Source organism: Vulpes lagopus, chromosome 23, assembly GCF_018345385.1.
Source record: "Vulpes lagopus strain Blue_001 chromosome 23, ASM1834538v1, whole genome shotgun sequence".
NCBI classification, from domain to species: Eukaryota; Metazoa; Chordata; class Mammalia; order Carnivora; family Canidae; genus Vulpes; species Vulpes lagopus.
Genome location: NC_054846.1, coordinates 21,186,817 through 21,258,905, shown reverse-complemented (window position 1 = coordinate 21,258,905; position 72,089 = coordinate 21,186,817). Strand labels below are relative to the sequence as shown.

The 72,089-nt window shown below is 38.1% G+C and overlaps 1 protein-coding gene across 1 annotated transcript; it reads right to left on the bottom strand.

The window, feature by feature from the left end:
• Window positions 1-13,833: 13,833 nt before the first annotated feature.
• Window positions 13,834-44,999, bottom strand: LOC121481512 (glycophorin-A). The gene is made up of 7 exons (XM_041738921.1): window positions 44,918-44,999; window positions 40,869-40,937; window positions 24,091-24,186; window positions 21,606-21,644; window positions 19,854-19,939; window positions 18,360-18,434; window positions 13,834-15,074 (listed from the first exon to the last, which is right to left on the bottom strand). The coding sequence occupies exons 1-6, from the start codon at window positions 44,952-44,954 to the stop codon at window positions 18,375-18,377; spliced, it is 387 nt and encodes a 128-aa protein (XP_041594855.1). The 5' UTR covers window positions 44,955-44,999; the 3' UTR covers window positions 13,834-15,074; window positions 18,360-18,374.
• Window positions 45,000-72,089: the final 27,090 nt, after the last annotated feature.

Sequence of the window (72,089 nt, the reverse complement as noted above, 5' to 3'; positions counted from 1 at the left end):
AAAGGATCTATACCCTAAAAACTACAGAACACTTCTGAAAGAAATTGAGGAAGACACAAAGAGATGGAAAAATAGTCCATGCTTATGGATTGGCAGAATTAATATTGTGAAAATGTCTATGCTACCCAGGGCAATGTACACGTTCAATGCAATCCCTATCAAAATACCATGGACTTTCTTCAGAGAGTTGGAACAAATCATCTTAAGATTTGTGTGGAATCAGAAAAGACCCCAAATAGCCAGGGGAATATTGAAAAAGAAAACCAGAGCCAGGGGCATCACAATGCCGGATTTCAAGTTGTACTACAAAGCTGTGGTCATCAAGATAGTGTGGTACTGGCACAAAAACAGACACATAGATCAATGGAACAGAATAGAGAACCCAGAAATGGGCCCTCAACTCTATGGTCAACTCATCTTCGACAAAGCAGGAAATACTATCTCCTGGAAAGTCTCTTCAATAAACGGTGCTGGGAAAATTGGACAGCCATGTGCAGGAGAATGAAACTAGACCATTCTCTTACACCAGACACAAAGATAAACTCAAAATGGATGAAAGATCTAAGTGTGAGACAAGAATCCATCAAAATCCTAGAGGAGAATACAGGCAACACCCTTTTTGAACTTGGCCACAGCAGCTTCTTGCAAGATACATCTATGGGGGCAAGAGAAACAAAAGCAAAATGAACTTTTGGGACTTCATTAAGATTAAAAGCTTCTGCACAGCCAAAGAGACAGTCAAAAAAACTGAAAGACAACCTACAGAATGGGAGAAGGTATTTGAAAATGACATATCAGATAAGGGCTAGTATCCAAGATCTATAAAGAACTTAATCAAACTCAACACCCAAGAAACAAACAATCCAATCATGAAAGGGGAAAAAGACATGACGGAAATTTCACCAAAGAAGACATACACATGGCCAACAAGCACATGAAAAAAATGCTCCGCATCACTGGCCGTCAGGGAAATACAAATCAAAACCACAATGAGATACCACCTCACACCAGCGATAGTGGTGAAAATTAACAGGACAGGAAACAACAAATGTTGGAGAGGATGTGGAGAGAGGGGAACCCTCTTGCACTGTTGGTGGGAATGGGCACTGGTGCAGCCACTCTGGAAAACTGTGTGGAGGTTCCTCAAAGAGTTAAAAATCGAGCTACCCTATGATCCAGCAATTGCACTGCTGGGGAATTGCCCCAAAGATACAGATGCAGTGAAAGATCAAGACACCTGCACCCCAATGTTCATAGCAGCAATGTCCACATTAGTCAAGCTGTGGAATGAGCCTCGGCTGCCCATTGAAAGATGAATGGGTAAAGAAGATGTGGTGTATGTACACCATGGAATATTCCTCGGCCATTAGAAATGACAAATACCCACCATTTGCTTCAATGTGGATGGAACTGGAGGGTATTATGCTGAGTGAAGTAAGTCAATCAGAGAGGGACAAACATTATATGGTGTTATTCATTTGGGGAATATAAAAAGTAGTGAAAGGGATTATAGGGGAAGGGAGAGAAAATGAATGGGAAATATCAGTGAGGGTGACAGAACATGTGAGACTCCTAACTCTGGGAAATGAACAAGGGGTAGTGGAAGGGGAGGTGGGTGGGGGGTTGGAGTGACTGGGTGATGGGCACTGAGGGGACCTTGATGGGATGAGCACTTGGGGTGTCATAATATAGGTTGGCAAATCGAACTCTAATAAAAAATATACACACACACAAAAAAAGAAGTGTATTGACCAGAAGGTAGAATGTGTTTTGAATAAGTTAGTTGTTTTGAAAAAAAAAAAAACAACATTGAACGTGTTAAATATTTTAAACAATGTGATCTGCTGATTGCTCTAGCAATTTTTATACATCCTAAGAAAGTTTTGAAAATTTCTTGTTAAGTTATTCCACCACCTATTCATTGAATGATGTCTTTCTTCTACTCACTAGTCTAGGCATATAGAGACTCACATAGTCATTGCTCTCAGGAAACTTAACATCCTGGTGTCTGTGGGGTTGTAGGTGGCTTATAGTCCTATTCTCTCATAATTGGCATCCATGACAAAACAAGACTACTGCATACCACCTCATTCTAAAGAGAACCATTGAACTGCTGCTCACTGCTGGGGCCCAATCACCTCACAGAAGTTTCCTAGGCTTTATAGAACCAGACTTTCTATGGGCCAAGTCCATATATGGTGTGCAACGTCGAGGGAAGAAACTCTGGGGGTTCCTTGTTACTTATTTGGTAGGGAAAATATGGAGGAGGACAGAAAGGTGCTTCCATTCCCAGAATCTAAATGGGAAGGGCAAGGGAAACTGAAAGAGAAGCTTATAGAGATTTGGGATGCTGGCAAGAAAATGGGGGACACTGACATTTTGTTTATTGTTGGAAGGCGGTTTGGGCAGAATTTTGCCAACGTGTCCCTTTTTCTACACGATTTGAGAGGAGAAAATTGGAGTGGACAACAGGGCTTAGAGAAGGGCATCCATTTGGTGTGTACAGATGTCAGAGCATCCAACGGATCAAGTGGAAAGTGGTCACAGAATTATTTTGCTCATATCCCCCACAAAAGGCCTGTCCCCTAAGCAAGGGACACTAACAAGAAGAGCCTTGGGATAAGAATTTGGCGATAAGAGTTGAGCAAGAATGGAAGAGGCAGAGTTGCTGGGAATCCCCACGTGATGGCAAGGCCTTCTGCATTTCCCCCACACCATTGAGAGATCCAGCCCTGGACTTCGATTCCCAGAGTCCATTAGTGGCATTTGTGTAAGCTGGGTCAGCAGCTACAGCCAGCAAGCAGAGAACCACAACCTGGAACAGTTAAGTACAATGATGTCCTTTCCCTGCTTTGTGTTCTCTGCTTCTAACCCTCAGGAAGCTAAAGCTAGAAGGGAAAGGCAGCCACAAAACTGAATTGGATATGAGAATAGCATTTTGAAATGGAAATAGTTTTAATAACAAAAGAGACTAGAGATTTTATTGTCTCTCTTAGATGTTTGGAAGTAATAGAAAATGTATATGCCATACATCAAAAGTGAATAAAAGATTAAATATTGTTTACTATTGAATTGGGACCTGCCAATATCCAGTTATACAAACAAAGAGGATAGTCCCAGAAGTTGAGTGCTATGAAGAAAATAAAGGGAAAAAATGAGATAGAATTTAATGGACGAAGGAGAGAAGAAGCTGCTTAGCCTTGGGTAGGCAGCAGAGACTTATTTCATTCAACAAAATTTTATTGTTTTTCTGTCCACGCACTATTCCCAGCTTTGAGGATATAGTAATAAACAATGCAGACAAAAGTAAAACCATCAATAATCTGTTTTGAAGGTGTGAGACAGGAATTATACGAAGGAGGTAACCAAGCAAAGATAGGAGACAAAGAGCAGAAAAAGAACAAGAAAGGAAGAAGCATAGTATATTAGAGTTTTAGGAGGAAAAGTCAGTGGCTAAAGCCTATGAAAAAGTAGAGATTTAGAGAGGGTGTGGGGGGGAAGAGATAAGATTGGCTGCAGCCTGGATGGCTTAGCGGTTTAGCACTGCCTTCAGCCCAGGGTGTGATCCTGGAGACCCAGGATCGAGTCCCTGTCGGGCTCCCTGCGTGGAGTCTGCTTCTCCCTCTGCCTGTGTCTCTGCCTCTCTCTCTCTCTCTCTCTCTCTCTCTCCCCTCTCTGTCTCTCATGAATAAATAAATAAAATCTTTAAAAAAAAATATTGGGCTTAAGGACAGGTGAGATCCATGAAGAGCATGCTGAAGAGTGGGGATTTTACTCTGGGAATCCCCATTGGATAGGATGGGAAGCCATTCGGAGACTTTTAAATAGGGGAAGTAGATGTTTATGTTTTATGTATGTCTTATGTTTTTAGAAAAATTACTCTGATTGCTTTGTGGGGGGGGGGTGTAGGAAATAAGAATAGAGGTAGAGAGATAAAATGTGGGTTCTCACTATGTTCCTGACAATCTCATCCATTCTTTGTAGTAAGAATAAATGATGTTGGTCACTTTTCAGCACTCCTTTTCCTTCATTTCAAAATACTCAGGGATAGAGATACTTTGATCTGAGAAAATTAAAATGTTCAGCACTTTTGCGCTTTAGGAGGCCTAGAAAGAATTTAATTGATTTAGGTTAAGTAAGACTTACATTAAACTGATTGCTTTTGATTTAATATTATCTTTCATATGAGAATGGAAATTATTTTCACATGGTTGGCAATGTTGTAAATAATTACTCAACTTCAGTTGATAAACGGTCTAAAAATTACTTTATTAGCTTTCCTAAGAGCACATTTATTACAAATAACACTAGCCACATGAGAGAAGAACCACGAGAAGGGTCAAGGACATCCATCCTATGAGTAACTGAGGTAGAGGCTAAAATAACATGTTCTCCTAATATATGATGTACTGACAGCATTTGGTAAAACCATCTGGAAGAGACCCAAACTGAGACAATAATCCCAGTTAATAAGCTCTACTGAGTGATGTTCATCAACTGATAATGTGAACTTCGGTTGAACTCTAGTCATAAGACTTGGAAAGAGGGAAGTTTGAGAAATTGTATGTTCCTCACTGTGAAGTGATGGGCTAGAGTATAAGATCAATTCTAGGGACAGCCCGGGTGGCTCAACGGTTTAGCACGGCCTTCAGTCCAGGGTGTGGTCCTGGAGACCCGGGATCAAGTCCCACACTGGCCTCCCTGCATGGAGCCTGCTTCTCTCTCTGCCTGTGTGTCTGCCTCTCTCTCTCTCTTTCTGTGTATGTCTCTCATGAATAAATACATTAAATCTTAAAAAAAAAAGTTCAATTCTAAGAATGACTCTAAGGGGCAGATAATTTCAAGGCCAAACCTCCAAAAACCAGAAACCACTAAGCACCTGTTGATCATCTCAAGTTCTATTTCCAAACCCATCTCAACTGAAGAGCTTTTGGGAGACCCATTGCAGGACTGAAGTTTTTTTCTCTAATTTGAATTGACAGTCACATTTTTCTGTAAATCACAATTAAACAGTCACTGGAATGTGTTGAGCATGCAAGCATCACGTCCAGGAACTCACAGATCTTGAGGACTGTTTTTATCATTTATAAGTAAAATCCCAAGTAAACTAATGCAGTCTATCTATTAGGGAAATATGGGTTAGCAATTGTCTGGTCATGATTTTTTTTTTTAACTTTGAAAAAGTAAATTTTTCTTGTATTTTTTCTTTAAAGATATAATACAGGCTTATTATAGAAAATTTGGAAGTTGGGCAAATGTAAAATAGAAGAAAACCTTAAAATTAGATGTAAATACCACCCCTATGGGTGGTCACCACCATTGACATATACACACACAATGAGCAATTATAATAGGACCCATTTGTAATCTTTCAAATGCTCAACAGACCCTATTCCTTGCCATTAAATCCAACTGATTTCAGCATAATGTGACTGTCAGGGAATGTTCTGAGATTTCCAAAATATGCTAGAATTTACACATTCAGAGCAGTCACTTTGGGAGTTCATGGTATATGTTTATTCAAATGCTGATACTGAGCAACAAATTTGTGACAGTCTTTTTGCTATCTACCAAGAGAAGGCATGTGGCACATGGCCAGGGCCCTGCCATACTCTGTCTCTTTTGAGACAGGAGAAATGAAACCTCAGATATCCCTCACCCTCACTCCCAGAGCAAGACTGTCATGGTGTGTCTGGTGTGAAGGATGGGGAGGGGGAGGACTACACATTGTAACACGAGACCCTTTGATCTTAACTTAATGTCATAGGCATGAGAGCATCATGTGGCCCTTTTGAGATTTCTGACCCAGGACCTGCCCTGTCCTTGAGATGACAGGTACTCACTCTCCAGAGATCATTTGGAAGGCAGGGCCTCCTCTGTGTGTTCCTACCCTATGCCTGTCTCTCTCTTTATTGTCAAGGGAGGGCTCTCAGCTCCAGGCAAGTGCATTATAATTGAGATCATTTCGTACCAATGGAAGCCTTTCAAAAACCCTCCCTAGAGACAAAATATTTGAAATAAACTCAGTCCCTGCCCTCAAGGAGCTCACAGAATAATAAACTTGCTCTTTTGCTTGTTTTAATCACAGTGCCATTTCAGCAGCCAGGCACCTGGGGTACTTGACTAAATCAGCTTTTCTGCCACGTTCCTTTGCCATCTCTCACATATTATTTCACTTGTGTCTGGACAGCCATGGAGTGAAAATGCAGGCTGAAGTCTCCCTCCCGCTTCTGCAGGGTCTCTGCTCTTGGCTTTGTTCACACCTTCATTTCTTCACACTTATCCTACTGTGTTTAATATCTTTAAAATGTACTGAAAATAACAAATCATCAGGTAGCTTATTCAGTTTTGGCAGGGGGCGGGGGGGAGGATTCTATTGCACAAATCACATTTCGTCTTCCTTTCTAATTCATCAGTTAACTATTTCATTTGTTTTCAGTTTTCTAGATCTTTACTGAAATATTCGTCTGTTATTATTCTTTCTTCTGTTCTTTCAATTTTGTATCTTACCCTTTAGTATTAATATATGGAGTCTTAGAAAAGAGAAAATATAGAGTCGTATGCTCATGGTACCATTTTGAATGAAAAGTCTACTTTGACATGACCTAGAGAGGTGGGATTTGCATTAGGGTTCATCAGGTGTACTTTGTGATCCACCCCCAGCCTGCTCTCCCAAACTTAACTCCTGCTTTTAGGCTTTATGTTTTTCTGACTCTGGTCATCTACTTCTCATCTCCAATTCCTTTGGTCTTTCTTTAAACCTGCAGCTGAACATGCTCTTTCTCCTCCACCTCAAATCCCAGAACACTGTGGTACTTCACTGGTGTTGTGCCCCATGATTTCTTCTTTATTACGATCATTTCTATGCATAATTTCCATGTTACACAGAAGCTTCTAATAAGTAGTTGCCAAATCCTTTTGTAGGGAAAAAAAAACCTGGGCTTGAAATCAGGTGCAGCCATACTCAAGTAATAATTATAAGAGTAAGAAAGTTTTAAATTTACAAATTCTCCATAGCTGCAGGAAAGAAAAAGCACTTGATAGGATTAAATAACTAATGATGAAAAAATATCCCCTAGCAACTAGGAAAGAGCTTTCTTAAACTATAATGTTTATAGATTAAAAAAAAAAAAAAAACTTACAAGAAAACATTACTCTTGATGGACATACCAGCTCAGACATATTCCTTTTAAGAAAAAGGAAGAAGGATGCCAACTGTCACTGCCCCTGTGTAATGTATTACTGAAGATAGAGGCTAAAACAACAAATCTTAGCTTCTATATGATCTTTAGTTGCAATCATGCAACTACTCTGGCCAATGACATGTAAGTGAAGGTTACCAGTTATACCACTTGCCAGTCTGGCCTAGAAAACCTCATGTGAATGATCCTTCATTCTTTCCCCCTCTGCTAGGTAATTGGGAAGATGATTTTGCAGAATTAGAGGAACTATAAGCTTAGAACCCTAAATAGCTGTGCAGAGCAGAAATCACTCCCTTTCCCCTTCCCAATTCACAATGGACAGTTATATGAGCAAAATTACCAACTTTAATTGTGCTGAGCCCTAAAATTTTGGCCTTACCTTTATAGCATTTAGCCTGTCGAATACAGAAATAGAGATGCTACCATAGCAAAACCCTGAAATGATGGCATTGGTTTAGTATCTGACTGTCAGGAGAATGAGATATTCCTTCAGGAAAGTGGACTATTGATGCTATGATTGGTGAGTGGTATCTATGATACCTTGGAAGGGATACATGCCTTCTGCATCTAGAGTATAGGAGAATGGTTAGAAAGAACCCAAGTTTTAGTGTTTGCTCATTGTTATTTGCTTTTAACAGTATTATAACAAAAAGTGAGTTTAGGAAAGAATTGGCTGATTTTCAAGAAGAAATTAAGAATCTCAGAGTGTTGGGGAAAGCAAATGCTTCCACACCTAAAACAATAGGACAGATAAGACTGAAAGGAGACTTAGAGGAAAAAGACATCAATGCTTCTCATTAACTAAAAGAACTCAGCCCTGGGCTGAGATCACATCGAGAATATTGCTTTTTATCATAGCCCATTATTTAAGATGCCCCAAAGGAGCTGTCACTCAGTTAGAGGCAAGGATTAATGCAAGTACACAAAGAAATGAAAAAATTTATAATTTTGTCTTGGAAATAACTGATTAAACACAAATTGACTAGAAGTCACTTAATTATCTAAGGGATTCCTTGTCTCCAAAGTAAGTGTGAGCCTGGCTTAAAAAAGCTTGTGCCTATTTCTCTATAAAACAACCCTAGCACCGTTAGAAAATGTGTTATCAAATTTGAATAGCTCACAAGCTGGCACACTGCTCACCACTTGCTTCAAAAGTGGCCAAGTGATTTAATGACCAAGAAGAACATACAAAGGGCAAAGCCAAAAGCAAAGTGCACTCCCACAGAGAACAGCAGACACTTCAATATCCTGGGCAGGAATCTTCACAATGTTTGCCTAACAGATTCTCTCCGTGCCACGGACCAATGACTGATGTGTGTTTCATATTCGTCTCTTTTTTGGATGGTAATTTTTATTGCAGATAGCCTATCTCTGCCACTATGTATGGGTATAGCAGTGAGCAGAAAACTTGCCTTCTTATTTTTTTGATTGTCTGACCATGGGGAACTACATATCAACCCGATGAGAAAACTGGACATTACCAAGAGGTCCTGGGCTTTGAGCTACGTGCAGTAACAGTGGGGAGAAGAATGTGATATATGTGTGAAAATAAGACTGTACATGAATATGTCATGACTAGAGGCATGGGTCATAGCAGAGACTGGCAGCTAGCAAGTAAAATCCATTCTACCTTTATTACTGGGCACAGGACTTGACTTTTGCCAGACTTCCTTGCAATTAAGTGTGGCAGTGTGACTGAATACTATAGAATGTTAATAGAATGCAAGTTGAGAAATGGCCATTCCTTACCCACCTCCTTTTAGTTCTTGATTCACGGGAAGGATGGATCAAAACTCTCATGTGTGCTCCTATTTACTATTTTTCTCTTTTCTGGAATAGTGATGTCCAGGGAAACTTTGGAAACCATGTGTTGACAATGGCAAAGATGCTATCAGCTTAGATCCATAAATGACTATGCAAAAGATAATCTCTATTCTCCACTGACCTGGAGTATTTCTGCAGCATTATCTGAACAAAAAAATAGACTGCTATGTGTTAGCATCATTACATTCTGGGTCTTAGCATACTTTTATTCCTGGGCAGAGGACTTGACTTTTGCCAGACTTCCTTGCAATTAAGTGTGGCAGTGTGACTGAATTAAAGCCACATGCAATCCGGTGGGTTAGATAATGTAGCAGTAGTTTCAGGCAATGACAATATTCAGGCTCAAATGGATGGCATCAAACAGTGTGGGTAGGTTTAGAATCATGATCACATCAGGTCCTGAGGATACAGAGAAGTTATCTCTCACAAGAATAAGGCTATCCAAGTGGTCAGCAACGAGATGAAAGAGTTCAAGTCCATTTTCCAATACAAGTGGAGGAATTGTGGGAAAAGCCATTCTTATAAATCTAAAAATCTGTATTGGTCACTTTAAGAAACTTTTTTCCAACTACCAGGAAACACAGTACCATTCTCACTTCCAAGTATGTCTACAGAAAACTTGAGAAAATACATGAACTCTTTGTCCTAGTTTAAAAAAATTTTTTTAAATAAAGAAAGAGAGAAAGAGTAGACATGCATGGGGGCATGTAGGAGGGAAGAGGAAGAGAGAGAATCTTAAACAGTCTCCACAGCCAGCATGGTGCCTGACATGGGGCTCAATCTCATGACCCTGAGGTCATGTTTGAGCTGAAAACAAGAGTCAGATACTTAACCTACTAAGCCACCCAGTCACCCCTTGGTCTAACTTAGTTTTTATTTCAAGAAGAGTTACTGTATGAATAATATATCATTGTGGTGGGCTCTATTTTGAGCCCAGTGGAGAGTTATGATGTGATGACCCTCTGTATTGCCCTTGAGATTCTCACAGTACACCCTGCAAGCAAGAGAAGAGTAAATCACATGATTTGAGAGGTCATGCTGTATAGCTGGATTGAACATAAATTGCACATCTTATTGCATTTATAAAGGGAAGAAGACTGGGAACTTGGACTTCTATATATTGGAAGCTTTGTAATAACCCTGAAGTGAGAAGATCAAAACAAACTATCAGATATTTTTTTAAAAAATCATTTCATGGTTATCATTACATAGAGGATTGTGCTTAGCTTTAGAAGTGAAAAATAACTGTTATATGTCAGCATAAATGGATAACATAACTCCCATACCTTTTGCTCAAATGGCCCAATAAGAGAGAGGTGGATTCTTTTGGGTGTTCTTCATAAGCCCCTGTGGGAACCAAGGGCACTGAGGAATGAGGTGGCTCTCAGATATCTGGGAATAAACACTATCCTCTAGTAGACTTAGTTTGAGAGGAAAACAGATGCATGATATTCAGCATTCCATTGTTGGGATGACACTCTGCTACTGCTTCCTTGGGTTTCTAAGAGGGAGAAGTTCCTGAGTCTTTCAAACAAGGATTTAAATGATGTAAAATTTGTTGAGCTCACAGAAGATCACCTGCACCTCAGACTGCAACAAACTGATAGATCTCCTAATATGAAAAAAATAGTTAAGACCATAGCACATTCAAAAAATAGGATCACATTCCTTTTGAAGTATACAGACCAGGTTATTTTACTCATGAATTTTTCTGTTTTGCAGTTTCTTTGAAACATTTATCCTTCAACTTTCAAGGATGATTTTTGCCAAGTCACAGCACATTTTGAGCACACCCAAAAACATGTTTCCTGAGATATGGACAATGATGCGACATCAAGATGTTGCTGGTATTCAGTTTTAACATAGAGCTCTAGCTTACAGATACTCAACAGGATCCTGCGATGTTGGTACCACCTCATTTTAAATTAGTGCCTCTTGACAACAAGAAAAAGGAAATTATTGAATATTGCTGCACTTTTTTTCTGAACTTATTAATTTATGCAACTGTATTTTTTTTCTAGTTAGGAGTAAGCATACTGTTTTCTACATTTTTAAGAATAAACTAGTGTCTATCTCAAGGGTTTTGTGAAGATCACACTAAATGTTTAAAACACATGGTACATGGTAAATGCTCAATAAATGTAAACATATCATTATCCATGAAGTTTGTGTTTAAAATAAATTTAAATGGTAAAATGTTTATTGAATACAAAATTGTATTATGATGCTGTGGTAATAAAAAAGGAAAAAAATTCAATCTTGATTCTGCTAAGACCTTAAAATCTAAGATATATACTGCCAGTGTTCACATTTATGCAGCAAAATGAAACAAATCATTGTTATAATCACAAACAGGTCACTTAGGGAGAAGAGACAGTTTAGGAAGGTTTATGAATCCAGGAAGCACACGGAATTAGATAAGAGAATTCTCTTTTTGAAGAGAGTATGTCAAAATGATCAAAACTTTCTGGGTTTAAAAGTCAATAGAATCAGTACATTTTTTTTTGGCATGTGTCTCAAACCAAAAAAAAAGAGAGAGAGAGAACACAAGCAGTGAGGAGAGGGGCAGAGGGAGAAGCAGACTCCCCACTGCGCAGGGACTTGATCTCAGGACCCTGAGATCATGACTGAGCTGAAAGCAGACACTTAACCACTTGAGCCACTTGGTACCCCTAGAATCAGTAATTCTGAGAAGAATGGCTATGCTTCTGTCAGTTTAATCATTTAATATCCAAAATATAGTGACTTCTTGCTTTGAGGAAATTTTTACTTTGAGGTAAAGTATATACACTGTAACTGACACTTAAAAGCTATGCAGTACTTAATTTATAGGTTGGTTCTATTATTAGCTGTTAAGCACAAATGACAAGAATGTTTTTCATAACATTCTGAATCTCTATATGTTTTCCAACTAATTCTCTAAGAAGGGAAAGAAAGCAAGTCAGATGTATGAGAGGGGAAGGTTTTTTTTTTTTTTCCAATTAAAAATCCCTACAGTGAGTGAGGGAGTGTTGGATGTTTTTAAAATGATGAAAATTAGTAGATTACTTCCTTTTATCACTGAGATCCAATTTTTCTAAATCTATTGTCTTCAAAACAAACTTAATTTTTCCATTTAATCTCAAGGAATATTTTATTTTATTTTATTTTCAAGAATATTTTAAAGTTACTAATGACAAACTGACATCTTAAAAGGCAGCTGATGTCATTTCATACATCTAATCAGGGAAAACACATTGTAATATTCCAGCAATGAAAGATAAGAAATACTAGCTTTCCTGTTTTGCACAACAAAAAAGCAAGATGGCAAAAAGAAATACAGGAACAGCCTTTAAAGGCTAAATATTTCACAGGGCAGTTAAAGTGGATTGGCCACAGAATTCTATGCTGCTTTGCTGGTAATAAGGAAGAGTTTGTCACAGATAATGTTAATCAGAGCTGTCCTATATAAAGCACCTGCCTGGTTTGGGGCACTCCCTATACACCTCATCTCACATGAATGTCAAGCCCTCTTTGGGATGTAGTTAGTCTTATCCTCATATTACAGATAAGGAAACTGAAGTTATATGGATAAACAAATAAGGGTTTGATCTGAATCCAAAATTGATTCTCTTTCTATACCAGTCCAGACTAAGCCTTTATACCATTATGAATAGTGTCATTTTAAATATTAAGAAAGGCATCATGAGATAAGAGCATGTTTTGTGAAGCCTCATAGGAGTTGCAAAAAATGAATTAAAATCCCTACTCCTGAGTACTCATAGTTAAGTAGGGGAGAGAATTCAGATCATAGTAAATGCAGGACGATATGCATGAGGGCTGTGAGGATTCATACTACATGTTTCAATCTCGAAACTGGAAGTGGGTTATTGGTTAGTTGCCAGTGTACATATTATAGCTGAACACAGCTGAGGGCATAATATACTCATTAGATAGGTACCAGTTGACACAGTAACAGGCCTGTGCATGATACTGGGTAGAATTTTGTATTGATTTTTGTTTCAATGACATTTTGCTCTTGGGAGTTTTTATGAGAAATTTGCTACATTTGATAAGACAAATACTTAAATTAAGACAGAAGCCTCTTGATCTATTACTGTATATTAATATACTAAAATATCCCTTCCTCCATGTCATTCCTTGGCTCCCTATGGTCCTCACTCATGCATTTCTCACCTTTCTCCATTCCTTCCCCGTCATGTAGACCCTCTGCTTACACCGACAAGCAAACACCCTGGCTTCAGGATAAAATTTTCTTTTTTTTTTTTTTTTCAGGATAAAATTTTCTAATCACCCTGACTCCAGTCTCAATTTTAAGAAATTCAACATGAACCATTCACGTTGGCCTCCAAGGTAAGATTTCCTTACTATAATCTATAATCTTAGACTGATTTAATTATAAAAATATAAAGAGAGTAAAGGTGATTTCTTTCTACAAGCATTAAGTTCAAATGTGAAAAGTCCATAGATGGAAGTATAGAGAAATTAACTGGAAAAGTTCCAAGAGGTTAAAGCAATTCATACTTTAATTATTCTCTGAATTCTCTTACTCTTGTTGAGATGGGACAGCCACTCTGGTCTATTGTCTTTGACTTGCAAATTTCTTTAGAGACAAGCCTAATTCCCTGTTCTCTCTTGGTTCAACATTTTATTTTTATGAAAAAAGTACATTTAAAGTTGCCTTGGTGCTTCAGTAATTCACTTGATTAACCCAATAATACAGTTAAACTACTTTAATAATATATATTCTTATTTTCAGTTAAAGAGTCAATTCAACACAAGAACACTCTCAGAACAAACAAGAAGGTTAAGATTTAGATTTTGTACTTTATTTAAAAAAATTTAAGCTGCTAGGCCCAAATATGTACATAATATTATTTACTTGATTATCACACAATGAAAAGCCACAAGGATTTTTAGTAATTCGGAAATACAGCATTGCAGGAGGGTACTCCTTTGTTTTTATATGACTTTTTAAGTTTTACTATAAATGAGTGATAGTTCTGTGATAACAAAGCCTTAGTTTCATGCCTAGAAATTTCTTTTGGACTATTTAGCCTGCTTTTCAAAGCTTTATTAAAAAGAAAATAGGACTGGATGTATTAAATAATTCAATTGAGAGCACAGAACAACCTATTAAAATATTCAACTGCTTGTCAAGTTTGCACATCGTATTGCATTTATAAAGTTATTAAGTTTGCACTTACAGAGTTATTAACTTTTCAAGGAAAAGTCATTAATTCTTTTCTTTGCCAGGATGCCATGATCTCTTACATAAATAACTCTTCCAGTGGAACACAACCCATCAGTCAGTCCCCTGAAAGAGTTAACACCGGACTGTCACCCAAATTCTTTTAAATAGATCATTTACACATGTGTAACATGTCACTTCTTAAAATGGGAAAATTTTTTTGTGTTGATTTGTGGCTTGAGGATGAAAGTGAGTGTCATTTTATATATCTATACCTATAATGTATGTGTTTACACATGTGTGCAGGGAATCTCCAAGCACAAGGTTTATTAATGTGACTAAAATATCATCATCATCAGTGTAATACCCTACCTTGCAATGGAAGGAAATATCAGGATTGCAAGTCCCCTAAATATATTTAAAACAATGACAAGTCTCCGAACTTTGGAATGAGAACTTAGATTTCATCTAGATTTTACAAGCCTTTCCTTTGACAGCACAATCATTGAAATACAATAACAGAAAAAGTCAGTTGTAAAGAACTGCGAACAAAGCCAAATGAAGTTTGGGGATCAGAATTCCAAATCAATTAATTATAAAAATAATGCTAACACACAAAAGCAAGCATGAAAGGAAATAATTATTCTTCATTTTGGGATGAACAGAGGCATTTTCCATTATCAAGTCACTGGACTCCTCATGATGAAATTTTCATCCTCAAGTTATACCACTTAGGAGAGGAATACAATATATTAGAGTACGTAATTCACACGTTCATTTTTCATTTGGCTGAAGTCTTGTGTCTTTGACTTCTTCCAAAATTTGGCTTGATGAGCAGATTCTCGTGAATTACTTTTCTGCAGAAGGATTATAGAGGGGAAAAGAAGCAGTGGTATGAGACATATTTAAGCACAATAGGAAATTAATATGTAAAATACACTTTCGAATTCTACATTCTCACGGAGGTGTCCTTGAATATAATTACTAGGAAATGAAAGGAATTTTCTTTCAGTTTAGCACTATTAGAGAATAATATGTGAAGAAAAAGAGAATTTCTTAGAAAATCTATTCTAAAAGCCTTTGGTAAGTCACAAACATAGTAATCCTGTTCCTAATTTCTAAAGAGATGAGAAACTAACACAGAACTTGTATAGGGGCTGAATATAGTGGGAAGGCAGCAACTGATAAGTGAGTTGAATTACATATGTGTCTTTGAACCAAGGCAACCTCCCTAGTCTACAATCTTTCTTGGGAATAACTTTGTTCTTTGGACATAAGCAATAAGAAGTCTGTACAGCACCACACTGCTAAATTCCTCTCTAGCAGTGGGAAAAGGGTGCTGGGTTGGTTTCTTTCATCAAATCTGACCCTCAACCTTTCTTGGCTAGAAAGTTGGATTTATATTACTCCTGCAGAGTGAGTTAAAAGGAGGAGAAGAGTCTTTGCTCTTGTGAAAATGGAGCGTTTTCCACAGTTTCTTCTATTTGGGTATCACGGGATCTTTGTATCCCAAACATTCTCCTGTGAGAAATGAGCTATAGAATCACCTCTGGGGCAGCCCTGGTGGCTCAGTGGTTTAGTGCTGCCTTCAGCCCTGGGTGTGATCCTGTAGACCCAGGATCGAGTCCCACGTCAGGCTCCCTGCATGGAGCCTGCTTCTCCCTCCGCCTGTGTCTCTTCCTCTATTTCTCTCTCTGTGTCTCTCATGAATAAATAAATAAATATTAAAAAAAAAAAAGAATCACCTATGGCCACCACCATGGGCAGCTCACTCAGATCCATTTAGTCTCACTTCCTATCAGGCATAAACTATGTGCAAGTTCACGGTAATTAAAGTAATTACTACTTTACACCCTAACATTTCTAGTTCTCGTTGAGATGGCATGGTTCCTCTGTCTCTTGTTGTCTTGGACTTGTACATTTCTTCATAGAAGTATGCTATGAAAATAGAACTAGAGTATTTTTAAATAATTTTATATATTTCCCTATATTTCCTATAAGATAGATCAGATTTTATAACCCATGTAACTAACTTACTAAGACACATTTAATAACTTCACTTGTGCAAATATGGGGAAATAAAAGAAGTCTGAAATTTGGTTCATTTGACTTTCTCCTGTCTTTCCATATATTTGAGGCATGAACTCAGAACCAAAGCATTAATCTTGCTAATATATAGAAATGCACATAATTCCCTGGGTACAGTATATTTGGTCGTCTCCTATGCTTTCTGTCATGTTGTCCATCTGCCCGGAACTACCTTGTCTTGCCCTGTGTAATGTTCATGGGTTTGGGTGGCAATCGCTCCATTTTAGAAACAGCATAAAAACATTCTTTTTAAAAATAATGCATAATATAGGTTAAAAATACAGACATTAGTTCCACCTGCAAGTCCTATGACAAGATAGCCTTCCTTAGTAAGTGAAATGAATCTGGCACATGACTCAAAATTTTGTTAAGTATCAACAAATTGTTTTTTTTTAATCCATTTTTCTGAGAACCTTGCATATGCAATTTACTCTATAAAGCATGACTTTCCTGGGACTAAGTACTTAGGTAACAATCATGGTTAAGCTTTAAGAACAATCCACAAGATAACTTAATGATGCAAGTCCTGCCTATAGGTTATGTAGCTAGAATGAATTTTAAAACTTTCCTTCCTCATTCCAAAGTCTAGGAAACCTAGCAAGTCTTTTGAAGATAAGTGCTTAGTCCTAGGTTAAAACTAGAATCCAAAAATTTACAGGTCTTCGGTTCTATCATGACTTTTTAAAAGTATTTATTTATTTATTTATTTATTTATTTATTTATTTATTTATGAGACAGGGAGAGGGGCAAAGGGAAGGGGAAAGAGAAAATCTCAAACAGACTCCCTGATGAGTGCAGAGCCTGCCTCAGGCTCAATCCCACAGCCCTGAGATCATGATCTGAGCCAAAAACCAAGAGTCAGAGGCTAAACCGACTGAGGTACCCAGGTGCCCCTTCATGATTTTTTATGATTATGGAAAAAGCCTAGTTGATTTTGTAGAAGGAGGAGTCAGGTCATTTTTGCTTGAGCCTTAAAGCCCATTTCACAGAGATTTGTTCTTGGTGGACATCTCCCAAAATAGACATCACTTGGGCTTATGCTTCAGGTGACATCTAATAGGAACTATATGCTTAATTATCGAGGTTGTACAAGAACCATAATGAATGAAATCAATAAAATTGGCTTGGTATTTAAACCAATAGCTGAGGGAGCCACCACTACTCAGCTCTTACGAATTACTCTCATGCTGGTACAGAGGCTCCAGGGTTGTTAGGGTTTACATTTTTTTTTTTTTCTGTGAGGTAGTACTAATATTTGTGGTTTTTTTTTTTATTTGTGTGTTTTTTAACGTAAAAATCTCCTATTTTTCTAAGTTGGCAATGAATGCTCTTTTAAAAAACCACTGTGGAAGTTAAAACTATTCTGTGTGAACAAAATTGACCTGCAGTTTTCCACATGTTGTGTATCTATCTAGCACCTGCAGGTAGAAATGAAAACAGAGGGCCAGGTGACTAGCCAGTCGTGCAGAGAAGGTCATTTGGGCATGGAGCCTGCATTATTTATTAGAGCTAACAGGCGTGAGCACTTACTATGGCCAAGAACTATTGCAACTGTTTTACTTGCTGTAGCTCATTTCATCCTCATGAAATTCCATGAGGTCGACATTATCATTATGTTCATATTAAATTATCACCACATTAACTATCATTATCTCCATATTAGTAGCTTGTGCATGGTTACACAGCTAGTAAGTGTTGAAATATGGATGCAAATTCAGGTCTAGCTGCAGATAAGGGGCTATTAAACTATGCCTACTGTAAGGTCTCTTATAAAAACTTTGCAGTTTAGAAAATAGGAAGTATACAAAAGAATTTAACTTTGCTTTTAGTTACAATATTTGCTTTACTTTTTTTTTTTAAGATACTTTGTGCCTAAGGGATAATTTCACTATGCCGAAGACAAATGTTCACATAAAAATTCTTTACAGAGGTAGCGTTAATGAAATAGAATATAAAAGAATCCTAATCAGGCATACCCCTCCCAACTCGGAAAGTAGTAACTAATTTATTTCCCTCCCCAAAAGACAAAAGGCATAAAGAATATTAGCACCAACCTGGATTTCTTGTTTCTACAGAACCTCAGGGTCTGCATCTTCTGGAGATGCAACTTGGGCAGGAAGTGAACTTTTCTATGAATAAAATCCAGAAAAATATTAATGCCACAATTTTCAAAACTTAAAACCTTATAAAAAATGCCTCAAGTTCAAAAAACTTTTTTTTGGCTAACGTTTGTTTTCTTTTGATGAAAATATGCTTTGTAAAGGTTACTTTTGGAAAAGTGCACAATTTCATAGATATTTACAAACTTTGATTTACACTTGTATTTGTATTTTGAAATAGTATTTGATATTTTCATAGGTAAATTGTTACCCCCGAACACTGACTTTCATATTTCCCTGCTGTAATGAAAAGCTAAAATGGAAAGTTTTTTTAAAAAGAGGCAAGATGTCTTAGCATATTGATCATGATCCAATTTTTCTATATATTTATAGAAGATTTTCTCTGAATTTTGCCAACTAAGTATTATGCTGACTTTTTTTATTTTAGAGCATCAGTCAAGAGAGAAGACAACTCGTTTTGCCATATATGCCTAATCACAAGGAGATTATTTTCCCCTAGTATTTATACCACAGACAAGAGGAGTCATCTTACATTCACGTTTGTACAACGTCCCTCGTGTCACAACACTCTCAATCACTTTTATTAAGAAGTATTCTTTAGAGAAGATACATTTACATAGAGTGATGATAATCAATCATAAGTTTGGATCATTACAGAAGTCACCCAATGGAAGTTGTTGTTATACACTTGTCATTGCAACGTTGTTACCCTTCTACATAAGCCTTTTTTAAAAGACTACATATATAGAGGTTAGGGTGTGGAGATCACAAAGAGAGATCAAGAACAGAGAATAAACGAGAACTCAACCATAGCATTCTTTGGTGACCAGGTACTTAATGATCTAGGATTATAGTTCTAATTATAGCATCAGAAATATACACACAAGTGTTGTGTCTTAAACATCTTAGATAGAAAGTTATAGTAAACGTTACATGTTTTGGAATGTTGTATCATATGGATTTAAAGTTAGCTTTAGTGATGAAAAAAACCACTCATGCTGGAAAACACATGGGTGGGGTTTGAAAAATTTGTACCAGGAAATATGAGAATGAAAAAAAGCAAAAGTTTTAAACATATGTAAATACATCATGTTAGTTTAAATATTTTGCACACACAAGTTAAAATACATACTATAATTAGAAATTTGATTGTTTCATCTATATCCACCAAATTACATTAAATCAAATGAGACAAAAACTTTGAAAATTTTTTCGTTGCAAAGTGGGGGAGACCTTTATATTTTGAGTTCCTTCATAGGGCAAATGCAAAAAACTACTTCCACCTGAATAACCCAGTGACTTTTATGTGTCCAGTTGAAAAAGATGGGAGTTTTATGCAGTTTTGCTTCTCTTTGAGTTTAATTGAACTCAGAGGAATAGAGTTGTTCACACAAGCACTTACAGCAAAATTAAAAACTGAATTCTCACCTTTGTCAGTTGGCCAATACAGAAGGCAATTGAGAGGATAGTTATAATGATACCAAGCATTACTGCATAAATAATCCCTATTATCACTAAGGGAGAAAAAGAGAACAGAAAATTACCAAAGTGTGAAATAAACTACCACATATCAACTGAAAAATAAAACAATTAAAATCAGGGTAATATCACTTTGTCTTTTTATAGGATATACATTAGTATACTTTTATGTATATTATATATTTAAAAAAAATAGATTTTTCACAGTAACCACATGGGAGACTGGAACTTGGAGCACTAACGTCTTGTCCAAGGTCATACATCTAATGACAACCAAGACTCCAGAGTTCCAGAGTTCACTCCCATTGTTCTTTATAGGACCTCACAGGCATAATTATGGATAAGAGCCATGTGGACATTCTACCTCGATTTGGAAAAAAACCACACACTCTTTCATAGTTTCAAAACTATGAGAGAAAATAATGTCTTGATGTACAAAAGGATATTGGACAGATCATTGAATCTTGTTGGAAAGTTTTGGAGGAAATAAACTAAATATAATACACACTAATATTTTATAACTTGTGTATACTAATTAGTGTAGTTCTAATGTAATATACAATATAGACTATACTGGAGGTATACTAAAATATTTCTCAAGTTTTACATGTTGAAAATGAAACAAAATTTAAGTTAGAAGTAGTCTTGCCTATTTGTGCATTTTTGTAGTGCTTTCAAATGAGGTCAATAGAACTGAAGGCAAGACATACAAGTAAAATGGCACATTTATTTGGCTAATTTATGTTTAAAATACTTATTATTGATTTTTAAAAAGTAAAAGTAGCTTTTCCTGCCACTAATATTGCCCAACCTTCCTGTCCATGTAGCTGTAACTCATGAGCTAGTGATTCGGTTCTACAACCCATTTTTCTTGTGTGAAGTATGGACATAAGCCAACTGTGAAGGGAGACTTAGAAAGGCCAAATAGTAAATGAGCTCATAAATCAACTAAAGCCTGATCCACAGCAGCACCAAAGAAGGGGGGTGACAGTCCTCCAGGCACAGAGGGCTGGGAGAATAACCCCAAACTGGTAGCATAAGGCCCAAAATGAATCAGAATTGAGATATAAATGGTTCATATTTATTCTTGACATGTGCCAATTAATCAGATGATTTTAAGCTTCTTGCTTTCTTTACAAGTAGGAAAGAAGGAAGTTCAATTGTTTTATAAGTTCCGACGAAACTTTTCTCAAGTAACCGTGTTGGTTATAAAGCTAAAAAAACCTAAATTAAAAGAAAAAGTATTATCGCATTATGTACTGCTAGTTCCAAAATATTTAGGAAAATAAGAAATGCATATTTCAATTGTAAAAGGAGCGTATTTTGCTTGCCTTTACAATCTTATATCATGAAAGTTAATAATATACCCTATTCTGTTTTAAAAATTGTTGCTTTTTGGGGCACCTGAGTGGCTCATTCAGTTAGATATCTGACTCTTAATTCCGATTCAGGCCAAGATCTAGGGGGTGTGAGATTGGGCCCCACATTGGGCTCCATACTTAGCACAAAGTCATCTTGGCATTCTTTTGCTCTTCCTTTCCCTCCCCTCTGTTGCTCTCCTCTCTCTCTTTGAAATAAATAAATAAAACCTTTTAAAAATAAAAAAGATAAAAATTGATGCTTATTTTCTTAGACATTGGGAACTAGCAATGTATAATTTAAGATGAAATTATTGTTATTCTATGTCAAATATTAACTTACCTGGTTCAGAGAAAATGTGGACAAGTTGTTGTCTTGATTCTAAAAAGACAAAATTTCAAAATAAAGTCAGAATACATATCGTATGTCTTTAAACTTCCATATTGGAATTAGATTGTTTGGTGGGTCTCTTTTTAACTGTGTTTGGGGAGCTACTGTTCAATTTAAGTAGTTAGCTAGTAAAACTTATGAAGTACTGTGTCAATCTTAACACTAGTAATTCCACTATCTACTTTGAACTACTCAACAAATATTCATGGGCAGAAATTAGCAAACCATCTCCTTAAATGAAGGAAAGGGTATGAGAAAGTACTGGAAGAACCACTTATTGACTTCTACAAGAAGCAGTGCATTTAAAAATAGGTGTAAAAATGGAGAGAAGAAAGGAGACACAATAAGCCATCACCCCACATGAATTTCAGTCCAAAGCCAACAGAGTCACGTTGGTATCAATTTTCCAGACTTATGCCAGAGCCACCATCTGAAGACAAATCCTTACTGTGTCTCTTCTGAGCTTTTGTCTGGATTCCCTATCTGCAGAAGTTTCTAGTGTTGTTGCCTTAATGTACCTTAATGCACCACTAGCATTAACCTGATTACATTTCTTTCTCTGCAGTCACCAATACCCCTTTATGTCATGAAGTAGTAAGACTACTACAGCCTTACAGTCTTCTTGAATATAACATATTATACCACATGGTATCATGTAGTCAAGGACTTGGTTATATTTGGTCATTCTTTAGAGGTTATGTTTAAAGTTTAATTGGGGCTTATCTTCTCTTTCTTCATGGCAGTTGATGGTTGTGGTTAGTGTATGAGCTCTGGAGCAAGATAGGTGGGTTTTCATTCACAAGAATCTCTCTTACTAGTTATGGGCCTTGGACACATTACTTAATTTCTCTGTGCTTTAGTAATTTCTTAGGCAGACAAAGATTATAGTACCTATCTCTTTGGGTTCCTGTGAGGATAAAATTAGGTAATGCATGAAAACACTTGCAATGCCCCACCATGCTAACCATTATTTCTAAAATTCAGGGCATATAGCATTGTGTGTCTGTATTTGTCTTTTAAATGTTTTCTGGTTGGACACCATCATATTGGCTTCACATTGAAGTCACTTTGAAAATTAGATTGTTTCATTGAATGCAGAAGCCTAATAATTAGTTCCAAGCACTTAACCTAATTTTCCTCCCCTGGTCTCTGTTCTTAAAATCTGCTGCTTCCATTTATCCCAGAGCATTTTCTCCATGTTTCTATTAACTAATGATCCTGCAGTCACTCTAGGTATTTTCTGAGTTTTTAAAAAAAAAAAAAATCTGGAGTATCCTGCCTAACCCCCCCTACAAGAGACACTCCCTTCCTACTTTCAACCAGCTCTTGTGAAGTCATTGTTTCTTGAGAAAAATAGACACTGAATGTAGCCTGACTGCACTTCTCTTAATACCCAGCGTGGCTTAGAGTTCTCATTTAGCAGGCAGTTATGATATGTCAGGCTTGGGGTGGAGCAATTTTACATACAGCTTCTTATTTGACCTCTAGAGAAATACTATAAGATGAATATTATGGGCCCATTTTAAAATGAAGAAGATAGAAAGCCCTTGAAGAAACTACCTCAGCGTTAGCAGGTGGGACAGCTGAGCCCTGCGTGGTTTGACCCAGGGCCCTCATCACCACTGTACAATAAGATCCCTTCTATCTGGCCCACCATTTCATGGTCACTTTCAGTAATTATACACTCTGCTAGATGGTTTTAGTTGCTTTATCCCACAGTATTATTTCTGTGAGATATTCCAGAAGTGAGAATTCCCTTGGAGTAAGGATTGCATCCACTTAGTGGTGTTTCTCAGTGTTGGTCAGAGTTTCACCAGTGACAGGTTCAATTAAATAGAGTTGCATCATAACAGTGCACTCAGAAGCAACTATTTTAAAACATGAATAAACCCTGTTTTTTTTTTGTTTCTTTTTTCTTTGTTTCTTAAGTTCCATATATGAGTGAAATCATATGGTATTTGTTTTTCTCTGACTTATCTCACTTAGCATTATACTCTCTAGATCCATCCACATTGTTGCAAAAGGCAAGATTTCACTCTTTTTTATGGCTGAGTAACATTCCATTGTGTATATGTACCATATTCTCCTTAATCCATTCATCTATGGATGGACACTTGGGCTGTTTCCATATCTTGGCTACTGTAAATAATGCTCTAGTGAACATAGGGATGCATATATATTTTCAAATTAGTGTTTTCATTTTCTTTGGGAAATATTCAGTAGTGGAATTACTGGGTCATGTGGTATTTCTATTTTTAATTTTTTGAGGAAACTCCATACTGTTTTTCACAGTGGCTGCACCAGCTTGTGTTTCCACCAGTAGCGAGATAGGTGAAGGGGATTACAAGTACATTTCTTGTGATCATTATATTGTACATCCAAAACTATTATACTGTATGTTATTTATACTTGAATAAAAAAAAATTGGTGAGCTAACTTTGTCCCCCATCTGGGAGATGTTGGTGCATAGTGCCTGAAGGGTCTTGTCTTGTACTAGGAGTGTTGAATGATGGGTCTTCTGTGGAAATGAAACCTGTATAAAACAGAAGTTGAAAAAAAAAAAAAAACAGCAATGAGGTGAATGAGTGGATTCTAGAGCATATCATAATGCAAATTTATCCCATGTCCCTTCCAGTAGCAGATCCAGAATTTCTACATAGCAAGGGCTCACAGAAAAGTATATCTTAATTCCCTCATGTGTAAAATAATGAAATCTGCCTCAAAATGTCATTGTAAGGACTGAACTAGTTTTGTGCAGGTGTGTACATATACATACACACGCTATTAGAGTACTTGGCATCTAATGAGCATTACATGCATGTTGGTTATTATTATCATTCTTATAAAAGAAGGAGAGGCTGGAAGCTGCTTTTGCATGGCATTTTCCATAACTTTGGATAATTGTCAATGTTAAAGAAAGGAAGAGACCCACGACAATTATGTAGGACGTAGGTTCTGCCCCATGTCTCCCTGTCTCCACCTCCTTGGTACCATTCTATTTCACTGGTAAAGATTAAAACAGAGACATGAACTAAATTCAATTTTCTTCTCACTTGATAGAGGATGAGTCAATTCTAAAGTTCCCCACCCATACTTCTTTTTTCTTTTTCAAAAATAACATTTCAGAATTGTAATGGAATGGTGGGAAATGCTAGCTCCATTCTAAGATTACTGGCTGGGGATCCAGACAACCAAGTGATACACTGAGTTCTAGGCCATGGTTATTCTTTAGAATAAACATATAGGCACACAAACATGAATATAAGGTATGTATTCTCATATATCCTTTTAAAATCTCATTACATTGTAAATTGATTTTTATAGTTACACAATTATGCTTGCATTTTTAAATTTTATGAATATAAAATTTATGAATTATTTTATAAAATTTTTATAAGTTAAATAGGATTTTGTTTAATTACAAGAGTAATCTGGGGCAACTAGGTGGCTTAGTCTGTTAAGCATCTGCCTTTGGCTCAGGTCATAATCTCAGGGTCTTGAGATCAAGCCCTGTGTCGGGCTCCTTGCTCTGTGGAGAGTCTTGTTTTCCCCTCTCTCTTTGTCCCTCCCCACTTACCTTGCTCTCTCAAGCTCTCTCTTTCTCTCTATCACAAGTAAATAAATAAAAGATTTTTTTAAAAAAGTAATCTAGATTCAATAAAGAAAAGTTGGGAATAAAATCACCCAGAGATGGACACTTTAAACATATTGATGTATAGCCATCTGAACTTTAAGCTGTTGCATCCAAATACAGGATCATTGTGTTTAAGTATATATAAATATGTAAATAGTGTTTTTTATATATATGCTATAGACATGTGCCCTATGTTGTTGAATATTCTCCTATGACAAGATTTTTAATGGCTGCATAGTATTCCATTATGTAAATGTACCATAGTTTAGTTATCAATCTCTGACTTCAAGCATTTATGTTATTTTTATGCTTTTGAGAGTTGTAAATCATCTTAGATGACCATCAGTGAGCTAAACTCTGAGGATGTATTTCTGCTCATTCCTTTGAGACATTCTAGTGAGGGAAATGGTGTCCAGGTGTCCAGGTATGAGGAAGAGGGGGTGGAAGAGCACCTGCAGACATTCCTCAAAGAGACTGTCACCTTGGCTCTTCAGCTAAATGTTTGATGTTTCCTGGAGAATCCACAAAGAATTGAAAATGTCCTTGACATTTCTAGTCAGCCTTCTCGAGGATCAAGTACCAAGACCTGCCTCTTTCTATCAGCTGCCAACTCATCCTTACATACAAATTGTGCAGGCAGGAATCATTGTCCTCAAACTCTGCAATGTTTTCTCCTCACTTATAAATTCTGTTTTCATCTTGTTCCTCGACTTGGTCCTACTACCTGATTCATCACATGTATTTAAGCAATTGCTACACAAATTAACTAATTAGCATGAAAAATAACATATATCTCTAAGCTCATCTTCAACACTCAGCTGTGAGATTTCAAAGATAATATAAGAAGAACTACTTTAAAACAATAAATTGATAATAGAAATTTTAAGTTTTGGCAAATATTAAAATCAAAAGTAAAGAAAGGAATATTTTTATTAAGAATCAATGAAAGTATGTAAGAAATATCAAAAAAGATAACTAATGAACAAAAATAATCTATATTTCTTAGTTAATGTTACATCTCCTTTCCATCTTTCAGTTCAGTGTAATTATTTACAGGTAGGGCATAAACCTATAATCACTTTAGGATACCAAATGGACTCTTTTGAGACATAAAATTTGTTTCTGGGGCTGCTAGTTCCCAAAGCTAGCTCCTTTTGAATCTCCTCAGCATTAGAACAGTGTTTTATACATAAGAGGTATTCAGTCAAATACTAATAGTTATAAAGTTTTGCTAATTTCTTAAGAGAAACAACTGAATGAGTTTCCAGATTACATCTAAAATGAAAACAATGAATTAAACAAGCCATGTGGCAAAGTGGCATGTACAGAATGAGTACAAGCATATTTGAAAGTCACACATTCATAGAAGACCAACAAAATATTTTCAACATTTCAGTAACATGTACACACACACTTTTAAGACTGGAAAACAACAACAACAACAACAACAACAAAACTTAAACTGAAAAGCAAAGCAAACCACACCAAAGTTTTTAAGTGTTAAAAGAGTTAAAATGTTAAAAATGTAACCAAAGCCACTGAGGAATTTTGACTGTGAACACAAATATGCCCTCCTCCAGGCTTCCTAACTCTTCTGCAGGTCATCAGGGACAGCCTGAATTGGGATTAGCAGGGGTCAGTTAGGGAGGTGCTCAGTCTATGGGTTGATGCCCCTCCTCCTTCTGAACACCTATAAGACCCTGCGTGATCCAGCCCCCCTCCCCACCTCCCCATCTCATTGCTTACCCCTCCACCTTCTCTCTCCAGGCTCCAGCCACACTAGACACCTCTTGTTTCCTTAAATGCACCACACTCTTTCTCATGTCCACACATTTGTTCCTCTTCTCTTTGCCTGAAGCATCCCCTCCCACTCCCATCTTGCCTAACTGTCTGCTTTTCAGGTCTCAGCCCAATACCATTTCCTTTTGGAGGCTCTTTCTTATCTCCCCTACTTGGACCACAAACTCTACCAAGTCCCCAGTGTTTGGCATGGTGTGAGAAAGGCTCAATGAAATATTATGATTGACTGGAATCCAGATATGTCTTCCAAGAGCTCTGGTGGTTACTGGGAACTTTGGGTATTCATTCATTTATTCGTTAGTTCACAAACGTGTTTTTGCATGCCTACTTTGTGCTATGTACAAAGAACACAATAGATAGATGATAGATAGATAGATAGATAGATAGATAGATAGATAGATAATACACAGATAGATAGATAATAAATTTCCCTGCAGGGAAATTCCAACTTAGTAAAGAGACACAACAATTTGATCTAAGTCTCATAAGGTATTTTAGTGTGGTGGTGATGTGGCACACAAAAAAGGCTGTGGTCAGTTCTATGGGGAGGAAGAGGAGGTGGAAAGACCTCATGGAGGTGTTCTTTGAACTCATCTTGTAAGAACTGTAGGATTTAGACTGTGTGGACATTTAGGTGCAGTCAGCAGTGCCAGCAATGCCCTGGTAACTGAGATATCATTGAGGGAACTTCAAGCATCTATGGGGCTGCAGAGTAAGACGTGGAGAGAGCAATGCAGTGAGCAAGGGAAACAGCTGAAGAGGTGGTGGAACGCCATGTTCCCTGGGCCCTGGCAGGGAAGTCAGATTTTATCCTTAAACCAGTGGAGAGACAAGAAAGAGCTGAACCAAATTTTCATTTTGGGGAGATCACTGTCAATGGTGGGTTGGATGATGTGGGGAAAAACAGCATGCCTAGAACTTATCATAAGAGGACCCTATCTTGTGTTCTGTAGTGGCCAAGATAAGCAGTCCCTTCGTAAACCGGCCACTCCTCCTCCCACAGGGTCCTTATCACTACTTGGTGTTGCTTCTGGTGGAGAAGACCTATAGTCTGAGAGCTTCACAGACTAGAAAATTGTATATATATATATATATATATATATATATATATATATATAGCAAAGATCCAGCAATAGGATTTAACATCTCTTAAAATTGGTACTTTAGGGGCACCTGGGTGGCTCAGCTGTTGAGTGTCTGCCATGGCCCAGGGCATGATCCCGGGGTCCAGAGTCCCACATCCAGCTCCCTGCTTCTCCCTCTGCCTGTGTCTCTGCCTCTCTCTCTGTGTCTCTCCTGAATAAATAAATCTTAAAAAAACAAAACAAAACAAAACTGGTACTTAGGGCTTTGAAATTTAAACAAAGGCAGAGAAGGAGAAAAAAGTAGTTTAAATGTAGAAGTAAAGTATATATAACTTTTTTTTGTATAAAAATTGAGAAGATGATTAGGGAGACAGAGCACATTAAATTAAGTTTTGAACTTTATCAAAACCATTTTCATCCTCTACCAAATAGGTGTCCTTCTTCTCCAACAGCTATTTCTCAGAGGAAGCGAGCATTTAATGGAAATTTTGTTCTAAAGAAGTAGAGACTGAAGCTCAAGGCTCCCAACTAGTCAGAACTCAGGAATATCAAATATTGAAGACAACACATTGTTTAGAGAAACAAAGTCCTTGAGGTAATTTTCAAAAATTGCATTTACTTGTTTCAAGTCCCAACTGCCAATGTTGCATTCTACTTGCACTGTTACGAAAACTGATTGGTGGCCAAATTGATTTGAAGCTGAAATTTTCCACTATTGTTCCTAGAAATACTTGCTTTAATTCTCCAGATTTAGTTGCTTTGATGCAATTTCTTATTATAGTCACCTTAAGCCACCAACACTGTAAGTAAATAAATACGGTAAATAAATGCCCTAAGAGCAACTTGATAAAAAAATGTACAAAGAGATACTTCTTTTCTCAACAAATATCTAGACTTCTCTAAAAATGATCTTTGTCATAGTTTTCCTTCCATTTTTGGGAAAAAAATAAAAATATAAGTATTTCGATAGTAGTTAATACCCGTGCTTGCTTAGCAGTGTGAGGAGGGCTTAGACATCTCTTACTAAAATACACAGTTCCCAAAGGAAAAAAAAAAAAAAGTCGGCTTGAAGGAACAATAGCTCTGCTCACTCACATACGTTTTCTATTTTCTAGGAATTCAGTTAAGTTTTAAAGAACTTGCTGGTTATTCTAAGACAAATTCACATAAGACAATCTGAAGAATTTTATCAATCAGTTCAAATTAAATATACTAGCCGCTGGTAGAAAAATGTCACTTATGAGAGACAAAAGAAGTATCGCTTTGTACGTTCTCAGGTGCTTATTAAGCTACTTTCAAAATTCAGGGTAAAAAACCAAAATCCCACAATACCCCTAAAAACCACCAAGGAATGTTTTGATGCTTACATTTAACAGTAAGAGCCCCTTAAGTCTGTGTAGCTCTCCCACATTCCCTGAGCCCCAACCAGCTAAGAGATATCTGTGGACATATGCAGTGATGCAAAGCTGCAAAATTTCTGTGAATACAGGGATTTTAAGTAGGGCTTTTTACAATAGAATCTTTAGTTGGGTTGATGAGGTAAAAGTATCCGAGCAAATCTGTAACCATTAAATAAGAGATGTGAGTTGCCTACACCTCTTAGGGTTATGAGAAATGTCTCTCTCTCTTTTTTCTCCCGTGCTCTGGGCCTCTAGATTTCTATAGCTAAATCAGGTTTCAACAAATCCTATTGCATCCTTTGCAAATCAAAGGTCAACTTAAATACTGTCCTCTTTAATTCAGAATGTGCTTTTATACTTTATATTATAAGGTTTTTTTTTTTTTTTTTTTTTTTTTTTAGGCTCTAGTTATTTATTCATGAGAGACACAGGGAGAGAGGCAGAGACACAGGCAGAGGGAGAAGCAGGTTCCCTGCTGGGAGCCCGATGTGGAACACAATCCCCAGATGTGAGATCACACCCTGAGTGGAAGGCAGATGCTCAATCACTGGGCCACCCAGGCGTACCTATTACAAGGTCTTTTGGAACATATAATCCAAGTTCATTACTTTACAGATAAGAAATTTGATATCATAAAAATTAACTGATAAGCTTAATTTAACACAGCTGGTAAGGAACAGAATGGTGACCTAATTCTACTGATTTCCAATAATATATCCATTTCCAGATCTGTGCCTGGTCAAATCTTGTCAGCAAGATTTCTTGGATGTTTTAGCATATTAGTTGATGAACATTGGGGTGCATTGTGCACACACACAAAAAGACAATTAAATTCCTTGAGATTCTGGGATCCCAGGGGCTAGGAGTTTTAAAATAGTCATATATTCTTCATTTTGATTTTTTCATACTAATTTATTGAACTAATTATATCTCTTAGCTTTCGGTGTTCTCTTGATATAGTCACTATGAGAAATTGTTTTCTGCTCTAGTAACATTCACATAAGGGTCATTTTTTTTAATCTGTTCACTTCTTTTAGGAAGAACATATCCAGGGTCACCTGGGCTCAGTTGGTTAGGCATCTGCCTTCACCTCAGGTCATGATCCCAGGGTCCTGGGATCCAGCCCCTTATCAGGCTGCATGCTTCTCCCTCTCCACCACTTGTGCTCTCTCACACACACTCTCTCTCTCAAATAAATAAAATCGTAAAAAAAAAAATAACAAAGTGCAATTTTGGACAAATACTCTATAGTCTTGCTTAATGCCCAAGCTTCAGGTAGCTGAGCTCCTGTCATGATGTGATAAAGCCAGCTCTTGCAGCTGCTGGTTTGGATTTGGTTCCTTTCTGACTTGCATTTGATAGAAGTCTTATCTTGCAAGAGCAAACTCTAACAAGGCCACACCCTGCATATGAAATGCCCGTAAGTAGTTTCCAAGTCAGAAAACTAAATTCTCTAAGTGCTGTAGTTTTTTATTTTGGCATTGTAATGACCATAAAAATTGATTGATAAATTTATCTCTGGAAGTTCTACACAGCTCATTTGTGGTAAAATAGGACAAAAATTCACATCTCTTGACTTCCAACTCAGTATCTTTTCTGCCAGGCCCTATTGTTTTATACAGAGTGAATGTATACATGGGGGATCTGTATGCTCCAAAAAATGTTTGTAGAAGACTATTGCTGTGAAGCAATATTTTAAAGGAAGTATTTGGTTTTGCTCGTGAACCAAAGCATTAACAAACTCAATCTGGCTCGAGTTATAATAATATAATTAGATGTTCATCCTGTCCGTTGTCATTCATTTTTCTTTTTTGGAAGGGTTTAGTAGGCTAAAATAGCCCTTACGATTTAGAAAAATTGAGCTTTCTAAAGAATAAAGTGGTTGTTGTGATAACATCTGAGCCTAGTGTGTTGGATAGCCCTCAATATTTTGTTTGAACTCTCTGATAGACAGCTCTTAAAGAAGGAAGCAGCCTGGTAACTGGTGCAGTTAGTGGGAGAAGTGTCAATGCAAAGACCCAGTTTCTGTTCATATACAGAGTGGCATCCTCTGGCAGTTCCCACGCAGCTAGGTAATCACATTTCCATCTTCCTTAACCTGATAGAATAAGAGCTCCTCACTGAGTCTGCCTTGAAGCTGCTGTGGCCTAGGATAACAACAGCTTTCCTCAAGGGACCTTGAACATGATAGCCTGGTTCTGGATGGCCCAGCTGCTGGCCATCCTTACTGTCCCAAGTTATTGGTGAGGCAGCAGGGATGGAAAGAAAAATCAGCCTATAATTTCAGCCATTGTGCTTTCTTCGGCCCAGACATAAAGAAAGCAAGAGATATTTATGTCTATTATCTTAGTGAGAAAGGAGATCAGATTTCAGTCTGATATGATTGATGCAGCTGCTGCCACTAACTAGTTGATGATATGATTATGTCACTGAACTCATCTGGGCCTCGGTTTCTTGCTTCTAATATGAGAGTAATGGAACAGATATCCTCTAAGGAACCTCACTAGTCCCTGGATATTTATATGGCCGAGATAATAATATTCATAATAGCGCATTGTGTATTTACCACATTCTGGGTACCCTTTTTTGCTATCTTCAAAGCAATTACCTGAGCACATATTATTATATATTAATCATTATTTGTAGAGGAGAAAAACAAAGATCAGAAACATTGCCTAGCTTGCCTAAGATAGTTGAATAATAATAGCAGAGCTGGGTTTTGAATTCAGATCTATTTGACTGCAGAAACATCTGTGAAGGTCTACCATGATCTATGCAGAATAAAAAGAAATGAGACCACCAAATAAATTGTTCTCAGAGATTAAATTCTCAAAAAATTATGTAACAACTCTGAAGCAAACCTTCATTTATGGCAAATCAGGGCTAACTGAAGAATACAAAAATAATAATTAACCTTGTGCATAACTGAGGTGGGAGGGGCATACCCCTAACATAGAAGTGTAGAGTGTATAGAATAGAATGTAGCCACATTATGGAAAGACAGGTGTTTCTGTTAAGCAACAATTTGCTAGCTGAAATATCATCTTTTTGAGCCAAGCATCTTCCAATCCAATTACCATTGCCTATTTCAAATTCTCAGGACAGAAGAGGATTTCACATACTTCAAGTGTGCCGGCCTTATTTAAGGCATTGGCATTTTGGTAGCTCCTCCACACATTAGGTTTGAGCTTAAAAAGGTTAGACTGGGTTAGAAAAATTCTAATGAAAAGTGAAAATTTTATCTCAAAGCTCTCACACCACTGCCCCTGCTTGAACAATGACAAATGGCAACAATAGAAACTAGATCAGTATTCTCAGTCCTGACTGCATATTAGAATCAATCATCTGTGATACACAGATATGATTCCAGGGGGCTGCCAGCAGTGAAAGCCACTGCTCCAGACTAAAGTCACACGTAGAAACTTTATTTTCCAGAGTTTTAAGATCTCTTATTACATTTTCTTTAAAAAAATTTATTTTAGGTATTTATTTGACAGAGAGAGAGCACATTGCAGGTAGACAGAGAGGTGAAAGAAAAGTAGGCTCCCTGCTCAGCTGATGCTCAGCCCCAATGGGGGGTAGATCCCAGGACTCTGGGGTCACATTCTGAGCCGAAGGCAGATGTTTAACTGACTGACCCCCCCCCAGATACCCCTCTTACATTTTCTAAGGTTCTTGCATCACCCTTATCTAGAGCTTGAGCAAATTCAGAAAAACAACTAGATATTAGCCTGATTTGCTTGAGAAATAAAAACATACACCATTTGCCATATTAAATGATGATATTTCTTGTGGTTTTGTCTTAGAAAAGCCCCTCTCCCCCACATTTGATTTAAAGTTATGCATTTTCCAAGGGTAAGTGTGGAACAGAGAAAGCAGAATGGCTTGGATGGAAACATGGGTAGTAGGCCTGGAGCCTCACACCCTGTGTCCATGGCCAGCTGGGAGCAGTTCCAAGAAACCCCACAAGAACTTATTGTTCTTTAGTCTAAAACTTAGTTTTCAAATTGCAGAATGATATCCCCTGGCAGACTTTCTGTAAAAGGACAAAGAATACAGAATAAATATTTTAGGCTTTGCAGGCATCATGGTTAGTCTCTGTTACAAATCTTTCATGATGTCATTACAGTACAAAAGCAGCCATAGACAATACATAAGCCAAAGCATAAATAACTGAGTATGGATTTGTTCCAATAATTACTCATGGATACTAACATTTTAATTTCATATAATATTCCCTTGACACAAAATATTATTCTTTTGATTTTTTAAAACACCTAAAAAGCAAAAACCATTGTTAACTTGAAGGTTGAAGGTTGTACAAAACCAGATAGTGGGTTGGATTTGACTCACAGGCTGTAGTTTGCTGGTGCTTACATTAATGTATTTAGAATCTCTGGCTATAGAACCCAATCATCACTATTTTTTTAGAGACAGCCTCTTAGATGATTCCAGCATTTAGTCAAGATAGTGAATTCCTACAGTAATCAGCCTTAAAATCAACTCACTGTGTCGTTACTGGCATTAAAATATTAAATTATATGAAACAGAAGACAGTGCATCACACATAATAAGGACAGTTATTATTTTGTGGAATTTTAATTCATATATGTTTATGCATTTGTGTAAAGTGAGTTGCAGTGTACATTCACTATGTCTTAACCACATTTGAATACATCTGTAGATTAATATGCCTTGCTATACTCTACCTGAACACCTGGCCCCCAGAGGGGCTGAGAGAATCAACAGCCCATGACACAACTGAAATCCATTCAAGGCACAAATGAGCTGTTGGCGGGGTAGTTGACTCCGCCCTAGAACAATATTATCCAGATTTTCTAAGGTCCATTAAAGCAGAGTTTCTATGTGTACTGTGCCATTAAAATGATTAGAGAGCTCTGAGAGAGAATTCATTAAGCACATAAAGTTAGCTAACAGGATAATTACAAATAGGCTATATACCTTCAAAACATGTCAGAGAATAAAGGCAAACTGACCATAGCATATAGGTCAAAACATCAGAAATAAATCATTAAAAAAAGAAAGTATGGAATAAAGACAACAAAAGATACTAATGTGAGTTGTGAATCCATAAATGCATATAAATTAAATTTCCAGACTAAACTAAAAAGACTTTTAGATTGAGTCAAAATAAAAGGGAAAAAAAGACTCTAATGCATGTATGCTAGATCACAAGGAACACAAATAAAAGAATGCAAGATGTGTAAAAAAATAAATGCAAAGGTATATTAGACAAGTAAAAATAAGTAAAAACAGGAATCAAAATTTTAAAATGAGAAAAAGTACAATTAAAAGCAAAGACAATTAAAAAGACATGGAGGATTAATTTATACCATTAAAGGATATATTGCACAAGGACTTTTAGGTGAATATGGGCCATTATATCCTGAAAATATAGCAACAAGATATACAGAACAAAAGAAGAAATTGACAGAATTACAGTATTAGTGGAAAGTTTTAACAGTTTTGTGATAGGTCAATGAAGCAAAAATATAAACACTGACCGGACCTGAAAAACATCTGGCTTGCAACCACAAGTGATTGTGTGTTCCTATATTCCCATACACTCATTTTGAAGTGACATTGCTGAATTGCCTGTCAGGATACTTTTCAGATCTGTACCTGACAGAGTAGTTCAGGGAGGACACAAGAGACATATCTGTGCAGTGTTTCTCCTAGCAGGATGCAACTTCACTGCCATGATTCATCTTTCCAGTTGCCTTCAACCCATGTACTGTATTCATGTTTAATACTTTGGGATTATTTTATTTCATTTGAAGTGATAATCATGAAAGGGAGATCCTGAGATAAAAGACTTATCTAGCCCAGATTAAAAGGAACAAAAGGTAATATCATAGCCACACAATTCAAGTTCATTAACTGCACCAGGAGACCATCAGCCTTCATTACAGTCTCCACTTTAGTGAAAGCACAAGCAGAGCACTGAGTGACAACGTTGCAAGAGTGAGGAAGAGTCAGACATGGACTATTGCTCTGAAAGAGACAAATTAGGCAATTTAATGTATTGATTAAGGGCACGGATTCTAGAGCCAGCCTGCATGGGTTCAAACTAATTTCCCTAACTACTAGCTGAATCCTTGGGCAGCTTGATTAATCTCTCTATACCTTTGTTTCATCTTTTGTAAAATGGGGATAATAATTGTCTCTATCTTAAAAATTATTGACTGAATTAAATGACATCTAATTAAAATATGTCTAAATTTTCACACAAATAGAAAAGCTGCTCTTAACTATGGAATTGCTAGGAACCACAAATAACCAAACTAATCTTGAACAGAAGTGGAGGACTTACACTTCAAAATTTCAAAACTTACTACAATGCAACGGTAATCAAAACTGTATGCTGCTGCTCAGAGAATCAATGGAATAGAATCAAGAGTCTAGAAGTAAACCCATACATATATCAATTGATTTTCAACAACGGTGCCGAGGCCATCAAATGGAGAAAGAATAGTCTCTTCAACAAACCGTGCTGGGACAACTAATATCCTAATGTGAAAGAATGAAGTCGGATTCTTATCTTACATCATCTAAAAAAGTCAAATAAAAAAAATGGACCAAAGACATAAATATATGAGTTAAACTATAAAACCTTTAGAAGGAAACATGAGAGTAAGTCTTTATGACCTTGGATTTGCAGTCAGTGGTTTTCTTTTTTAAAATATGATGCAAAAAGCACCTGCAAAAAATTTTTAAAAAATAGATAAATTGGACTTCATCAAAATTACAAACTTTTGCGTATCAAAGGATGCTCTTAGGAGAGTAAAAAGATAATCCACAGGGTGGGAGAAAATATTTGCAAATCATCTGTCTACTAATAGTCTAGTATCCAGAATATATAAAGAACCATTACAATGTAACAAAAACTCAAACAGCCCAATTTAAAGATGGGCAAAGCACTCAAGTAGACATTTCTGAAAAAAAGACATACAAATGGCCAACATGAAAAGACGCTAAATACCATCAGTCACTGAGGAAATGCAGATCAAACCCACAATGAGATACGACTTCATATCCAATAGAAAATAACAAGTTTGGCCGAAGATGTAGAGATATTGGAGCCCTCATACACTCCTGGAGGGACTATAAAATAGGGCAGCTTCTGTGGAAAAAAGTATGGCATCTCCTCAATAAGTTATACATAAAACACCACAAGACACCAAATTTCTACTCCTTAGGTAACCTCAAAAAAGAATTGAAAACAGGAGTTCAAAAAAAAAGTACAGAAATCTTTATTTATAATAGCACTTTTTACAAAAGCCAAACAAGTAGAAATGACCCAATGTCCATCAATTGATGAATGAGTAAATAAAATGTGATATATCCATGCAACGGAAGAGTATTCATTTATAAAAGAGAATGAAATACTGACACTTGCTACAGCATGGATGAAAGCACTTAGCATACTAAGTGAGGAAAGCCAGACATAAAGGGCCATGTGTTGGGTGATTACATTCATATGAAATATTCAGAATAGGAAAACTGGTAGAAACAGAAAGTAAATTAATGGTTGCCAAGGGCTGGTGGGAGAGGAAATGAGAATTTAATGATCTGGTATTTTCTTTTAGTGTTATGAAAATGTTCTGTGATCAGATTGACACTATGGGTTTACGACATGGTGAATGTACTAAATACCACCTAGTTGCATATTTTAAAATGGTGCAAATGGTGAAATTTGTTACATGTATATCTCCACAATAAAAAAAATTAGGGGTAGCCCAGGTGGCTCAGCAGTTTAGCACCGCCTTTGGCCCAGGGTGTGATCCTAGAAACCCGGGATCAAGTCCCAAGTCGGGCTCCCTGCATGGGGCCTGCTTCTCCCTCTGCCTATGTCTCTGCCTCCCCCCACTCTCTCTGTGTTTCTCATGAATGATAAATAAAATACTAAAAAAAAAAAAAAAAAAAAAAGACAGTAACAGAACATGTAAAATACCTCTCCAAAAAAGGAGACACGTATATTTATCTAAAGTTTCTTTCAGAATTCTTTTCAAACTCTTTGGAGGATATAAGATAGGATTCAGTGGAAAAACATGATATATTCCAAATTCAGAGATTTAAAATTGCAAAATTTTTTATTTGCTATGAGCCAATTTATTCATTTAATTCCATCATTCATTTTATTCTTACCAAATAATGTAGGAGTATTTTTATGCTGCTGTAAGGATGACTTTCCCAAAAGATTCTGAAATTCATCTGGAAGAATAAACAAAAACTTCTGGCTTTAGGGGCACCCGGGTGGCTCAGTGGTTGAGCATCTGCCTTTGGCTTAGGGCATGATCCTGGAGTCCTGGGATCGAGTCCCACATTGGCAGAGCCTGCTGTCCTGGTAGGCTGTGATGCCCTCCCTAGATGCCTTACATTTGCTCAGCTTCTCTACTTATTATGAACAGGAGGCTTGGTCTGCAACAAGCTGGTTTGCCTTGAACCGAAGCCAGAAGTTTGTGTTGTTTTTTGTTTTGTTTTGTTTTTTAAAGATTTAATTATTCATGAGAGACACAGAGAGAGGCAGAGACATAGGCAGAGGAAGAAGCAGGCTCCCTTCAGGGAGCTTGATGTGGGACTCGATCCTGGGACTCTGGGGTCATGACCTGAGCCAAAGGCAGATGTTCAACTGCTGAGCCACCCAGGTGTCCCAACTAACTAGAATTTAAATAAAAACTTGAAACAACAAACAAAAGGCTGGAAAGTGGAAATGACCTAAAGTATTTGAAATGTGGCATAGGTTAGATAAACTCTGATTATGCATCAGATGTAATATTGTGAAGCCATTAAGAAGTTTTATAAGTGCTATTTACTAAAATGGAAAATATGCTCTTTCAGGTTTCAAAATACTGCGTAGAGTAACTTTTTAAAGTATATGTTTATAAACATACCTAGAAAAAAATTTCTGGAATATTTGTACCAAAATGTCAACAGTGCTTCTTTCTAGATAGCAGATTTGGAATGATTGTTCTCTTCTCTTGAGTAAAGAAGTAGAACATGTTGGTTAAGGCTGAGGGCTCTACAGTCAAACCTCCTGGAATTGCATCCAGTTTTCCTGCTCACTATATGTCTTTAGGCTCTTTAAAAATATTTTATTTATTTACTTGAGGGAGAGAGAAAGCGGAAGGCAGGACGGGTGGAGCAGAGAGAGAGACATGCGGACTCTTTGCTGATCACGGAGCCCAACGCCGGGCTCAAGCTCATGACTCTGAGATCATGACCTGGGCCAAAATCAAGAGTATGGATGCTTAACCAACTGAGCCACCCAGGTGCCCCTCTTAGGCAAGTTTTTAAAACTCTCTGAACCTCTGTTTTTTCATCTGCACAATGAGGATAATATCTATTCCATAGTTATTGTCAGAATAAAATCCATGTAAGGGGCTTAGCATGGTGCCTGTATAGAAAGTGTTCAGTTTGAGCCACTAAAATTTTCCAATTCTTATCTTTCCTCTAATAAATATGTGAAAAGTTAAATATAGGCCCTGACCCTTGTCTTCTCTTTATCTATGGTTTTTGTCGAGTGGAAAACTCTTTGTAGCACTGAGTAAATATTTTGTATCACTGGACTCACAGTACCTAGGGTCAGAGGCAGTGAAAGTAGACCTGTGATCCCTATTTGTATGGAGACTTTGAAGGCATAGTAACAGGTTAGGGCCACAGGAGGCTAATACTACAAGACTAATGTCAGTCACAAAGAAGTTTGGTTCTCATATTGGATTAGAAGAAACATAGCTTAGCAGAAAACCCTTAACTTGACTCATTCTCCATTTACTACCAGGGATCTAAACTCTTCTTGCCTACATCAAGCAAGTTTGTTTTTCCTGCGTTACCTAGTTAATCGCTTACACTTAACACCTCCACCGGTTGGTTACACACACCTCGGAGAGAAACCCGGCACTTTGCTTGGATCTTCAAAAGCCACTTGCTAAATTTGGTCTGATTCTAAAATGCCAAGGGAGATGAGACTCCAGCCGGAAGAGGGTAGAATCTCCTCCTGCACTTTTGCTTTGGAGGCTGGTATCGAGCTCGGGGACTGAAAGAAGAATGTACAGTGTTTTATGGTTTGGGGCTTACGATGATTTTACAGTCACATACTTTTCTGAGACAGACATGGGCCAGAACACTCCATGACTCCCAGGAGGGATAGAAGTCTCTTAGCGAACAAAGCGCTCTAAGGTTCTATATGCTGCCACTTTTCTGGTACTCTCAGCTGCTGGAAAGTGGCAGCTGGCAGCTTGGGTTGTGTATCATAACAGAGTTGTGTGTCACAGCACATGTGTATGAATTGTGTATCATAACAGAAAACACAAACCTTATAAATAATGGAAAATGGGAAAATTATCAGCGATGGTTTATTTCATCCGGTCACCAACAATTCTTGCTTTTTTTCTTCTTTTTTTTTTTCTTGCTTTTTTTCACTACCAGATCCCTGAAATCAGTTTCACTAGGCATTATAACCAAGTTTATTTGAGGAATAATAACCACAATGAAATGCATCTGCCAGGAATGGACAAAGAAGATGTGGTCCATGTATACAATGGAATATTCCTCAGCCATTAGAAACGACAAATACCCACCATTTGCTTCGACGTGGATGGAACTGGAGGGTATTATGCTGAGTGAAGTAAGTCAATCGGAGGAGGACAAACATTATATGGTCTCATTCATTTGGGGAATATAAATAATAGTGAAAGGAATAAAGGGGAAAGGAGAAAAAATAAGTGGGAAATATCAGAAAGGGAGACAGAACATAAAGACTCCTAACTCTGGGAAATGTACTAGAGGTGGTGGAAGGGGAGGAGGGCGAGGGTGGGGGTGACTGGGTGACGGGCACTGAGGTGGGCACCTGACGGGATGAGCACTGGGTCTTATTCTATATGTTGACAAATTGAACACCATTAAAAAATAAATATATTAAAAAAAAAAAAAAGAAATGCATCTGCCAGGATCTTGGTTTTCCTGCTAATATTTGTCAGCATCGTTTCATGATAGAGGCCTTAGAAAGTAGAGGTTATTTGTTCAGTTTACTTTTAATTTTTTTTAACTTTTCCTAATTACATTTTATTGATTCCCTGCAGAAAATTTAAAAAGCCTTAGAAAACAATAAAAAAAAGTCACCTACAATCCCAACATGCAGAAATAACCTTGGGATGTTTCTCCTCAGGACTTTTGTGTTAGTTTCAACCTAGGTCATGTCTCATAGAAGACCACACAGACAGGTACTTATTAAATATGCAGAAATGTTGATAATGGCTGGAAATCTATTACATACCTGCTTGTGTCGGTAACTTACTTGATATATCAGGAATGGTTTCAGTGACATCTTGAGTAGAAATATAACCTATAAAAACAAGTTGGAGAAATTACTTAAAATGTGCTTCCCAAATTGGTTTATAGATATTTTCTTTTAAAAAAAAAAGATTTTATTTATATATTCATGAGAGGCACAGAGAGAGAGAGGCAGAGACAAAGGCAGAGGGAGAAGCAGGCTCTCTGCAGGGATCCCGATGTGGGACTTGATCCCAGGACCCTGGGATCACGATTTGAGCAAAACGCAGATGTTCAACCACTGGGCCACCCAGAGGCCTCTTTTCTTTTTAAGATAAATGTTTTCAATAATTCTCTATAAACCAAAGTAAAAAGAAATTCATCACAAGAGTGTTAAATCTGGTTCCCAATTTAAAATTAGTATGTGCCAGTTTTTTTTTTTTAAGTGTATTTATTTACTTGAGAGAGAGAGAGAGAGAACATGAGCAAGAGAGGCAGGAAGAGGAAGAGAATCTCAAGCAGATTTCCTGCTGAGTGAAGAGCCTGACCTGGAGCTCCACAACCTGAGCCAAAACCAAGAGTGGGACACTTCACCAACTGTGCTACCCAGACACCCCAAGTGTCTGTCAGTTTTGAGGTACCATCTCTTCTTTCCCTTCTCTTAGGGATCTTTCCCCAGGCATTCATAGTGGGGTGCCCATTTCTCTCTAAAAACCCAGTTTCACACCAAGCTAATGAGATTCATAGGTTTGGGAACTCCACTACAGGCCATCTCAGGCTGAGCTTTGAGAAGTCACTGAATGTTAGAGATGGAAGGGAGTTTAGGTACTATCTACTCTGTATTTTATTCAATAGGCACAAGGAGGAAAGTCTCTTGGATTGTTGAAGAAAAAGGAGATGCCTTGTTTCTTTACTTAGTCACTCTAAGCATGTGCTTTTCAAACTGCTATACCTGCAGTCCTATGTAGTAAGAGGCTCAGGGTATCCGGGTTTATCTCCATGGAGCTCTCATTTTTTCTAAGCAAATGACAATGAATATTCCTTCTTTTCTTCTCCTCTCTCCCTCCCTTCTCCTTTCCTTCCCTCCCTTTACTTGCTTCCTTGTTGATTCGACCAATATCCTACTACATGTCGAGAGTTGTGCTAGATTCTGGAGATACCCTAATGAAGAAAACAGCCATAATACCTGCCCCTTTGGATCTTACAATTAAATTAGTATATTATGGCCTAGAATACAAATTTTTGCAAAAATTTTAAAGTAAAATCAGTGAACTTTTAGAGGATCTCGGTTGATGACATTATTTGCTGGTGGGAGTGTTGCAATACCATATTCTCAAATCCTTCTTAGTGTCAGAATTTGATTTTCAAAGAAAGGTTTTGAACACACTTAAGTTTTCTCCCATGTCAGAGTTTTTGTCCTTGCCCTTCCCTTTTCCTTCCATGCCTTCCCCCCAGATTTCTTAAGTTGGCTTTTTTTTTGGGGGGGGGGTCAGTTCTCAGCATAAATGTCACTTGCTCTGACAAAAATTTCCTGCTACCCTTTTGCAAGTCATCCTTCTGCATTATGTGTATCACCTTTCCTGGTTTAATTTTCTGTGTGGTATTTATCATTGTTCTTGTGTGAGTAATTTACGTATTGGGTGGAGTGTTGGTGATCCCTCCCACTGTGGGGTGCTCCCACCCACCCTGAGTCGATCCTCCTGTGGAGCTCACTGGTCTGCTGTGGCCTCAGCATCCAGCCCCTGGCACAGAAATGCCAAAAGAACACTTGAATTTAGGGACTAGGAATCCCATAATTTCAAGAGAACTGGCTCTCCATTTGGAGGATGACATCTGATAAATTTAGAATTAGAAATATCGGCATGGGGGTTGGGGTAACTGGGTGACAGGCACTAAGGAGGGCACTTGATGGGATGAGCACTGGGTGTTATACTACATGCTGGCAAATTGAATTTAAATAAAATGCATTTTTGAAAGACTCAAATATTGGTTTTACCCTTAAGATTCCTTGAGAAAGAAAAATAACCTCTTTTTTTCTCCCTCCCTAACCAAAGATGTTGAATTAGCCTCTCACTTTCCAGTTTCTTCATCTCAACTGATAAGGAGGGGGGGATGGGGGCAGGATCCTGTTCAAACACCTTCCATTATTCTATAAAGTAGTCATATCCAGAGAATTTCTTCAGATGTTTCAGAAAAGGCAAAGATGGTAGCAGCACTGACACTGATGGCCAAGGGGGTCTTTGGGATCACATGGCCTTAATGAGCTCTCAGGAAGTGTCATCAAAGGTCTTAGTACACTATTGCTTGAGCAGTTGTAGACCTGAAGAAGTTCTTTCTTTACCAGGAAACTTTTCCAAATATCCCACCCCACCACCACCGCAAAAAAAAAAAAAAAAAAAAAAAAGGAATAATGCATATAGTTTGATGGAGTAGGCCCCCTCTGCCCTCTGAACAACACAGAGAATACAATACCTCTTCTCTCTTCTGTGTAATAGCTCTCCAAGTATGGGACTACATTTAAATATTACCACATCCCCTCTGCTTATTTCTTCTTCTTCAAGCTAAATGTCCTTATTTATGCTTTATGACTTGAGAACAAATGAGAGCAATTGTGTTAGTTTTCTGTTTTCCTGAAAACATTCAGAAATCATCAACCCGTCCCCAGATTTGCTCTCTAATCAATCATTACTCTCATAGCTAAGTTATTTATTAATTTACTATGACTTTGTTTAGTCTCCATTCCTAGCAGGCAGGTACCAACATCATGCACATTTTACAGATGAAGACACTGAAGCAAAGAGAGGATCCTTTGCCTTAATATTCCCCAGCCTTTCAGGTGTGGAAGAAGGTTTGAGCTAGTTCCATCTGTTCCTCATGCTTGCGTTTTAGCCATTAAACTATTTTTTTTAAAAGATTGTATTTATTCATGAGAGACACACAGAGAGAGGCAGAGACACAGGCAGAGGGAGAAGCAGGCTCCCTGCAGGGAGCCCAAATCAGGACTCGATTCCAGGACCCTGGGAGCTGAAGGTAGATGCTCAACCGCTGAGCCACCCAGGCATCCCACCATTACACTATTTGATCCTCTAATTATATCTTGGAAAATGCTAGATCCCTTCCGTGTCTCCTACAGAGGTCCTTGACGTGTGCTCCAATTTGAGACATTTCAAGTAACTGCCTGCTCCTTACCTCTGTGCCAAGCACTACTAATATTTTTAGCACATAAACACTGCATTTGAGAAGACATTGACTATATTACTCTCAGGAAGAGGCCAAAAATATTGCTAATTTAATACAACTTAACAATACTCCATGTCATGATCTCAGAGATCGTGAGATGGAACCCCTCATTGGCCTCAGCACTGAGCATGGAACGCTCAGGATTCTTTCTCTCCCTTTCCCTCTGCCCCTCCCTGCCTGCTCGCTCTCTCTCTCTCAAAATAAAAAAATAAAAAATAATAATACTCCATGTTATTTATTTATTGTAATGAATTGATTTTGATATTTTGATTTCTTCCCAAACCACATAATAAGCCAATAAACCAATAAGCATTGCTTTCTCTTTTTCCTCTAATCATACCTCAGTAACACACCCCAGAGTGGAAAACAACTCCCCCCATGAATTCAGAGTTCCTTCTTGTAGCTTGGACTCTTTTGGCAGGTGGAGGAAATTCGAATTTTTCATAAAACTTTTTGAAACCCGAGGACCAAATAACCATTTAGGAGTTGAAGACAAGGCAACAAATTTATTCACACAGAGATATTTCTCATAATATTTAATGCAATTCTTTTCCCGCCAGCTAGGCTTAGCACTGAAGCATGCTTTTCATACTAGAAAATTGTGATCCAGCCATGATTACCAACCACCTCAATCCAATTCCTTCCACCCTACCAGCTCAGGCCCAATAAAGATCCATCCACCAGACTGGGATCTGAAATACTATTCATTTAGTTATTTGTTTAAGTAAGAACTAAAAGCAGGCAGTTTATATTTGAATCTATAATTTAATATCCACTATAACAGCATCATGCTAAAAAAAAAAATCCACTTACCTGAGAGTAGTAATACAATTACTATTTTTTCATACATCCTGAGATGAGGAGCTGGCTCTCAAAACTCAAAAACTCAGTGCCTGTAACCCACCAAGGACGGGCTGCTGTGGCGGTCCAAGGCCCCAGCCCGGGTGCTGTTATCTTTCAGACACACATTTTTGAGGCAGCAGTTGATAGGCCTGGGAGGTATTTTAAATTATGCACATTTGTCAAACATTTGTCAGTGAAGATACGTGGATAGCTACCTGGCATTATTAAAGTGTTAAGTAAAATCTTTACTGCAGGCAACCGGCTGCTGCTACGTGTTAAACTTCCTTTGCTTAAGTGGGCATTGCAAGGCAGTGGTCTTCAGGATCTATCCAATAGGACAAATCAAAACTGGGCCTTTGCCTTTGAGGCCTGAGGCTGGGGTCCTGAATCAGGCTGGAGTAGCTGTGTGGGAGCCAGAGAGCTCCTCACTCTTCATGCAGAGATTCTTGTGGGCCAGGATGAAAGTGACTTCTTAGGTGTGAAATGAATGTATTGGAGAACTTACATTACCGTTGAGTGCTCTGAGGTTCGATAGAACTTTCAAACTCCTGACAAGTCACACAGTGATAGGAGAATACATGAGACACAAGACAATTTTAATTCAAAACAGCGTTTCAGCTGAACAGCTAGTGCCCACATGGCTGCAGTCAGAGCATCATTCCCCTCCAAATTACACCTCCCTCAGCAAGCACAAGTGAGGGCCAGCACAATAAATGCGAACACTCACAAATAAAAACAGGTGCCCCTGAGACCTTGTTGTAAAGCAGATTAAAATGAAGAGTATGGCAGCTTGAGGAAGACCCATATTAAAGGGAGGCAGAAAAAAAAACCCATCCCACAATCTGAATTAAATCTGAAACAGCTCAAAAGAAGGTGATTTGGTACTCTACCTAAATCTTCCTGTTAGAGTCGTGAATATCTTTCCTGCTTGCCCCAGAAAATCAACTTGCTAAGTCAGCAACTTGTCAAATAAACTTTATGTATACTTTTACCCAAAATGTGGTTTAAAAAACTATTTATGAAACTAATGGTTTGCAGCCTCAGAAAATGGAGCCACGGGGGGTGGGGGTGGGGTGGGGGGGGGGACAACACCTTACTGGGGAAAAGATGGAGATAAATGTCAGCTAACATCCCAAACAGGGGGCTCTGAGGAACAGTGCAAGAAAGTTAAAGCCCTGGAATCTTGGAGGCTCTCGGAAGACATGGCCAATTTATGTAAAACAATTACAGCAAAGTTTACAAATAGTTAAAATGTAACCAATATTTAGGAAACCAATAACTTGCTTAAATTTAGTATTTGCTATGGCTGGATATCAGGTTGGGTTGCAGAAATTGTTTTCAACAGGTAGCCAAATAAAGGAGATTTATTTTGGATATTAATCTGAGCAGTAAAGATTATTTCACATGATTTCATATTTTTAAGGAGAGAACAATTAGCATGACCTTTAAAAATGCTATTTCCCTTTGAAAATAGGTAAATAGATTAGTCACTACCCTCACAATGGATTACTAGTCAGGTACTAGAATCATGTTTTCAAAAAAATAAAATCATGTTTCGAAAACAGTTGATATGGAGACTCAGAATAAAAATAGAAAATGGCAAGATCCAAAACTGTATGTACAAAAATAAAATCCTGTTTGATTTTTTTTTTTCTTCTGTACTTGTTACCTCTGCCCGGAACATACTTACTATCTTCTTACATGATCTATTTCTATTCTGCTTAGGATCTCAATTTAAGAGTATTTCCTCCAGGAAGTCTTCCATGACTTCCTAAGTCTTGGTCAGGGGTCCCTGCTGTGTACTCATATCGTACCCTGTAAGTCATGGGACTTACCATAGTGCACTACAGTCATCTTTGTGTCCTCAGTGGACTATAAATTCTAAACGTGCACGCTCTGCCTGAGGCTATCTTATTTACCACTGAGTTCTGGGAGCACAGCTGACAAAAAATATTGGTCAAATCAATAAATGATAAATGCATATTGCACTGCAGAGAGAAGCGATTTCTCTCAGGCAATCTTGGGGAGCAGAGGCAGATCTATCCAGCGCTCTCTCCCCTATCTATCTACCTATGTCCTATGTAGTATGGTAGATTCAGGTTACCCCCAACATGGAAATCTCTCACTAAGGCGGAAAGAGAAAAGGAAAATCAGTCTAAAATCCGTGCCTTCTTCAGCATGGACTGATTGGCCTCCGAGAACACTTTTCTTAATGTGACCTCCTGCTTTCCTAGATAATCCCCTGATTAACCACTCTTGGAGCTCTTGTAAAACTCAGCACTAGTTCATTTGTTGTCCTGCGTGATTATCTCATCGTATTTCTAAGTCTTGTCTCCCTTGTTCCACCTCGAGCATCCGACAGGACAGCCTGCAGAGGCTGACGGGCAGTCGGTGAGTCATCGCCAGTGCTGGCCCCTGGAAGACCCAGGCCGCCGCCTGCATGAACGTGAGGCCGCAGGGCAGAGTGGATGCTTCGCTCTTGGTCACCGGGAAGGACTTGCTCTTACCAATGTGAAGAGCGGGAATTGATCTTGGAAATTGATTTGTAGCATCCTTCAGGCAGACTTGTTGACTCCACCTGACCAGATTAAGGACAGGCAAAACCAGGAGTGTTCTCCGGACAGAGAGTACAGGTGAGCCCAGGCGTAACACACGAGGTGCCTGGAAGCAGGACTGCATAGTGACCTCTTGTGGCATGTCTGCATAATGGAGAGGAAAATGTAAGACCTGAAAAAGCAACAGAAAAAAACATGCATCAGATTATACTTCTCCTTTCCACGCATTTCCCCAATTTTCTTTATATTCTTACTGAAACACGTATTCCAGATCACCGTAAAACCCCACCTGTGAGATACATCGTGCAAATGTGTCAGACAAATTTACATATCTTATGAGAATTTTGAGTCAACGCCTAAAGTAAAACAAAAACTTTCGGGACATTTAATCAAACATAGGAAGCTTATTTCAATTTTTTTTAAAGATTTTATTTATTTATTTATTCATGAGAGACACAGAGATACAGAGAAGCAGAGACACAGGCAGAGGGAGAAGCAGGCTCCATGCAGGGAGCCCAATGTGGAACTCCATCCTGGGACTCCAGGATCATGCCCTGGGCTGAAGGCAGACACTCAACTGCTGAGAGGTACTGTATGGCTTTGGGCTATTTTTTCATCATTGCCACTAGTCCAGAAGAAGGATTAATTACAATGGGCAAAGGAGGAAAATCAGTTTGGATCTACCAGTCTAGCCCCAACTTGATTCACCATGGGGAAGTATGCCTTTTTGCCAATTACTTATGTCCCAGCTATCTCAGGATCAGACTATTATTCCTCAAGCTGGTTGCACGCGGGTCTACGCTGTCTGTGGCAGGTCTACTGTATTTGTTTCACACGGAGAACCCAAGAGGATGGGAAGAGGCGACCCGGCTTGCGCTAATGGGCCCCTCATTAGTCACCCTAGGAAGCCGTAGCCTACTTTGCCAGAATGGTTTAACTTCTTTCCCTGACCTTCTTTCATTGTCTTAGCATTTCAAAATTAAGTAAACACAAATTCCACGAATCTGATGCTCAAAATAACCATATTAGAGAGGCACAACAGGGTCAGGTTTCCCCTGCTATCCAAAAGTAGAGTGTTTTTGTGAACTTTTCATAGATCAAAATGGCATAAACCAAAGAAGCAATTGCCATTAACTTATATAGAAATATATCTGAGCATTTCCAGAATCCCCCCCCAAAAAACCTCTCTCAGACTTTTCTAATACCATGGGACACATCTTGCTAACGGATGCACAAAACAAGTTGAGATAAAGCCCTGGAGCTCACAAACACAGCTCGGGCGGTGGTGCTTGAAGCTGAGATGCAGCGGCCTGCGGTCCCCGGGGGGAGCTCGCGGGGCTGCTCCGGCTGCTCTGGGTTCTGCGGCCTCCACAGCTGTCAGCTGCCAAACACACACCCAATACTACTTCCACTTGTCTTTTTTCCTAAAAGCAAAAATGCTTTTCAGATTTCTTGTGGCTCCTGGAAACAGGTTCTACCATAGGGCCCTTGTAAAAGCCAAGCTACAAGACGAACTTTCAAAAACGCAGCGGATACGGGTCTTATCATTCTTGTTTTATCCATGAGAAAATAAAGGGGCAGATAAGAGATTGAAAATGTATTCCTTAATTTGATTTTAAGCATATTGATTTAGTTGCCAGTATTTAGGAGGAGGTGTATTTTAATTGAGAATCAGGAAAGGGGGGTGTCTGGGTGACTTCATGTCTACCTTCAGTTCAGGTCATGAGCCCAGAGTCCTGAGATCCAGGCCCGGTGGCCCCGTGGGCTCCCTGCTCAGCGGAGACTCTGCTGCTTCTTCTCCCTCTGCCCCTCCTCCCACACGGCCCGGCACCCATGCCCGCTCTGTCTCTCAAATAAATAAATAAAATCTTAAAATAAATAAAAAATAGGGAAAGGATTTACTAATTTTTTAATGAAAATGATTTATTGTACATATTAGGCATTTATTAGCAGAGGATTTACTTAAAAGTCTGTCCCCTCTTAAACACGAGAAATATTTGTCAAGAGTGAGCTTGCGTTCCCAAATAGCCAGGATCCCCTGGAGTTGAGGGGGATCAACCCCTTTTTTTTTTTTATTTTTTTATTTATTTATTTTTTCTTTGACCCAGTGCAGGGGGTGGTGGGGGGTGGGGGGTGTCACAGAATGTGGTGCAGCAGACCCAGCTTCAGAATCTGGCCGCACCTCATGCTGACCGCATGTCTGTCCTCGGGCTACTCTGAGCCTCAGTTTCCTTTTCTGTAAAAGGAGGGAGGGGGATGATAATGGTTCTATCACATAAGGTGGGGTGGGACTGAGGGAGGGAATGTGCATGAAGGGTTTGACGCAGCGCCTGGCACGGCGAGCTCTCGAGCTGGTGATGCTCTGTTTATGTTCCGCCCATAATTTTCAGTTAATTTGCAGCTGGCTGGGTGGTGGTGATTGGGCTGGTTCCGGTGGAGTCGGAGGGAGCAGGGAGGGGTCATGCCCTCCGTGCCCTCCGCCCTTGCTTCTTCCCTCGCAGAGCAGATTGACCAGCACAGTAAGACGCTGGCATGAGGGCTCCCTTGGGTGGGCCCCGAGCTGGTCTGGCCACCGTGGAGATGAGGTAACATTAGCCGGATCGTGAGCCCCACTGGGAGTAAGGAGGGAAGAGCTAGCCTCGGTCCAAACTATAGCCAACTATAGTAGACCCCAACTCCTGGGGTCCAACTCCAGGATCCCCTGGAGTTGAGGGAGGACTGGCTGTCCCTTGGGACTGATAGTCTTTCTTGAGTTAGCCTCCTCCTTTCACCAGCTTGCAGCAGTCAGCTTAGACTATGTTATAATCTGGAGGAATGTCAAAACCTCAGTGTCTTCAGCAGTGCTGGTTCATTTCCTACTCACGTTACTTTTTGTCTGTTGAAAAACTAGGGTTTCCATGATGGAGACTGAAGGAGCAGCCCCAACTTGGAATATGCTCTTCTTGGTGCAGAGAGAAGAGGAAAATGGCCAAACAGGGCAATGTGTTGTTGTTTGTTTGTTTGTTTTTAAAGATTTATCTATTCATGAGAGACACAGAGAGAGAGAGGCAGGCAGAGAGAGAAGCAAGCTCCATGCAGGGAGCCCGATGTGGGACTCAATCCCAGGCCTCCTGGAGTCACGCCCTGAGCTGAAGGCAGATGCTCAACCACTGAGTCACCCAGGTTGCCCCAGGGCAATGCCTTTTAACTCTTCTGCTCACACATGGAACATGCCACTTTTGCCCACAGTTTTCAGCCAAAGCATATCACAGGCCAAGCTGACATCAGTGGGGCCAGGAAATATACTTCCTCCAAAGGGAAGTTCTGCAATTCATACGGTAATGGTGAGGATATATAACACACTTTCGAGAAGGGCAGTAATCATTGAGGGCAATAATTTTAATTGACCGTATCTACTTATACTCTGGGCCCAGCTCCGGTCTGCATCTGAGTTTATAAATCCAGTTTGGTTAGGACACCTGTCTAGGGCCTTTTAGATTTAACCCAGGTCCCGTTTCCTTTCTTTACAACCATGAGATAATATGCTGTGTGTTGGAGGCATGCTGGGTAAATGCCCAAGAGGTCAGAAATTCTCATCTCAACATGAGGAGTATGCCATGAACAAGTGCTCCAGGCTGTTTCCACTTCCATTGAGCCATCCCACTGGAATCTGGTATCAGGCATGATCTTTCCATGGAGGCTTAACAGGTCCAGTTGGCTCTGCATCTGATCAACCATTCAACAAATGATTAGTGAGCACCTACCAGGCACTGTATCAAGTGCCAGAAATACAATCATCAGTAACTCAGGTTCCTCTTCAGGAACTTGCAGCTCACCTGGGGGGCAGATAAGTAAGAAGGCAATCATATTCTGAAGCGCCAGAGTACATAATAGTGAGCAAAGGGCACCATAGGAACACAAAGAGAGGCTCCAGACTCAAAATGAAGGGCACTAATATGTGCCAAAATCCAGTTATAGAATAAGTAACTCACAGAGATGAAAAGTACATCATAGGAAATATAGTCAATAATATTGTAATAATAGGGGCGCCTGGGTGGCTCAGTTGATTAAGCATCTGACTCTTGATTTCTGCTCAGGTCATGATCTCAGGGTTGTGGGATCAAGCCCCATGTTGGGCTCAGTGCTCAGTGGGAAGTCTGCTTGTCCCTCTGTCCCTCCCCCCCACTCATGCTCTCTCATTCTCTCTCTCTCAAATGAATAAATAACACCTAAAAATATTGTAATAATATATGGTGACAGATGGTGACTACATTTATTGTGGTGAGCACTGGATAATGTATCAGTATGTTGTACACCTGAAACTAATATAGCATTGTATGTAAATCATATTTCAATAATAAAAATTTTTTTAAAGGAAGGCTTCTAACTCGAACATCGGGTTCTGGAAAGACTTTCCAGATGAAGCAAATAGATATAGAGGATGAGTAACCAGGTCAAGGGAGAAGAAAGCACATTTTAGGCAAAGAAAATAGCATAAATAGCGGTCTGGAATTGAGAAACAGCATCATAGTGGTTTGCAAAACTGAAATTCTAAGGACATACACACAAATGTGCATGTTTATGCTTTTCAGTATCTAGGATGTCAATTCATTCTGCCCCTTACCTCTGTGTATGTGAATTTGGCCCTCATTCTCTACATAAAGAAATACTGGGGGAAGTATATCAGCAAAAGAAAAAAGACAAATATATAGTAATTTCTTATTTATTTTTTACTGAGATATAACATACACAAAATTTAAGTGTGCAACATAATGGATCAGTTATATATACACACACATACGTACGTGTGTGTGTGTGTGCGTGTGTGTGAAACCACCTCACAGATGAGTATATAGAACTTTCCAACATTCCCAGTGATTTCTCTCTTTCTCCTTCCCGGTCTCTATCCTGCTCACTGAGGTAACCACTACTCTAACTTCTAACATCATTGATTGTTTTTGTCAATTCTTGAATTTCATATGAATCAAATGACATATTATCCAGTTATACTCTTTCATGTCTGGATTTTTCCCTGCTTAACATGAAGTCTAAGAGATTCACTCAGGTTGCTAAGGAGATGTTTCTTCTATGTCACTATAGTTACCCAATTGACTCTGCACACCTTATTGAAAAGATCATCTGTTCCCAAGGTAATTCACTGAGGGTAATGTGTGCTTTTGTCTTCCAGCTGCTTTTAAGATTTTTCTCTTTGTCTTATATTTTTAGGATTTTGGTTATTATATGTCTGCATGTAATTGGGGGAAAGGAAATCTGAGCTTCATAAATTTGTGAATTGACATTTTTAGCAGTTTTGGAACATCTTGACCATTGTTCCTTCAAATATTTTCAATTATTGTTTCTCACTTGCCCCTCTGGGATTCTGGTTAAGTATACGCTAGATTTTTTTTTAAACTATCACTCATTTTACATATTTACGCTAGATTTTTTTTTAAACTATCACTCATTTTACATATTTTTTCCCATTCCTTTTTTTTTTATGTACTTTAGTTTGGATATTATCTAATGACCTTTAATAAGCCTGCCATTTGCTGTGTCTAGTATGCTGTTAAATGTATATCATGATGGGTGCGTGGGTGGCTCAGTCAGTCAAGCATCTGACTCTTGGTTTCACTCAGGTCATAGTCTCAGGGTTGTCAGACCGAGCCCCACAACCAGCTCCATGCTCAGGGGAGTCTGCTTGGGATTCTCTTTCTCCCTCCTCTTCTGCCCTTTCCTCTATTTGTGCTTTCTTTCCCTCTCTCTCAAATAAATAAATAAAATCTTTAAAAAAAAAAACCTATATCATGAGTTCTTTGATTCTGATATTACATTTTAAATTCAGAATGTGCATTTGATTCTTGATGTAAGTTCCCATTCTCAGCTAAAATTCTGCTTATTTTCATCTGTTCTATGTAACTTTTACTTTGATTTCTTGAACATAAATAATCATAGTTATTCTAGTGTTCTTGTCTGCTGACTCTAAAATCTGGACAGATGTAGTTCAGCTTTTATCTTAGTTATTTTTATTATGCTGAAATATGTGTCACATAAAATTTATCATTTTGACAATTTTTAAGCTTACCTTTGAATGGCATACTTAAGTATATTCACAGTGCTATATAACTATCAGCTTTTGTTTTTAAAAATAAATTTTTGGTACATTTTCTTATCTCTTTGCACACCTAATAATTTTTTTTATTATTTATTTATGATAGTCATATATATAGAGAGAGGCAGAGACAAGGCAGAGATAAAGGCAGAGGGAGAAGCAGGCTCCATGCACCGGGAGCCCGACATGGGATTCGATCCCAGGTCTCCAGGATCGCGCCCTGGGCCAAAGGCAGGCGCCAAACCGCTGCGCCACCCAGGGATCCCTAATAATTTTTTTTTAATGTAGGACATATAAAAAGCCAAGCTTTTCAGCTTTCCATCTATACAGTTTCAATGAAGATGTCCCAAGGAAGAGATTCATTATGGTTTGTTGGAGGCACTTCCCTCTGGCAGGAGTTTGTTCTGTTTTTTCCAATGTAGCTCCCCAAACTACTGTACCATTCTAGATTTCTGCGGTGTGCTGAGGGAGAAACAGGCTTTGTGGTTGGGGCTCCTCTAGTCCCCAACCTGTTATGCCAGCACTGATTAACCACCAAAATCTCTGATGGTTTTTCCTCCCTATACTGTCCTTCTGCTTGCAGCTTATTAATCTTCCCATGGGAGAAATCAACAGATAGGAGAAGGCACACACCTGGCCCCCCCCCCCCGCCCCACCAGGGAAAGAAAAGATTCCCTCTATGAGACTATGTAACTCCCTATTATCTCTCATATCTGCAGAGAATTAGGACATCAATAGCAGAATGTTGGATGATGTTCTCACCTTTCTCCCCAAAATGCCGAGTGTGGAAGAGTAGTTGGATCACATGTTTCAAATGTCAATGAGCAAATAGCCAAGAGTAATTTTTAGTAATGGACTTCCAATTTTTTAAAAACTTAAAAAACGAACCCAAAGAAACTGGTGGTATTTGATAAAATTCTGGGATTATTCATCCCAATATCCCTCCTATTTTGTTTTTTCTTGATTACATTCTTAGAGTCAGAGGACAGAAACTGTGGGGCTTGCTGTAGTCATAAATACAGAAGAGCTTCTGTAAATGAGCTTCTATTTGGGGCCAGTCTAACCACAAATAATGCATTTATTTTCAGGTTACAAAACCATAGGATACCTATTATACTGTTACTCTGTTGCCTTTGTCTGATAAATCCATGACATTAATGAAAAGTTATTGAATACTAACCAAGGATCAAGCATTGTACTAATTACTTCTTGTGGGTAATTTATTAATCCTCATCATGATTCTATGAATTAACTACCATTCCCCTAGAGTGTGGTGGAGTCACGATTTGAATCCAAGCAGTCTGTCACCAAGGGTGAGGCTTATATTCTGTAAACTATATTCCCTCCTGTTTTACTGGACCATAGAATGTAAGGTCAGTTAGCATGGTCTAGAAGGACAGGGAGAGATCAAATACTAAAATTAGGGCATTGTTCCTTATTTGCATGCAAGGGTGGGTAAAGATGTTTTAAATAGAGACTTCTCTGTGCCCTGAGACAGGTGCATACTGTTCAGATGAGTGGACTGGACTCATTATGGCCAGGGAATAGAGAGTGAGAGGTGAGAATGGCAAAACGTATGGCTAAAGATGGTGATCAGTGAGATCATCAACCATGTTAAAATTTGAAGTTTCATACCATGGACAATTGCTAAGCCATGGCAGGCTGTGCAGCAGTAAGGTGCCATACTTCCTCAGGATGGAAAACAGCTGCTAGGGAGACAACTCCGCTGCCAAGAAGAGTAAGAAGGCCTTAGCAGAAACTGAAGGACAGAAAAGTCAGGTGTTTTGAGGAGTTAGTTGAAACTATTCAACAACAATTTAGAACTCAATATTGAATGCTCTAGTATTTAACTGGATGAGGGGAATGAGAGGCCACATGTGCTTTCAAGCTTTCTAGGGGATTCTACAAGCAAACCAGGTTTCAAAACCAAGTTTGTGAAGGAAGATCATGACTTTCATTTGGGTATGCTGAGATTGAGATTTCTCTAGAAGATCAAGGAGTCAAGGAGGAAATGGATGATTAAATTTGGCACTCAGAAGAGGAATCTGGAATGGAGACAAAGGTGCAGAGCTATCAGCCTATAGAGAGAAAGAACTACTACTGGACAGGAGACAAGGGAAAGTTCATACAGTCTTTAGGCTGAGTGGTCAGGTCCCAGAATATCGCTAAGCCTTCCTCTCAGGAACTGGAGTCATGGAGGTGGCCCAAGCTATATTGTCAAATAAGTTCCAGATTTCTAGAACATCCAGCTGAAACCTTACAGAAGACATGTTTCTGCCCAAGAATTCAACCCTTTTCTCGGGGAGCCTTTCTTCCCTTCAGAGGCAGGCCCACAGATGACATATATTTTATTATGTGACCACTAATTTTGATCATAGCTGATTAGCTCACACATGGACACCTGATACAACCATCTGGTTCCCCTCTGGAGAATATTTTATTGAGAAACACTGAAAAGTAGAAGTTAGAGGTTAAGCTCTATTAATGATGGTGTTCCTGGGTGAACATCAACAAAAATGTCCTGAGCTCCATTGAACTGCTGGGATGTTCTGGCCATATCCATATAGGCCCCTTAGTCCTGCCTTGACACTCCCATAAGTGAGATGTGAGCCTGCACTGTCTCTTCCAGACAAGAAGGGTTTTGTTTTTGTTTTTGTGTTGTTTTTTTTTTTTTTAACTATCTGTCTAGTGTAGAAGGGATTCAATTACCCTATAGCCTTAAAAATATGCCAAAGGATGGTGCTGGCCTTCTGTGGCTTGGAGCAAGCTCATATTGCACAAATCTGTTTCTCATTTATGTGGTTCAGCCAAAGAGCCAGGGCTGGTTTTTTCCCTCATAGAATGTGACAGTACAGAAGGCCGGCATCCTTTTTATTCAGACATTCTGTTCAGATCCTGGACAGAAGAGGGAAGAAGAAATTACTGGAAAATTTCGATGTCTGGCTTTATAGGACAAAAACTCTTGGAACAAGAAATGATAGGAGAAGGCATTTTCAAACACACAGCTAATTACTATGTTACTAGACTCACATTCTATTAGCTGGGATGATTTAATAAATGAGTCATATGGAATGTTCCTAATGCCTTCAGTATAAAAACTATGACTGATGCTAGACATAGCTTGAAAGAATATACAATAAAATACTGTGTCATAAGAAAGAAAACAAGATTGCAGGAATGTGGTCCTGCAATAGCTTCCGTAGTGATTTAGAGATCTCTGTGTTTAAATTTTATAGATTATAATGATTCTGCAAGATGCCATAACTAATAAAAAATTAAAACCTAGAAATAAACATTATTCCTTAAAAGGTACAAGACTGTCAATGAGACACCTAGTTGACATCATTGCTTATCTGGGGAGAACATTAAAGTACAAAGTAAATGTCTCACTTTGATGACATGTACCATTCAGTAAAGAACAACTACTTTGGCTCTCTATAGAGTCTTTGCCTTGGGTGAGCAGGGTCGAAGAGGTAACTGTGTGCATTCCACATGGTATTTTGAGTAGAGAGACTCAAGCAGAGAATATCGCTTGAGCTGGTTCTTCCTATCCAGACCCAGGAGAAACTGTCCTATAATACCTTTCTCCTGGATCCTCTGAGCTACTCTTTATTCACCTTTTTTTTCCCCAATTTTAATTTTTGGCTTCATTACTTGCCAGTATTGGCAAATAGAAGGCACACATTAGAAATTTGGAATCTGAGGCTATGCTATGCCCCAGGACCCTAGCATGTCCCAATATAGCTGGGGGTCTTTTAATCAAAGCACTATCATGTTTGTGGCATCTGTACCTTCATGTGGGGAGAAGGCTGAGGACTGACAAGACAGCCCATGAAGCCCCAATGTCTGTGGAGGAGGTGTTTCTACTTTTGTTATTCAATCTTGGGAAAAAGCCAACACGCTATTTGTAGCTACTGGGAGACCAGCAGTGCCTTGAGAGGATGGCTTGAAAGCAAGGGCAAGTTGGTTGGACCTTAATACATGTCTTTCAACTTAACCAAATGATACTTCTGCCACAAAGACTGGTTTATGTACGTTGCTCTGAGGCAGTGTCTCTCAATTTTTTTAAGTCATGCCACTCATCCCTTCTATCCTTCCTCATTTTTAATTAACCCAGGAGATTTTACTGATTTTTACTTTCTGTAATTAGTATTGAGAAATTAAAAGTATATGAACACGGTTTTTAAAAGTGACAGTCCTGTGAGATTCTAATGCATCCTCCTGGGATGGAGAGGGAGTGTGCAGAGTAGTTGCTGAATACGGTACATCTCTTTGACAGTGTAAACTCATAAAGCAGTATAGCCAGGAAATTTAATTTATACATTCAGAAAGTATTTCAGAATGTGCTACCCTTACTCAGATAATTGCGAAAGCAGATGTCCAGAATTCCTCCTCTCCTTGCTTTCCCTTATACTGCAAACTTTACCTGGGCATTATTTAACTGTGTATTTACTCTATGAATGCAAAAAACATTGAAAAAATTAAGCCTCTAGCAACAATTTTCCACGTAGAATTTTTAGTCGATAGCTAGTAAATAAGTAACTTAAGAACAATTAGGGTTTTTCACTGATGTGGGAACCATACGTCTATATGTGTTTACAAAACAGAATTCTTCAGAACCTGAAAATCTGCATGTTCCTTTCCCCAAGTGGCATAAGCTCACATCACCGAACAAGTGCTATTATGTAGCTCTCGTACAGCATTTCTCTTGCTTCCCTTTTTAGCCACAAGCTTTAAGGAATGCTTGTGTGGTGGCTCTGCACGTAGACTGCCAGAGTTTCCAGTTTACCACATGTTCCCTGTGGATGACACTTTGATCGTGTCTAGGTGACTGGTTTTTTCTTAGAATTATTTGGCAATTTGACACTATGAATTGAAAACCACTCCGTGTGGCACATTTGTTGAACGAGAGATGTCATTTCTGAGACTTTATTTTGATGCTATAATGCTGGTGGAGCCCAAAGAATTAGCCCCAAGGACAGGAGAAAAAATGTAAAACAACCTAAATAGCCAGTAGTAGAGAAATGTTTAAATCCATTATTATGAAATATTAAATGGGCAAAAAAAATTATCATAGAAGGATATTTAATGGCATGGAAAGAAAGTCACAATTTATTGTTAAAAATATAAGTTGCAAAATAAATGTCCCATATGATCCTTTGTGGAGAATTACTTACTTTTGTATGTTGCTGGGAACCTGTATGTGAATGCATAGAAACAGGACTGCAAAGAATATATTCTCCAATAATGGGATTTTTTTTCTCTTTTTGCATCTGAAATATTCTACTATGAGAATACACTGCTCTTTGCTAATAATAAAAATTAGTTACAGTTAATTTATTTAAATAATGACTAGAAAAATTACAAAACAAATCTATAATTTCTGATTTAAGAAGATCCCTCTCTTCTAAAGGGGGGAAAAAAACCCTGGGGGTTTGTTCCCATTTTGATCACTAGAGGTCACCAAAGTCACAAAGATTATTAGTAAAATTTTTTCTTTTCCTGAGTCACAGAGGGATGTTTCTGGCCTCTCCTGTTACGCAGTTTTTGAAGCATTTACTGGAAGGCCTCTTGCTGCCTCGTCTTAAGGAGAGTAAACTGTTTGGACTAGTTTTTTCTAATATTAAATATTCCCTGAAACAGAGAGTCATCTATCTATGGGACTATTCAAAACAGATGGGTGTTTCTGTAGAATGTGATTTATTTCCTCCTCTGATACCAAAGGGCCTATTGGCTGATACCTGCTGAATGTGAGTTCTGAGCAATGTTGTTGAGACAGAACCACAGAACACCCAGCAGCAGCACACATCGTTTCAAATGAAACAGCATGGACCATTTCAAGGAAAAAACGTTGTACCTTTACTGGTAACATGTGTGGTGTATGAGGGCTTTAATGAAGCAGAACATTCAAGAACACCCATTGCATCTTTTGAATTACAGACCACACTACTTTTTTGCACATCAATAATTCTGCACTTTTTAAATTCAACATAAACCTAAATCCTGAGACCCTAAGATTATGGAGAACTGGGGAAGATTTAAAAGCTTGATTGGAATCTTGCAAACATTGAAAGAAACTGTCTCATTCCAGAGGGTGCATCAAGCAGCAGAAGATATAACAACCAATTTCAATGTGCTTAGCATGCCCCCATAATTCATATTTTAAAAATGAGGTTTCTGTAATTAAGCAAGATGTGGCATATGGAAGGTGTATGTTTGTCAGGAGTTACAAACAAAGGACAGAAATGCAATAGATGAGAAGCCTCTCATATTTTCAGTGTTTCAGTTACCAATAGTGAAATTAGTTACCTGGTCATGTTGATGAGTCTGTGTTTGAATTAGCCTCCCAGAGAAACTAAGCAAACCATTCTTTTCTATAAGAACTCTCAGTGCTCAGATACCTGACAAATCCAAGGTTAAGGCTTTGGTACAACCATAAACTAAGAGACTTCAAGCCAATACCAACGTGATACATTTTGCATTCAGGCTTGTTCCTTATTCGGTGGACTTCATTTGCGTTTGATCTTGGTTAACTTAGAGGTATCCAAGGTTCCCACATTTCATAAGGTTTTTTTTTTTAAGTTCAATCAGACAGGCAGGCAAGGGAAATCTAAACCTTTAAAAGAAGTGAAAACAACTGGACACAGTTATATATTTTCACCACTTTGTTTAAAGTAGCACATCGCTGTACGTAAAACACTTCATATCATTGCATTATTTATTAAGCTGTAAATAGAAGTCACATTTTTCTGTTATGTCTTCAGAGACACATTGGAAAACATGTTTTTGGGAACCTGTTGTGGGATTCAGGGGAAAATTTAGTTCAATCTACAGATAGTAGTTAATGATGTCCTGAAAATCATTACCAAGAAATAGCTGTTAACCTAAAGGAAATATTTATATAGGGATTCTAATATTGTAGATCTCATACCTGAAAGCTTGCTTCTTTATGGAATTTCACAGACTATGTATTCTAAAGTCTACTAGACTTCCAGGTTTGCATTTGTATTTATTAAGTGATCCAGAGCACTCATTAATTTTGTTTTACTCTTATTATGCTTCAGATTTATGGGACTATTTTTTCTCATTATGATACAGTAATTTTATTTAATAATGAAGTTCATATATACAATCACACGGGTACATATGTATGCACATGTGTGTGTATGTGTATGAAGTGATCATTTGCACAAAAGTAGAATCAGTTGTTTTGTTTATAAAATTTGTCTTAGAAAGTATTAGGGAGAAAATTTCTTTTTTTTGAGAGATTTTGAAATTTAGCCGACCCAGGTACCATTTCTCTCTTCTGTGATGCTTTGCTTACGTAGTCATTCTCTTTTGTCTAAATCTGCAAAGTGGAACTTTCCTCTATTAAAGAGAACCAGCACATTTATGTTATTCCAGATTCTTAGCAGTGTCGGGGGGGCATTTCTTATTACTATGTTGGAGCTTTTCCAGCAAGTAGCAAAGAGTGTGAGTTATCATTCGGGTCATCTGGAAGAGTTAATTCTCTTTTGAGCAAGTCTGATTCTGTCAAAATACAAACCAGAATTGTTATTGGACATGTATTCTGAACAGTGATGCACTTAAGAATTTGGTACAATTGAATTACCCGTGGGTTTGAGGAACATTTTGGAGTGGAATATACTCTTCATATATCTGGAGACAGGAGGTCTCATTCCTATATCAACTCTTTACCTTCCCATGGACATCAGGAGGAAAAACAGAAAGGAATTTATTCACTTGTCTATAATGAGGAAACTTAGGGAAGAAACTTTAAAGAAGGGAATCTAGAGATATAATGGTGATGTAGGTAAAAATGTGTAAGCCTCTCTACCCATTCTCCTGGATGAAAACCATTGCTGTAGAATGAGATATATGGTAGATGCTAAATCTCTCATGGCTTTGACTGTGTTCTTTGAGATGACACTGGAAGCCACCTTAGTAGGCTATGATATCTGGAACGGCATGTGGCCAGGCACTGGATTTTGGATCTCAGTGCTCTTAGCTTGATCCTAAAGCTTTGTGATACTAAAAAGTTTCTTAACTTCTTTCCATATCAATTTATCATCTGCAAAATGGAGATAATACATGCCTTAGAAGACTATTGTGAAGACAAGGAGAATCTCAATGTAAACCGTTAACATAATGTCTAGATTGTAGTAAATGCTTAATAAAAATGTGTTCCCTTCCACAGAAAGTTGTTGTAGGATTAAATAGCTTAATATTTTTGAAAGTGCTTTGTAACCTACAAAATGCTAATCCAATGTCAATCATTGTTAATGTTTTTTTTAAGCTGTATTGGATATGTACCTGCTTCTTTTGGACAACTTCAGGCATAAATATACTGCCTGGACTGGACAAATATTCTGTATTCTAACAAATAATCCAAAACTAAATTTTAGAATCTACATTTTCTCCCAATAAAAATAATAACTGATTTAACAAAGAACTAACCTTATTTTTTTGGAATAGCTGTCATCTTTCTTACGAACACCAAAATGCTCCAAAGGTAAATAAAATACATAGGGTGGGGGGGGGGGAGGGCAAGAGAAAGAAAGAAAAGAAGGAAATCAGGAAGAAAGCAGAACAATCTACCTTGTGGATGATTAAATGTGGCCTGTGTTCCTAATTACTTTAAAGAATGGAAAACATGGGCAGTCCGGGTGGCTCAGCAGTTTAGTGCCGCTTTCAGTCCAGGGTGTGATCCTGGAGACCCAGGATCGAGTCCCATGTCGGGCTCCCTGCATGGAGCCTGCTTATCCCTCTGCCTGTGTCTCTGCCTCTCTGTGTGTGTCTCTCATGAATGAATAAATAAATAAAATCTTTATTAAAAAAAAAAGAATGGAAAACCATTTTAAAATGTAGTTTATTTGGAAAGAAATGTCTATTTGACACCTACAAGTAAATATGTATCAGTAAATAGGCCTGGAAACGCCTGAAAGTATACTTTTGAGGAGGAAGCTATTCTGGAAGTTCCCACCTATGTATAGGAAAAATTTAAATTGTGCAGACGAAGTCCTAAGTCCATCCTGGTAAAAGCTAATGCCACTTGAGGGATAGACCCTGAGAATTTAGTGCTCTTCAAGAAATATTACTGTGTACTTCTGAGGGGACATTAAAAATAGAAACTGAATATGTAAGTCACTAGAACACAGAATATATACTGACTTTTCTCCTCTGAGCAGGAAGCAATTGGAATTCGTTAAATCCAGGTTAATTCTCTGTGGGGATGTTTCTTCATAAATCAGGGTCCTAATGTACAGTGACTTGTGCAAAGTCTTAGAAGATATCTTAGAAGAATCAAGGTCATAAGTCAATCTTGATATGAAATTACAAGGCAATGAGTCAGAAGAGAAGAAACAGCAAATAGGCTGAAAGAACTTGCTTTAGTGTTAAACTAGCCTGTTCCTGCCCCTTACTTTGTGACTTTGGTCAACTTGCTCAAACTACAAGCTTCAATTTCTTCATCTAGAAGATGGAGATAATAATGATATGTTGCAGCATTGGCTTGCAGATTAAATGAGAAAGTGTGTTTAAAAATTTTAGTACCGTGTTCAGCAAATAATAAGTAGCTATGACTACAAATAATATTATTAATAAAATACTCCATCATGAAGATAGGGGCCTCCAACCAAGGGCCCTTTGTGGAAATATGTTAGGAATGCAGGGGCTGTCCTGAAGAATGTTCTGTGCTAATTTTAACTGAGAGTGAAAAATGACTGCTTAGATAACAAGAACCAAACAAAATGGGAATCATATTCTAATATGTTCTTTCAATGTCTCTTCAAATAATAGTGACATTAGACTAAGTAGAAACAGCCTCAACCTAGATGTGTCCCTTGAACTTTGGAAATCATGTATTGTGCCCAGAGAACTTAAAACATATTATTTACTTTTAGTTTTGGCTAAAATAAGGCTAAAATAAAAAATATTTTATTTTATTTTATTTTATTTTATACAAGTCAGCTAGAGGAGCTGCATTAAGAATGCTATATCCCTATAAATATATATAAAATACATTCAAACTCCTACTTGATCTTAGTTCTTTTTGGTTACTTCAGCTGACAAAATTGATGGCCCAGAATTGATATGGTAATTTTACCAGATAATCCAAAGCCAAATTCAAGACGGCATCCATTTTTTTCCCCCAAGAAAAATTTTATAATAATTAACAAAAAATTAACTTTATTATTTGGAACAATTACCAACTTTTTTCCTCTGAATACCAAAATGCTCCAAAGTAGGTAACTGTTGATAGCCAAGGGGAAAATGATGCATCATCTTCACTCTGTTATTTCTCTTCATCATCTACACTTAACTCTGGGGCTGCCTGAGGTTGCCCCTAGTCTGACAGCCTGTGCCAAGTCTATTGTGAAGTCTACCTGGAAGGGTGAGGGATTTCCTAAAGGAAGGCCAAACAAAACCCCAACTAGAGTGAATGTTCCAAGAGAGGCAGAGGAAGGGATGATTTTTCCTCAGGCAGATTTTTTCTTGATACTGCCAAGATTTGCATCTACAATCCCTAAATCCTCTTGGAGGTTCATTGAATTGGTCCTTAAAAGCCATGCCTTTTCACAATGGGTAGGTATAATTTGTCCAGGTATTTGTTTGTTTTCTCATGAAAACAAGTACAGTCTTTGATCAAAAAATATTAGCATTACAGTGTTCAGTAAAGCAGTCATAGAAGTAGAAGATATAAGTACATGATTACAGCTCAATAAAATCAAATTATCATTAGTGTTTCCAAGAGTAAGTAACAAGCCCATCATGGCAACAGAGAGCCATGGGTAAGAGAAGATTGAAAATCAAGACAGGGATACAGTCTGGGAGATTGAACAAAATTTGTGCCAAGGCAAGTAGCAGTGGGGCTGGAATGGAGAAGGGAATCTATCCCTTAAAGATAAGGGGTGGAGTCCATGTAAGCCGTGACATGGAAGAATGTTTTTTATTTTTAAAAGTTTTACTTTATTTGACAAAGAGAAAGAAAGAGTACATAAACAGGGAGAGTATCAGGTAGAAGGACAGGGAGAAGGAACCTAATGCAGACTCAACCCTAGGACCCTGGAATCATGACCTGAGTCAAAGGCAGAGGCTTAACCAACTGAGCCACCCAGGCTCAGATGGGAGAGTCTGAAGATGACTCTTGGGTTTCTAGAGTAGACTGTGAGGGGGTGGAGCTATTCCCTGGAATGAGGGGAAAAAAAAAAAAACAACAGAGAGTAAGTATGAAGGGAAAGCTAATGTGTTTGCCTTCGATGGTTGAATCATCAGATATAACCAATGCAAATAGATATTAAGATCTAATTTTCTGAAATAACATTAAAAATAAAAAGCAATCAAATATACAGCAGTATACATCAAGAACATTTGGTGCTATAACAGATACAGTTCAAAATGCCAAGCCAAAAAACTCAGAAAATATATTGAGCTTTTAATACTAATTAGTTTTTTTTTTTAAACTTTTTTTTTAAAATTTATTTATGATAGTCACAGAGAGAGAGAGAGAGGCAGAGACGCAGGCGGAGGAAGAAGCAGGCTCCATGCACCAGGAGCCTGATGTGGGATTCGATCCTGGGTCTCCAGGATCGCGCCCCGGGCCAAAGGCAGGCGCCAAACCGCTGCGCCACCCAGGGATCCCTTTTTTTTTTTTTTTTTTAATTTTTCTTTTTTAAATTTATTTATGATAGTCACAGAGAGAGAGAGAGAGGCAGAGACATAGGCAGAGGGAGAAGCAGGCTCCATGCACCGCAGCCCGATGTGGGATTCGATCCCGGGTCTCCAGGATCGCGCCCTGGGCCAAAGGCAGGCGTCAAACCGCTGCGCCACCCAGGGATCCCACTAATTAGTTTTATATTGACTCGAAGATGTTCTAATAAAACTCAAGTCACTTACCAGATAATATACTGAAGTAGTCTAAGTTTAGTTCAATCAGTTAATCTTAGGATAGAAAGATTATACTTTGATTTCTTTTTAAACAGGTCCAAGTATTTTTTGGAGTATTTTGTAGAGATTCAAATGTAATAACTAGGCTCCTTGGTTGGTGACTATTAAGATGCTTTTGCTTTTTGGGTGGCCCACTTTACCAAAGGTACTATGTGCCTGGTCTAGAGAGTCTCTAAGGAAACTTCTAATTCTAAAATTCATTGATTTTAAGCAGATATTTATTAAATACCTTGTAAGTGCAGGGCACAGTGCTTTCTTAGTCAACTGTACTACAGTCCAAGATTCATGAGGAATCTGAAGGTGTTTTTGGAAAGAAAAGTTGGTGCAAATGTTTATTTTTTATTTGCACCATGAAATCTAGGCCCTGCCCCAACACATCAGAGGTTGGCATTTGGAGATATAAAAAGCAATACAGAAGTTTTCTGAAGCATTTACAGAGTTTCAATAGTTCACTACATGAAGTGGGGCATATTTGTGGACTTAGTTTGTCCTGAGAAGTTTCTGCAGATACCCCAACAATGTCTTTCCTGGTGTTTTAATGTTTACTGGTATTTCCTTCTGCAGGATATCTGCTCTGCTTGTCTTCCCGCATGAGAGAGTGCAGATGTTCCCAAAAGCATCTTTGCAGGATTTACTTGAAGCAGGATGCTGAGAGAAGCGGTAAAACTTGAAGGGAGCTGGCAGAGTGAGAGAGAAGACAGAGGAAGGCAGCTGGGCAGGGTTTTCAGGCTACAAGCATAACCTGTTGTCTAGGAAACAGCTTCACTTTTTTTTTTTTTTAATGAGAATGATCTCTTGGTGTTACAGAGGCCAGAGATGTTCTAGCACTCTTTCAAATTTTCATCATCCAAATAACCCTATTATGATGACACTCTTGGATATTCTGTTTGTCTCACTGAGGCCCTGATTTTGTAATTTGGTGTTTCAATTGGTGAGTGTTTTTAAAAATGAAATTACTAAAACATTTCTGTGTTTGAGATACACTAGGCCTGGAGACAGGACAGATAGTTTCAAGGAAAAGGAAGACCTGATTTGACTCCAAGCAAGTAAAATAAATGAGTGATTGTAAACTCCACTCAAAGGAGCCCTATAAACAGTTCTCAAAGTACTATGCATATGATAAAGCCGCTACCACTCTGGAAAGGGGATTTCAACCAAAACTCTAGGATGTAGGTGACTACAAGTGCACATAAGTAAATATTTAATAACCTGTGGTATAGTGCACTCTTGAGAGTGACTAGGTGCTTCTCTGAAGATGGGAAGCATTGAGTGTTTCCCCGGGGAGTTGAGGACTTACTAGAGAGGGAGGAATGCTTTAAGGATATTACCATCAACTGACTAAGTCAAAGAGACAAATTCAGAAGTACATGTATACACTGTGATGATAAATGCATTCTGAAAGAATGGGGACCATACTCTCAAAATGGTACGTAAAGCAATGCACACAAAGTAGTTCATACTGTAGCTTGTGGACTAATACAGATCTGTTCCAAGAGAAGCACAGTAGGGCTTTTAAATATGTATTTGTGCTAAACCAAACCAAATTTGTCTACCAAGGAATGCAGAATATTTCTTGGCCATGTTCAAGTCACAAGGCAGATGGAGAAACCATAAAGGTGAATCTGGGAAGAAAAACAACAACAACAACAACAAAGCCACTGACCTCATCTTTCCTCAACACTTTTCCAAAGGACAACAGCTTGCCCCAGAAATTAAATTAAATGAATGAGTAATGAGCAGAGATAGAATAAGATAGGAAAGAGGCCTACTTAGAAGTTTGACCTTCAAACTGTGCTGAATAGTCATGAACTTCTGGCTTCTCCCAACCAAATCCTTGAATATATTACATGGCATGAATTATTAGGGATGGGACCACGGTTGGGTGGATGACTCTCTCAATGTCCATCTCCTTTTAGAATGATTAGTCACTCTTTCCTCCTTATCATCATCATTGTGAAGCAAAGCCAGTTCTCTGAGATGAGAAAAAGATGTCAGAACTCATGAGATGGACAAAGCATGAAAGTTGGGCAGTTTGAAGAGGAATGGAAAAGAAAAAAGAGATTATTTCCCATTTACCACCCCCAGGACTAGGTATAAAGGAGGAGTAATTAATATTTAGCTAATGTTTGCGGTACTGCATAGCAGTAGTGATTTATGTATATTACTTCATGTAAACCTAACAATTCAAAGAGAGAGGTCTCCACGTTTTGCAAATGAGAAAATCAGAGGTCAATTATATTAATGATTTGCCAAAACTCATACCAGCTGTGAGTGGCAGACTTCAGTTTTGAATCATGTCTTTTTCCATGACTTCTCTGGAAAGTCCTATCTCTTTCTATTCCCCCGTGCCTCTTTCCTCATCAGCCCTGCATAAGTTGCATGAATTGGCCTGGTAGCACTGCCAAGACGGAATCAGCTACTCTGCCCTTCTTTGGATGGCTTGCTTTTCCCTGAGGACTCTACTTTCCCCCCAGGTGTCCTAATAAGTCCCTCCTTCACTTCATTCTGTTCTCCACTCAGCTATTACCTCCCTAGAGAGATGTTCCTTGACCTCACCACTGAATATGTGACTTCTGTTATTTGCAATCACCTTTTCCTCCCTACTTTTCTTCACAGAACTCGTCTGTATGTGATATTATCTATTTGCATAGTTTAATTTTTTACTCATATTGAAATGTATGTATGCTTCATGGAGTCAAGCACTTTGTTTTGTTCATTGGTGTATCTATAGAGCCTAAGCCTAAAATTTAAGAGATGTTCTATATGTACTTGTTTGGTCAATGAATCAGTTAAGTGTTGCTATGAATATTCCATAAGCAGAGGGAAAAAATCATGACTGGCCTCAAATCTCTAATTCTAACTTCTACCCTCCCTCCATTTCCCCTTCCATATATAACTGAAATATCAAGCCTCAATTTACTCATCACCTTGTTGAACTGCAAAATTTACTACCAGTGGAGGGGAAGACAATTGTGGCACAGATGGCCACACGTTCAGCAGAACCCACATTTCTCCTTCCACATTGAGGCATATGGCTCCGAGGTGACTGGTTAGCTAGAGCTAGTTCCCTAAACCCTCTCCCTGAACCTTGAGGCAGCCACACAATTAGTCTTCAGTGACAGAATATGAAAAGAAGTTGTTTCAGAGTTGGCTTTTTGAGCAGCAAGTATGCCTTCTACATTTTTACATTTTTTCCTTCCCTCCAACTTAGTGAAGATGATAGTGATAAGATCCCAAGGGTGGTGGACCCAAAAGATGGAAGAAGTTCAGGTCTCTGAATCACCACGTGGAGGAAAATCACCTGCTATCCTTAGGAGTAACAGACATTTCGAATAATTGTAAATAAACGTCCATTAGATTAAGTCTCTGCAAATTTAGGGTTTGCTTAAATATCTGTTACCTATATTTGTGAATAGCTCAGTAAAATTTTAGGTGATAAGGATTTGGTGGAAATTTTGAAATAGGTTTGCAGATGTTTTGGACTAGAGGAAATGTCAGAGATACTTTGTATTTTTCTTTCTTTTTTTTTTTTTTAATTTTATTTATTTATGATAGTCATACAGAGAGAAAGAGAGAGAGGCAGAGACACAGGCAGAGGGAGAAGCAGGCTCCATGCACCGGGAGCCCGATGTGGGATTCGATCCCGGGTCTCCAAGATCGCGCCCTGGGCCAAAGGCAGGCGCCAAACTGCTGCGCCACTCAGGGATCCCCACTTTGTATTTTTCTAAGTTTCAGTATAATCTTATAAAAGCAATCAGTACAACTCATTTGCTGTTTTTTTTTTTTTTTTTTTTTTTTTTTTATGTACAAACAGGTCCCTTTTTATCCAGAAAAGAGCCAAGTGAGAAGAATTTGTGGATAAAGATTTTCTTAGGTAGTTGGAATTCTCTAATCAGGTCAAATCGACTCTTGTCTTGGTGATATTATGTCTCATGCTTTCCAGGATTAAGGATGTATGAATGCCTTTCCCTGAAATGGGATTGAGGTCACTGGACTCAGCTGTTTGGGATACCCCCAGGACTCCAGTTGTCACGTAAATAAATATAGTGTCGTAGTTACTCTACATAATTTGTTTTGCTGTTACTTGTGTTATAAACCTTGAAAAGAAGTCTATTAATTTTATAAAATTCATGGCTTGCCTTTCAGTAAATGAATTATTACTTACCTTTGTGCAGATCAAATAGGTCCACTGAGAAAGAAAGCATTAATTTGGTAGATTCCCTGTGTTACTGTGGTAAAGGCTCTTTATGGGAAAAGGGTGTTCTCCTTGTCTCCTTATAAAGTTGGCAGGCAGGCAGAAAATATTCATACCAATTCTGCTGCTGCTTTGTCATCTTCCTCACCATAAGCATCAACCTTCGCTTCCTCCCTGGTTTGAAATGGCAGCTGGTTTATGAATGACTTATTATCAGACTAATCTAGGTGGGTAAGTTGGCACAATATTTCTTCCAGAATTAGACAAAATTTGTTTAATGTAGCTCTTTCATTAAGTAAATAAATAAGTAAATAAATGGAAACAAGGAAGGAAGGAAAATTTTTAAAGAAAAAATGAACTGGGAATCCATATGCTTAATTTTGTCAGCCAGCAGGCCCATCTTTCATGATTATTACTTTGATAATACAGAAGATAGAGCACATCTCTTTTCCTAAGCAATGTAAACTGAGGGGGCAAAGCTATTTTAAAAACTTCTTATTGATATAAAATACATATATTGAAATGTGTATTTATCTTAAGTGTATCCTTGATGAATTTTTCACAAACTGAAAAGACTTCTGAAACTAGAACCTCAGAACAAAATCAAGCCAACAGAACCAACGCTGTGGAACCCCTCAGATGCTCCTTTCCAATCATAAGATGAGCCACTATCCTGACTTCTAACAGCACAGCTTAGTTTTGCCTTTTTTTGTAATTTATACAAATGGAATCATACAGTAGGTACTCTTTTTTGCCTGACTTATTTTGCTGAATATTTTTTTTTTTGCAAGATTTACCCTATTGTTGCATGTACTTGCAGACCATTCATGCTCATGGCTGTACAAAATTCCATTGAGTAAATATGCCACAATTTATTTGTATACTCTACTGCTAATAGACATCTGGATAGTATCCAGTTTGGTTTGGAGCTATTACAAATAGTGTTGCTATGAACACTCCAGTTAAGTCTTTTGGTAAATCCAAGCATGTATTTTTGTTGAAAAAGATATGTATATATTCCTAAAAGAATTAACTGATACTACTGAACAGTTTTACTAGCTAATTTACACCACTACCAGCAGTGGATAAAGATTTGAGTTACTTCATATCTTTGTCAATACTTGGATATTTTTTATCTTTATTGTTTTAGTCATTTAATGGGATTATATTGAAGTTAAATCAGCATTTTCTTGATGACTAATGAACTTGAGGATTTTTCCCTATGTTTATTGGCCATTGGGATAGACTCTTTTATAAAGTACCTCTTTAAATTTTAGCTCATTTCTCTATTCAGTTGTCCACATTTTTCTTATTGGTTTGTAGGAGTTCTTTGTATGCTCTAGATAATAGTCCTTTGTGATATATATTTATAAATATTTTTATCCACTCTGTGAGTTGCCCTATTGGTCTCTTAATGTTATATTTTGATGAACAGAAGTTCTTAATTTTAATTAGGCAAAACTACTAAGCAAAAATGATACTATACTAAGACTTGAAAAGAGATGATTAGATTCCATGTGTAGAATTGGGGTTAGGATTCACAGCACTGTTAGACTGTGTATCAAACTCACAAAAAGTCACATCTTTCTGCAACTTGCTCTTTCCAGCCATTATGTTGGAAAAGCAGTAGCTGTTCGTAGGGGTAATTAGAATAAAGGGGAGGTTTTTGAAATCATACTACTACTCAAGGATTCCCATCTGAAGATTTAAACAATGAAAATCTTAGCAAAGATGATTAGAATGGTAAAGGGCACTATATAGTTTTCACTGTTAACTTGATACTAGCCACATTTAGTATTAAATTGACAATTTTTTAAAAAGATTTTATTTATTTATTCATGAGAGACACAGAGAGGGGCAGAGACATAGGCAGAGGGAGAAGCAGGCTCCGTGCAGGAGCCAGATGTGGGACTTGATCCCAGAACTCCAGGATCACGTCCTGAGCCAAAGGCAGATGCTCAACTGCTGAGCCATCCAAGCATCCCAACAAATTGACAAATCTTAAGGCAAAGATTTACCTCTGAGACTCTTCTTAGGACCTGAGTTGTAGGATTCTGTAATCAGTGATATTTTTAATTAAGGAAAATCAGTACATGAAATAGTATTATAGTGTTATCTTAATGTCTAGAATTGGTTCAAATCCAGCATAAGATTCATGCTGGAGAAAAACAAATAAACAAAGCAAATTACAGGTCTCTATGCAATAACATAAATTAGTGGACATGTTCCCTAGAAAAATGGAATTTACTATGTGAAATCTTATAAATAAGGGATATTTTTAAAAAATCTTGGCTGTAAAGTGATTTAGTGACATGATTATTTTCCTCATAAGACAAAATAAATTCTTGTCATATTATT

Excerpts from the sequence above, each read along its gene's own strand:
- LOC121481512 (XM_041738921.1), bottom strand. The coding sequence starts at position 44,954 with ATGTATGAAAAAATAGTAATTGTATTACTACTCTCAG. Across the intron at positions 40,938-44,917 it reads AATTGTATTACTACTCTCAG|GTTATATTTCTACTCAAGAT; the intron begins GTAAGTGGATTT and ends TTGTTTTTATAG. Across the intron at positions 18,435-19,853 it reads GTATTGGCCAACTGACAAAG|AAAAGTTCACTTCCTGCCCA; the intron begins GTGAGAATTCAG and ends TTTTATTCATAG.